This window comes from Dermacentor variabilis, chromosome 11, assembly GCF_050947875.1.
Source record: "Dermacentor variabilis isolate Ectoservices chromosome 11, ASM5094787v1, whole genome shotgun sequence".
Classification (NCBI taxonomy): domain Eukaryota; kingdom Metazoa; phylum Arthropoda; class Arachnida; order Ixodida; family Ixodidae; genus Dermacentor; species Dermacentor variabilis.
This window is the reverse complement of record NC_134578.1, coordinates 65,410,729-65,479,452: the sequence shown is the minus strand read 5'-3', so window position 1 is coordinate 65,479,452 and position 68,724 is coordinate 65,410,729. Positions and strand designations below refer to the sequence as shown.

At 46.3% G+C, this 68,724-nt stretch overlaps 1 protein-coding gene across 1 annotated transcript; it reads right to left on the bottom strand.

Annotated features, from left to right (window-relative positions):
- Positions 1 to 9,512: 9,512 nt before the first annotated feature.
- On the bottom strand, positions 9,513 to 36,841 carry LOC142564940 (putative 4-coumarate--CoA ligase 3). The gene is made up of 6 exons (XM_075676153.1): positions 36,757 to 36,841; positions 25,450 to 25,618; positions 23,768 to 24,049; positions 16,945 to 17,089; positions 13,781 to 14,050; positions 9,513 to 9,761 (listed from the first exon to the last, which is right to left on the bottom strand). The coding sequence occupies exons 2-6, from the start codon at positions 25,615 to 25,617 to the stop codon at positions 9,640 to 9,642; spliced, it is 987 nt and encodes a 328-aa protein (XP_075532268.1). The 5' UTR covers position 25,618; positions 36,757 to 36,841; the 3' UTR covers positions 9,513 to 9,639.
- Between the last annotated feature and the right edge of the window lie 31,883 nt (positions 36,842 to 68,724).

The window sequence follows — 68,724 nt, the reverse complement described above, 5'->3', positions numbered from 1 at the left end:
AATGAAAGCCTGAAAGACACGGGTATTCTAAGCACACGAACAAGAGGGTTAAATTTCAGACACCCGTTTCCTTCTGTGGCAATTGAATGGACGGTGTCCTGACGCGCGAAGCGCTGCTCTGGACAATGACAAAGGCCGCGATAAACTCACGTGTGCGCTTACCTGCGTGCCTCCTAATTTATTTATTTATTTATTGAACATACCTCAAGGACCCTGTACACAGGGTTTTACATGAGGGGTGGGCGGAGTCGAGGTTTACAAAGGTGGCGTTTACGAAGAGAGACTCAACGGCGGCTTTGAACAGAACACGGTTCACGTGAAGGACGATGTATGAGCGAAGATTGTTCCACTCGGTGGCTGTTTTGATAAAGAACGACTGAAGGTGCGTGGCGGTGCGTCGACTGGGAGGGTTTAGAGCATTAACATGGGTGATGCGTTGTAAGAAGCGATGAGCTGGATTGATGGGAGAACGATGAGGCAAAAAGGAAAAAATATTGTGACACAGTGAAAGCATTCCAATTTTGAGGCGAACTTTAAGACTTAGTTGAACTAGAAGTGTTTGGGCGTGAGCTAGTTGGTACGGGCCATTCATTTTAAACAGCGCCAAAAACACGCGGACAAAGGAGAGCACAGGACCAGCGCCGGCTTCCAACATCCTTATTGAAGTCCGCACAAATAAATACCATTCGCAACGGTCTGAAAGAGAGAAAGGAAGAAAAAGAAGGCGAGTCATGTTCAATCAACTCCCGTTGCGCATACGTCCAACGCAAAAATATACAAATGTGAAATACACTATATGGACACAATCGAAACTAATTAGCTTTTAGGAAACTTAAGTTCCTTAACGGAAAGAGTTATGGAAGGGGCGCTTACGCAAGTGACTCCTAAGTCACAAATTGAAAAGGCCTCAAAGATTTCCCTGGCCATCTACTTCACTGTATTTTCTCAGCATACGTGTATCTTTTAGGCGGGGCGAACAGACACACTTTGCAGCACTCTTATTCCTGAAACCGTACTCATGCTCATGAAAACGTTCAATAAGGCAGCGTCCCCTTTGCCCTATGCCGGCTTCAGTAAAGATGTTGTTGGCTCCGCGTTGATACTGTGCTCTTCCTTGTCAGTGTTTTTTTTTGACGTTGTTTAAAATGAATTGGTAGACATGTTTGTGTTTTTTAGCCTACTTACGCTGGTGTTGTAAGAGTATCTTTGATGAATTAAACCAAGTGTACCTTAATGAGCGACACATTTTGAATGGCACATATTTGTTACTCAAGTTGCTGTCAAAGACCAGGCGGCTAGCAGATGGTAGCCGAAGGCGAATTTCACTCCAAGAAAGAGATTTTCATCGAACACCTGGACCAACCAAGGCACACGTCCACAGAGGCCCATGTCTGCGCGAAACAGTATAGCAGCCCCCGGGAAGTACGTAAAAGACCCTGAGAATGGTAACGCAATAAAAATGTTAATGATTTCGTGAATCCCAGTTAGCTCAGCGTGTTATTAACGACTTCTGTAAAGCATGACTTCACATCAGTTCCAAGGTGTGCTGCGGTTCTGCATTTTTTTTTGTCCGCTTGTGCATCCTCAGGTCTGAAGCGCATTATGTTGATCAGTAGCGTAGCCAACCGGGGCCAAAAGCTAGTCAATACCTAAGTATTGAGCCGTATTGGGGTGCGTAGAGCTCTCCCGAACCCGAGATTCTTTAACCATTCTAATGCACATCGTTCGAACTCGGCGCTTGCTCCGAACTGCCAACTCGGAGCTTGGCGCACTGTCCACTACCCCAACGGCCAATGCACTGAAGTCTCGTGATGCATCCCGCACCTTGGTTCATGTACACCACCTCCCATCCACCTGGACAATGGAACTCGAGCCAATCGGCCACGTGTCTGGTAGTGGTCATCGGTCGAGCGGGCTATATATACCTAACAGTGTCGACATGACCCTATACAAGAAGGGCAGCTTCACGGTAGCGTGAAACTGGGTATACTTTCTTGAAACACCTGTGCACTTAAGAGACACACAAAATGCGCGCAGGCAATGGCTGTGCCCTTGGTTAACCTCCGTTGTTCTTCATTGTAGTGGGCTCCACGTGCAGATAATACCACATACTGGCCGCTGCCTGCCAGGAATGTTTGGGGCAGTTGTTAGGCCGCCCTGCACATGAATGCGTGAATTAAGCAATAGTAGATAGATTACGGCACTGAATTTCGCCGGTCCTGGACCAATCGAAATGTTGTTTCGAGTTACTCCGGGACGACAATCATCATCGCCACCATCATCTCCAGCCATCTATGTCATGATCTCAGGACGTCTGCCCTCGCTGTCACTCGCAGAAAGAGAGAAAGAGGCGAAATGCGAAAGGCCGGAAGATTTGCTTCTGAAGACTTTTATTACCCCATAACTTATCATTTCTGCCCTCAAATTAAAGATTCAGAACTAACGTATTGCCGTCGACAGTCGTTGTGAAATGGTTTCTGCCGCAATAAATACAGGGACGCAACCTATTGCCACTGTCGAAAGGAGTAATGTATGACGCGTGTACAGCAGTGGGACGGCTTGTTCGAGCTTCCCTAAGAGCACGCGACACCATGTAGCGCCGTCGCCGTGAAGCCTGCGCGTGGCCTTCGAAGTTCCTGACGCGTGAGTCCGTGCGAGCGCTGAGAAACGCGTAAAGGCCAGGCCTCATAGAGCGAAGAAGCGACGCAATTTCGGCGGCCGCCGCTCGGCGACGGCCGCCCGCCGCCCGATTTCCAAAAAGTGGTGGTTCAGAACAGATCCATGCTGTTGTGGCGTGCCGTCCCTGTGGCGGTGGCTCAGTTTGCTGCCTTAGATGTTTGGAGAGGTATGGGGAAGTGATAAGAGTAAAGAGGAGGTTATGCCGATGCGTTAACGGCTGTACGTGTTGCAGGAATGCTGCTATAGGAATGTTACGGCGTATTTGTGCTGCATGAATGTGCTGCAAATGGGACTATTGGCACGTGCGTCACGTCACGTTGCAACTAGATGCTCATGAAAGTGTGAGCGTGCTAGTTTCCGTCATCATTACCTCGTGGGAGCTAGCTATTTCAGTCGCACTGTCCCTGGGATCGACCCGCTTTCCCCAGCCACCGCACCGCCTTCGGGACCTAGTTTACCAAGTGCACTATCGTCGAAATCACCTCAGGTCACAACGGAGCTGTGTGCGGAGTTCTTGTTTTTTGCAGGGGTACAATAAATCAGTCGTCGGTCCATCGTCGACACCGTCATGCTGTCGCCATTGTCAAACAACTGTCGACATCGTTCCATCGCCTTGCTGTTGCCGCTACCCACAATGAGGATAGCAATAGGGGCTTGTTGGTATGGCATATCATATTTTGTTATAGCGCCAGCTTGACACGGACAACAGAAGACACAGCTGTCTGTGTCAGATGTGCCTTCTGTTGTCCGTGTCAAGCTTGCGCTATAACAAAATAAGCTACCCACAAGCTCGAAATACAAGGCAAAATTATTACGCTTGCTCTACGCGGATAAGTAGTATCATGAGGTGTTGTAGTTGTATATTGTATATTGCTTCCGAGTTTTTAATAACGTTTGTTGAGAATGTCACTCAAGCTGTAAGTTGAGTACACTGAAGTTTTATTTGTCATTTTCATTTCATTTCATTTTATTTGGGCCAATTTACAAGCAAGAGGAGGCGGCCAGGGTAAAAGCTGCTTATTTGCAGCTTGAGTGGTCCCTGGCCCCCTTTAAATATTGGCCTACCGGTGAGAAAAAACACTTTCACAAATGAAAAACAAATAACAGTGGGTTACATCGAGTAAAAGGAGTAATTAAACTTATTTCACTGTGAATGCACGGGGTTTCACTGTACCATGGTGATTTCAATCATCATTTTCGCCAGACAGATGAGCTCCGATGGTGTGAAGGCATGGATGTCAATGGTGGCTTCTAGATAAGAATTTGGTAGCCGTGGTAAGGTGTTTGCGACCATTTGATGCTCGTAATTTGTTCTCGTAAAATGTATGATCCATTTTACATGGCCGCGCGGGTCATGTGTGGGTGTATTCCCTGTTAAGTTTGCTATATTTGTTATTAAGTTGCTTCTATCTTTTACCTGAAAGTAGTAGGTGCGTAGGAGAGTTTGTTTGTAGCGATGATGACTTTTTGTTATGTTGCACTTGGTGAAAAAACCTTCAGTGTGTGAGTTGTACGGCACATTTGAGATAGCACGTATTATTTTCTTTTTCGATAGCGATGTTCTGAAGCTAGATGCAGGACACCATGTACTTCAATTCTGAGAAATGGAATTCGCTGTGGATCTACCGCGCTCGCCGGGCTGCTGTGTGGGGTGGCACCGGACGCGTCCGATTCGCTGCGTTACCTTCATGGAGGAAGGAAAAAGGATAGAGCATTACGTCACGCAGCCAACCTTGGTAAGCGAACGCTCTGTGAAGCCAGCCCTTTGCTCAGTGGCGGCCCAATACATGAACTCTTGCGTCGTGATGTCGGAGCAAGAATCGAGATTGCTGAGACGTTTAGTCACGCCTCCTTCTGGCGCATTTATTGTTAAAGCTGGGCAGTGCGCTCGGTCTCCCTGGCGTCTTATGCAGCCTTTAGTGCCTCTTTCAGCCGGTTTTATTCTTCTAGCAGGGCAGCGCCCATATGGACCAGTGCATACTATGGCGTAGTGCGGTGAGATGGGGGAGGGTGTGCCGTCGCGAACATGCACTACAGCCATTTTAAGATTGTGGTTAGTGTCATCTCCAGCCAATCTGCTTTACCCATTGCTATTTGATGCTTACATCGACTCTCGGTTACGGAAGAGGCGGCAAACTTAAGCGAAGATGACAGGAGCTACTCCCCCAGGACCGTGTCCATGTGCTAACACAAAATCATCATCATCACGACTGGCTCCAGCCTAGTCTTCTTCCACGGTTGGCTCGTTGGCGCCCCTCGGCGCTACCGCACGAACGCGCTCGTGCCAGTGCTCCTGATTTATTAATTAACACAAAGATGTAACCAAATTTAAAGAGAATTACAGCGATGCTGTGAAGGGCTAGTTCACCCAAGATCGTGCACGTGTGTAGACGCAAAATTCCCCATACCGGACCCTTTCCGAAGGTAGTGCAATGCCGGGCCAACCCGCGGCGGAGATGACGCAGGCGTTAAGCAGTTCCTATACGTGCGCCGATCCTCAAGATAGTCCAGTGCCGGGCTATCCGGCGACGGAGGCCCTGTTCTCCACTAGGGGGTTCACATGCACAGTTTCGCTGGCCGTCCTTCACAGATTTGAAGGGCACAGGCTTTTTCTCGATCACCTCCTTCCTAAAGAATAAGCAGGCGTTGTGCCACCAGACTGAGAGCAGGAGCTCCCTGCGTTTCCCTCTCTTACTCTTGGACATGTGTGTTTCATATAAAATTCTGTATTAATAATATTACCGGCAGCACGAATCGACATTGTAGTAGTCAAAGTGCAACTCCTAAGTCAGCACAGGTCTTAATGGAGAATATCGCTCACATTACTGCTTTTAGTAGTGAAGCAGGTTGGGCACTGAGGATTCGGATGACGAGCAAGGACAGTAGGGGCCAGTCCCGGCATCAATATCTGTTTTTACCCTGCTAAAGTGGCAGCACCTATTGTGGTATCCGTCAAGTGTTGACGAAAAGGTCGCATGCATGGGCACTGTGCCGAGAATATATCTTGAAGTGACAATGACAACGACGCAACAACAAATTCCTTATGCAAATTTGGGAGATATGGCTTTCGAAGCGCTAAGCATCTATTCTAACACCACTATACAAGCAAAAGTAGGCATCGTGCGCCATTCACTGCAGCGTACCGCCACGTACTGCCAAAGTCAGAAGGTTACAGAGCTCGGGTTCTGGGAAAACGCTGGGTTTCGACAGTAGCAAGCGAGAACGGGCACAAGTCTGTTGTAATCTTAGTTATGCCGTTTACTGACCGGCGTCTGAAAACAGTGCTGAGGAACAGTGCACTACGTTCCTATACCTAGTTTCACCTAAAATATCCCCTATTTTCTGAAAATTCTCGTAATGCTGACATATACCTTTCACTTCCAACATCACATGCTTGTCATGGTTCCTTTCTGATTAAATAGATGAACTATAGAACTTGATTCCTCTTATGCGCACGGCAGCTATGATTTTCGTTAAGCGTCATTGAGTTAACCTAGGAGTTTGAAGTAATGATTGACGGCAGAGTTATCGTAATCTGAGCCTTCATATTGCCTTTTTTTCTGAGAAATACGGTACTAACATCACTTATTCTCAATCGCTACTTTCTTAAACTAGGCCATTAAAACTGCCTAATTGCGCACCTAATATCCACCATATTATAACTCTCTGGGTTTTTCTTGTCAGTACTACTCATAAATATTTCACTGCTATTTAGGAGCCGGACTTTTGTGACGGCATCATGTGCTCATCAAACCAATTTGCTGGAAGCTTTCCTGGCTGTATTGCAAATATTCAGTTGATACAGCACATCGTCCTGCTACTTCTGGCCTTCAAACCCAACGTGTAGTTCTACACCATAGTCTATTTGTGCTATGCATCTAATTTGCCACCATGATTACCTATGAAGAATACGCCTTGTTTAGCTCTCTGACAAAGAATACATTAGACGACGTGTCACTTCCAGTTTTCTAACTACTTGCGGCATTCTTTCAATCTCATAAGTATGAATGTTTAGATAATTTAGAAGCGATTAGCATTGTTTGCCTACTTCGCGCACATTCAGCCCATCTGTATGTTTTACTAGCCTATTACGCCAATCTAGTGACCCAAGGTGTCACTCGCTTGGGTTGTTTTGTGATCCTGATGTCATCGTGACGGTTGCATTGTCGTTATTCCAGCTTCGTCGTCGAACTTTCGTCATGCTGTTGTCGCCACACACCAGTAAGTATGCCAGTGCTTTTCCTGTTATCGTCGTCATTCTGCCTTCGTGGTTACATCGACGTCATTTTCTCGTCATTCTGTCGTCGTCACTGCGCCGCTGTCATATAGTCGTCGTCATGATGTCATGGTCTTTAGTGACCCTGGCGAGCAAGAGCCATAGCAATAAGACACGATCTCGGAGAGTGTATGTATGTATGTATGTATGTATGTATGTATGTATGTATGTATGTATGTATGTATGTATCTTTGTATGTATGTATGTATGTATGTATGTATGTATGTATGTATGTATGTATGTATGTATGTATGTATGTATGTATGTATGTATGTATGTATGTATGTATGTATGTATGTATGTATGTATGTATGTATGTATGTATGTATGTATGTATGCATGTATGTATGTATGAGTGCGCATATAGCCGAAGCAATAAAATCTTAGGAAGAACACTACAGAATCTAAATAAAGGTGTCTTCAGGAGGGGTATTCTGTAAGAGTCCACCTAGTGGACTGCCCATTTCGGCCGCGGCTGATTGGATGCGGCTGTACGAGCGAGGAGGAGACGAGTGGCCCTAGCCAATCAGGAATGGCCGAAATGGACAGTCCACTAGGTGGACTCTTACAGAATACCTCCCCTGGAATGTGGTGAGTCGCTACACTGCTTTAATTCTAAGCTCATTAGCGTCGACTGCCATCATTATACGGGTTTTGCCAAAATTTCTTTTATTTCTGCAATCATTCCGCCATTCTGTTGTGCTCTTTGTTGCAAATAATGTTGAAATGCATATTGTTCGTACGCTCGTTCCCGCCTTCCACACGTTCTTTACACATTTCGTTCGGTCTCATCTTCTCGTGTACCCATACGTCAATGTCCTCACACAACAACAGGACTGTTGTCCATGATCGTTTGACGCTCATGGTTGTTCGCGCAGAATCACAAACATTCTCGTCTTCGCTGAACGCGGATTGATCCTCCGTTGAATTTATTTGCTTTCGGTAGCACATGGTTCTGTTTTTATGGACGAAAGCTCAAGGGAAGGGGTGTACCCTACGCTATGGGGCGGAAAGCGCATCGGTTGGCGTGTCGGAGAATTTTCCCGCAGGTAGCCTGCCTATCCTGGTCACATGCAGCATACATTTTGCGAGCCAGCGATAGACGTTTCTTATATTCCATACTTCACGCACACACGCACAAAAATCATACGCAATCTCTGGCAAAGCCTGGGACGTTTTGTGTGTAAAATTAAATTTAAAATGAAGTGTTCGAATACAAATCCTTTATTCTGGCTGCTCTTCTTTAGTGAACTGAACTTGCTACATTTACTTGGAACCATGTTGACCAATGCTCTCCTGTAGACCCCAATTCATAAACAGATGCATAGATATGTATTTCAGGCTTAGTAGGGTGGAGACCTACACGAATTCCGATTGAGTGGAATGCACTAGGACGCTACGCCACGCAATCGTAATCAGACTAACTGGTGGGACTGTACAAACTGAACATTCAAAAACCTTCATGGGTGTGTAAAGGGTGCTTCGTTATCCCAAGGGTAACGTCCACATGATCATATCTGTTACAGACGACCCGAGAAGTACTGTAAATAAAGTTTCAGATCACTGTCATAATTTGTTTTCAGATATGTGTTTGCGCTCGAAATGATCAGAATGAAAAATCCGAGGACATCTAAGCACTTCTTATGAGTTACGAATTCGAAAGCATTTATGTCCAATTGAACGCCGCTGATAGGTTCTGCGAGTTTTGAACTCCTCGCGGGCAAACGAACGCTTTAAGACGCTTGGCGCGTTTTGATTTGATCGTACCGACGCGCAGTTAGAACACGGGCAAGAGCTTGTGCGGTCAAGGAACGCGCGGATAACACAGGCTCCCGAGAGCGAGAGCGATGATGACGTAGGGTCGCGACAATGCCCTCTCTCCCCACACAACACCTGGCGTGCTATCGCGGCAGCAGATGTTCCTTTTCGCCCGCTCTGGGGTGGTATTCTGTAAGAGTCCACCTAGTGGACTGTCCATTTCGCCCGCTGCTGATTGGACGCAGCTGTATGAGCGAGGAGGAGACGAGCGGCCCCAGCCAATCACGAACGGCCGAAATGAGCAGTCCTCTAGGTGGACTCTTATAGAATACCTCCCCTGCTCCGTCGAGGCGCGTTCATGACGTGGCGTCGCAGGCACTGGGTCTCCATCAATGCGCGCTCGCGACATGTCGTCCCAGCAAATCGGAAATGAGGTGCCGTTTCGCTCCTACAATTCACAGATGCCTTCTTTACGCTCAATAATCCAGCTGACGGTTTCCCACCATTAAGCAGTTTTCAGGTACGCCTTTTCAAATCGCTTGTGTAGTTGGAGCTCAATGTCGTGTGCAATAATTTTTAGGGCCCTAAAAGCAAGCGTTTTACGCGTGGGACAAGCTAACATTTTTTCCTCTCTAAAACTCGAAACTGTACTCATGAAAGAGATCGTTCGGCTATTAGGAAGATTACTGCAATATTAGCCTGTATCAACTATTTATAGCTACCACTTTCGTTTTCACATATTAGCGGTCAACCTTGCCTGAAGTTGGAACAAAGGACCGATAGGTTAGGTTTTCTCTCCAAGAGCTTTTACTAGGGGTGCCGAAAATGGTTACGATAATTCAATAGTTTATTGGAAAGTCGCATCCCCTATGCAAATGTCGCGCGCACATGTTGGACAGGTTAGTATCAGGTATATCGCCATGTGGTTACTTGCGTCGCTCGAGAGAGCGAACCAAAGTGGCTCTGGTGACTTTTCCGGTGTCCGTCTTTGGTAGTGAATCTAGGAAGAAGACACCGCCGTATAGGTGCTTGTGTAAAGCATGGTTACCTGTAACGAAAGGGAAGCAATTATTGTAAAATCCTTTGCTTACATTGCCGATGTTTGAAACAAATTAAGGGCGTCATGCTGTGCCCCAGACCGGCGAATTTGGAACGGCCATGCGGCTAACCAAATTTTGATATTCGAGCAGTCATATCAATGCGCGGCTCATAATCTGATATCCAGACTACATTAGTGTAGCCAAGTGGGAGGTAAACTCTTCTCCACCCCAAAATTTCCGTACGAACACTGCCCCCTTCCTCTTTGACACCGGAACTGAAAATTTCAGGAGGCGGGCTCCGAAAGAGCGACACGTGAAGCGAAAACACCTGTTTACTTAGATTTGGGTGCATGTTAAAGAATCCCAGGTGGTCAAAATTTCCGGAGTCCTCCACTACGACGTGCCTCATAATGAAAAAAGTTGTTTTGGCACGTAAAACCACATATTTTTTCTAGCTTTTGTAGAGCCGCGTGAATTTCTGCCTCCGTTAGTTGTTAATCTAATTTTGCGCTTTCATTCCCGTTGTAGCTCGGATGGCTGCAAGGGCTTGCCTGGGTTATGTATTTCTGCTCTAATTAATTGGGAAATTCCTTTTCTGTGCGCTCATATGCATGTATTAACATATTAATGGCTTGCCTTTCTTTTTTGTTATTCTCAGGTTCAAGCAAGAACCTGAGCATGTGCCAGGCTTCTTCAGTACTTAACTGGCCGTCCATGCAATTACTTATATTGTCCAATAGTTGTTTGGTTCAATTGATCAACATATTTTACTATTTCTTTGCTGAGGAGCGCTATGCGTTTTCTTAACTTTATGGTATCTTCCTGGCCTTTAAATTGATTTTGATGCGACTACCTAGCTTCCTACATGTGAAGAAGTCTGTTGTCGCATTTCCCCAAGATAGATTCAGGTGGTACTATCTTTATGGCAGTTTTGACGTCATGCTTGAGATCCTTAGCCCATTGTTTTATGTCGGTGATGGAGCGTTGGTGCGTCTTCTCTTGCGTTCTACGAAATAGTTCCGAGTCTATTACTTTGATTTGTCGTTCCTTTGGTCTACTCGGCCCTTCTATGACCGCGTGGTGGTCATTACCCAAATCTTCCAGTGTGTTGCACTGCATCTTTTCAATATTTTTGGTAAAGGTGAGGTCTGGAGTTGTGTCCCTGTTTAGCGCCATGCCTGCTCTGGTTGGAGTGCCGCTCTCTGTGGTGAGCGTGAAGCCTCATCTTTGCGATTCGTTCCATAAGTTCCTTCTCTTTGATCTGGTATATAGATATTGCCACGTGGTGTGGGCGGCATTGAAGTTTCCTCCTCTATCTACCGAATTTCATCTAGCTGGTTTGAGTATTTTCTGGAAAAGGTTCTTGAATTTGTGTTTATGTAGCGTGGGTTGCTGTAAATGTTGACAATAAATAAGCCACATCCTTTCTTCTTTTGCGCGATGAGTCCCAATAGAATATTGTCTCTGTGCGCCCTGGCTGTGTTGAGTTGCACGCATGTTGTTTCTTTTCACCAGCGTGGTTAATACCTTGGTCTCTCCTTCGGCATGGCCAAGAGATCTGTATCCCGTTGGCTTTGTGATCCCATGTGTTTCCTACAAAACTGTGACGTCCGGTGTATTCTTGTCTTTTAAATATGCGCAAAACTGACTTTTTGTTTCTGATCCATTGCCATATCCTGAACTCTTTTTTAGCACACCTCATTCCGGGTGTGACCATGGGAGGGAGACGGGAGGTTGCAAAGAAGCTTACCACATAATCATTTGGTTGAGAAGTGGGTAAGAATTATGGTGCTTGTGATACACCAGAGGAAAGTTCTTTACCTGGTGACTGGTTTGCCTCTAGGATGTCTAGTCTACTCATAATTTCTGCTATTGCCTTAGCCATTTAGTTCGCCATTTCGTCTCATTTTTCATTTCCTTTTGTATCTTCACTAGGGTCTTTTGGGCATCACCTAATGCTTTATTTACAGCCGTATTATTCTATATCATTTATGGTTTGGACCTTGCGTTTCAGTAGAGGGGGCCAACCCTTTCGTCCATCTTATTGTCCGGGATTTCAGTTAGATTTTTCGTTCGCGCATGTGGAGCGGCAGTTACCTGGTTTATTTGGATTCTCATTCCTTTAGATTTTTCATTTCGTAGTGCATGCATGCTCGCATAATCTTCAACTGTGCGTTGTCGGGTTTTAGTCCCTTTATCTCGTTATTGGCATTGGCCCCGCCAGCACCCAGGCGCACGTCATAGACCACGCCTGCCCAGCTCACCGTGGTCGTCTGGTTTGCAGAAGATCATCGGGACCTGGAATATGGACCCGGGTCGTGTTCCCGTTGTCCTGGAGCCGGACTGGGACAAGGATCTGGATGGAACACTTGTTCTCGCTCTGAAGCGTCGTTCCCACGTATTTGTGAGGCCAGGCCTTTCACGAATCTCTGCCCTGTCTTCTCTTGAGGTAGCGTCCTCATGTTCTCCTTGTCACTCTTGTTGCAGTCTGTGCCAACGTATCTGTTTAACAATTAGGGCTTCTTGAATTTGAATTGGCACGTCTTAGCTGCAGCCGGATGGTCTTCGCCGCGAATATGGCATTTAGGTAGACAACTATGGCCTTTATCTGGCGTTGGTGTTTCACATCCCGCACAAACCTTGTTGTCGGGGTTGGGACACACATCCCCTCTGTGTGAAATTTGCTGCGTTGGTGACAGAAATAGACCTGTTTTCTGCACAGTAGTAGTGCATCGTAGTATTGCTTCCCTGTATCCGACATACGTGGGCACTTTGTTCCCTTCAAAGAGCTTAATCACTGCGGTAGTATTATCGAGCCTTTTTACTGATGTCGCCGTTGGGTTTTTGCTCGTAAGCACAGCTTCTGTGATGTCTCTTGGGTCGTCGTCAAGTTGGATTCCTCTGATGACTCCTTCGGCTTCATGTACGGTGCTGTATCGTAAGCATTGGCCCCGTAAAATTTGCCTTGAATCAAGATACGTGCTACTTCTTGGTATTTTATTACGTGCTGTTTACCCAATGTCCTTAGGATCATGATATTGTGATTATTGCTGTGGCAGACGATATCCTCCTTCCTTTTGCCTCGAGGGATGCCGGCCGCATCATGTACTGCCACTGTTAGTGTAACTATACCAGGCTCGGGTATTTTGACTCGTCTAGGTGGTCTGATTACTATCTTGTAATCCTTCTAGTGAAACGTGGCGTTCTACTGCCCTCGCGTACTTCCTCTAGCCTGCCTTTCCTTGGGTTATCATTGCGCTTGTCGAGCCGCATTGGTGACAAGGAGGTCTCGAGATGTTGGGAGGTTGGCCGGTCTGATCTGTGCCTGACCTCCTCCAATTCATTGCTTATATCGATTTCTTCCTGGGTTATGCTGCTCCCCTCTACGGTGACTTCCATGATTGAGAGAATCAGCGGTAATTGTTGAAGAAGCCCGCTCTACGGCGCGCGGCCTCACGGCGCTCCTGCCACTGAATGCGGACAAAAAATTGCCGTAGAGGCTTGAAAAATGGGAATCCCACCTGGTGTTTGGTACTCACTTTCTCCTGGGAACGAGATGAGTCTATTGGAGTGTAGTTTCGGTGGTTTATTGGCGAGTTGCGCTACAAAAAAAAATCGTGGAACACGGTGCCGACGTGAGGTGCGCCCGCTGCCCCCAGTTTCCTCTTTCATAAGAATGTACTGGGGCAAACCTGATTATTAAAAACCGGCGAGGAGCATGTTTATCCCATGCGTATTGTCGCGCGCTTACGACTATAAAAAAGCACGGACACATCCCTTGTGAAATCGTGCTAGGCGGGCTAGAAAGCACCGTCTACGTGACAGCGTAACTGATTAGTGGTTTTGCACTTAAAACACGTTCCGAACACAATTCTGAATTTTGAGGGGTTCGAATATATTGAATAGTAAATCTTTAGAATCTAATCGAATACGAACCGATTCGAATGGAATATTGAAGTTCGTATTACTTGCACAGCACTTGTCATTATGGACAGCGTTATTTGCTGAACAAGAACGCATAACTTACTCGCTACTGTTGCTTTAATCTTTTCGGCGAGCAGCTTTGAGTCTTTCCTGCGGCCCTCGTCTGTGAGCACCACTGCAGCCGCGGGCGCCTCTCCGTAGTCGGGATTCGGGATTCCCACAACAGCCACCTCGGCGATGTCAGTCGCATATTGACGGAGAAGAAGCTCTTCCAGTTCGGCGGGAATCACGGGGTTGTCCAAGCACTTGATCATCTGCTTAAGGCGCTCGACGATATAGATACGCCCGGCTTCGTCGTAGTAACCTGTGTCACCTGCATGATCATTGCCATGAGCCTCCCGTGAAAATGTAAAATTTATTTTCTGTAAATTATTTCACTTGACCAACTTTGCGACCAACCTTATTCCATACACCACTGCTACCGCGTGGGATGCTGGTATAAAAATAGTCCACAGCAGACCTAACAACAACGATAACTATCATATCAAGCAACTGTAGTTAGTGATATGTCAGCAAAGCAGCAGCAGTCTCTGTCAAAAACGCATGACGAACGCTCCCTCCAGGTTTCAAGAAAAAGTTACCTTGCTGATGCAAATGGCCCAAAGAGGGGGTGCCCAAGTTCGCGCAAAAAAAAATGAGTAATAAAAAGCAGCAATTGCCAAGTATGAGGATGAGAACACTAACTGGGTAGCAGGAATTAATTGCTGGCGTCTTCTACAAACTACATGCTGGCTAATGCCGGCGAGAAGTTGCACTGCATACGAAAGGCCCAATTTCCCGATTGTTTCCTTCGCAGAGACGACTACCACTTGGCCCTTAGTGACAAGATACTTTTTACCCGATATCCATAAAGCGTGTGGTTACAAAACGAAGGAGTGCCTGAGGTAGACAAAGGGCGGACGGTTATGCAAATGATTGGGAGACTCGGCAAGGTGATCTGCGGGGCATATATTCACAGAACTTTGAGCGGCTCTGGCCGCGTTTCGAAGACCGGTCGGTTACGATAGTTTCATTTCGTGTTTCAATAACCACGGCGGGCGATATTCTGAAGATCATCTTGTTTTAGCCGAATTGGTTGCGGCATACGAATGCACATCAGTTCATTATGACAGTGCGAAACAAAATGGTAATTTCGATTATATTTTATAATCAGAAGAATAAGAATGGGCTGGGGTGCGTTTGGCAGGCATTCTCAGATCATGAACAGCAGGTTGCCATTATACCTCAAGAGAAAAGTGTATAACAGCTGTGTCTTACCAGTACTCACGTACGGGGCAGAAACCTGGAGGCTTACGAAAAGGGTTCTAGTTAAGTTGAGGACGACGCAACGAGCTATGGAAAGAAGAATGATAGGTGTAACGTTAAGGAATAAGAAAAGAGCAGATTGAGTGAGGGAACAAACTCAAATTATTCACATCTTAGTTAAAACCAAGAAAAAGAAATGGGGACATGGGTAGGACAAGTAATGAGGAGAGAAGATAACTGATGGTCATTAAGGGTTACGGACTGGATTCCAAGAGACGGGAAGCGTAGCAGGGGGTGGCAGAAAGTTAGGTGGGCGGATGAGATTAAGAAATTTGCTGGGGCGACATGGCCACATCTAGTACATTACCGGGGTAGTTGGAGAAGTATGGGAGAGGCTTTTGCCCTGCAGTGGGCGTAACCAGGCTGATGATGATGAACGTAAACTACTTGGATAACAGGACACGTGCTGGAAGCTGTTCCGTCTTAAGGAACTTGCGCCACTTGGGGTGGTGCAAGTGGGGCTGGAACACAGGGTATGCATTTCACCGTTCGCTGACCTCTGCTTTTCAAATTCTCGATTTTGCGCCCGAGAGGTGCCGCCGTGCTTTGGAAGGCCTTATTACCACGACGTGTACTATGTCATGCTGTAACATGGCGACGGTGGTGTTCCACTTTATTGCCAAGATATTGAATTAAACAACTATAATACGTCTCTACAATAAAAGAGAAACAAGTTACACAGACAACTCATGAACTCTTTTCATAAGCATATGTACCGACCTAAGCGCGAATATCGATAATCTAGTACTCAAACATTGTACAAAGCTTCGCTTCCCAGATTAACTGTCACTTGTGTTGTATCCGCCTAATTTCCCCCAGGTAACAGATCTATGCATTTGGGTCGGTGATATATCCTCCCCGAACTCTTTGTATACAACAGTACAAGTACAACGCTTGCACTTTGGCGCACCCTTAAGCTTCCTGGTTTTCCAGATTTGTCAATGCGCAGCGAAGGCTGTTGTAATAAAATGCGCTACTGATCCACAATAACAAATCACGAAAAAATCGCACACGACAACTGGACAAGTACAACATCCTTTCTTGCAGCCTAGTAACGCATTTAAAATTAAATTAGATTATGGGGTTTTACGTGCCAAAACCACTTTCTGATTATGATGCATGCCGTAGTGGAGGAAATTTTGACCTCGTGGTGTTCTTTAACGTGCACCTAAATCTAAGCACACGGGTGTTTTCGCATTTCGCCCCCATCGAAATACGGCCGCCGTAGCCTTTATTCGATCCCGCGTCCTCGTGCTCAGCAGCCCAACACCATAGCCACTGAGCAACCATGGCGGGTGAGTAACGCATTTCACTACAGCATGTAGTACAACAAAGTTAGTCTAACCTTAGGCATTCTAGAAAGGCGTATGTTACTGAGTCGCCCAACTTCTGAAGTTTGACACTGTACGTGGCCTCGGAGACTGCAACATGCTATTATGTTTGGCTCAGTGCAGCATCCTCCATCACTTTTGATTCTGACATTGGGGGCGAAGTGTTTTGTGTGCCTAATTAGTTTGCATACTGTTAACTTTTTCTCTTTGGAGACAGAAGTATTTTTTCTTTCCATAAACAATTTTTCTTGCCTATACCTCAAGACTCTGAACATCTTATTTAGCGGGAGGAAAATTTCCAAGCGCATTTCAATAATATATAGCCCCCATCATATAAAATTTCAACATTTAAATTTGTATAGCGAGTGCCAATATAGTCCGAAAAATACAGTACTTGTTGTTGTACTGAATTTAAAGAACAGTCTAACTATCCCCAATGTGACTTTCATTATAGCAAAAACAGGTCAAACGTTGAATTAAAGCAAAAAGAAGTGGAAATCTGACACTAAACGAAAATAAACACCACTGTAGTTAGCGTTAAAATCCCAATAATTGCAACACTGCATCCTACCTGACTTGCTCCAACCGTCCTCGTCGAACAGATCAGCGGTTTCTTTGGGTCGTTTGTAGTAACCTCTCATCATCGACTCCGCGCGATAGCAGACTTCACCTGTTTTATGGGGACCGAGTTTCTCACCAGTAAGCACATCAACTATCTGAAAATCAACCGAAAAAGTTGATGTTAGCGTTAAAAATAAATCTGATATTTATTAGTAAGATACTAAAGTAAAATAACTGTCAATGCGCCGAACGCGATCGACAAAAATGATACAAATATAAAGCTTAGAGAAAGAAAACCGCTGGCTGATAATGGAAGGCTGTTAAAAGACATAAAAATTTTGTCATGCAGTTTAAACATTTGTTTCCGACCTGCGGTTCTCGTGTCTGCTACCGTCCTCTACGATGTGCAGCTGATCTGCTCAAAATGGGATTAACCACTTTTCGTTCCAGTTATTTAGAAAACTATAAAGGAGTGAATGTACAAAGGTAGCCAGGAACTTTGGAAGGATGTTTCTTCCAGATAAATGCGATGAAAGACATATTTGCAGTGATCATTAGCACAATAATAGGCGTAAGCGGATCCCGCATTAAGAAGGCTGGGGAGAGCAACGTGTCCTGCACGTCTCATGAACGACTGGCATCAATATTTCGGGAGTGGGGGCGGGGGAGGGGGTACTTACTAGAGCATATAGGTAAAAAAGATGGTTCAGCCATTCCGTCATTTCTTTGTTCGCAATGCTCAGTATTCGTAATCCTTGAGAATTACTACGCTAGGAAATTATAATCAACACTACGGCTACCTAAGCTAGAAATATGGCACGCAGCGCAAGGATTTGAAAGTTAGCGAGAGAAAACATTGTTATTGTGACAAAAGCAGAAGGGTCGGCTGGAGGAATTTGAACGCTAAATCTGTGGAGCGCAAACATCTTTAGAGTTCCAAGTTTGATGCTCCGGATCAAAATATCGTGTTCGAGCATTAACAGATGATGCTTGAAAAATGTGAAGGGACAAGCAGGCTCTTCGAACACGCGATTCGTAAATACTGCAACCAACATACCTGAAAGTGTTCTTTATTTTAGACATGAGCCTACATCTCCCCTAGATATTGTTAATCACACGTGAGCGTCGAATGGCACATCGACCTGTGACGGAGCGCACTTGTGAAAGTAGCCGGCATAAGCACATGCGCGTAGTGTGTCCTGGTGTAAAAGCATCATCCGCTGGGCTACAAGAATTATACGTAACGCCTTCTATTTATGAGCTAATCTATCATTTGAAAGTGCCTATTTTAACTACTATGCGCGCAGGAGCACGAGCGCGTACTTCTGTGTGCTTAGGGAAAGCACATAAGCAGAAGTATAGGGGCTAGGGGGAGCGTGACGGAATAGCCTAGCACACGATGCTCGGACTAGAGCATAGCATTTGCGCGCAGTCTTGGTCTCGCTAAATTCGTAGGGGCGTTCCGCGACGCGGCGCTGACCGTCGTGTCTGTCGACCCTCCAGTGAGATTACTAAAATGTTGCTGGGTTGCACATGAGCTCGCAGAAATATGCCGGAAATTTTTCTGAGCGCATTTCGGCGAACGTTATGGCGGCCTTATCTATAGTTTCGTTCGGCGAAACAGGTGATTTGATTATATCGTGGGACTGTGTTCGACGTGAAACGTATCGTTGAATTGTGGTGGCAATGAGAACATCTTGTGTCACCACTGGCGAAAACTAGCCCACCGTTATTCCACAATGAACTATCTTGTTATTTTGGCACTGGAAAGAGGATGGCGGAGTGCAGAAATCAATAGAACTGCCGCTTGATAATATAGAGTGCAAGAAAAACTGCCTACCGTTACGTGACTTAGACCTATGCAGAAACAGCTATTGAGCTTAGATGCATTGATGACATTGCATAATATCGCGCACTATGTCCTAGCTTGTATGTTCGTCAAAGAGTGATTTCTCATTTCGACTTAGCGTCTGCTTAAATGTAGCGGAGCCTTCGTGAAGACAACCAGAATGATGGGTTAAACGGATTCTGAAGAGAAACACTAAGCTGCATTTCAACGAACTAGAAAACTTCAGAAACGAGAGCAGTTTTGTTCCGTGCAAGAAGACGATTATTCGCCGACAGATTCCGAGTTACCGACCACAGTCTTCTTCCTCAATTTTTCTCGCTACCTCGATGGTGTTTTTGCCTCGTAGTCATGAATTTCACTGCCCTCAACGAATCAGACGGTGCCATAACATGTGGCCGCGTGGGTAAAAGTCGGCTACCCGTTCCGTTACAAGGAGCCGAAATAGAAGGCTGGCCACGACGGATGTCGTCGCTGATATGGAGTCCTCTAACGAAAATATTGCCACGGAAGTGGGACTGTATTTAAGCAACTTCAGTTCAACATAACGCAAAATGATGCTCCTAGATTGTGCGGCAGGTGCTGCTTCCTAAGACGGCCGGCCGCAGGCCGAGACGACGGAAAGTGAAGCCTCGCCTTTTTCGAGAGATGGCGAGGCGTCGGAACCGGCGTCGACTGAAGAGAGTCCGGCTGTTCGAGAGGTACTGCAGCAACTCCAGACGCTACTCACCAGCAGCATCGACTAGTAAGTACTCGAGTTTCTACATATTGACCGCATTGCTGGCGCACAAATAAATGCTACTGCTCCGTGCAACTTGGAATGAACGCGACGAAGCAAGGCAGCTGTACGGGCTTAACATCCTTCCCTCGTACATTGTGCAATGTCTGCAACGGCTTCTAAATCTCTTATGCAACACTCCGGCGAAGTTGATAAAATTTTATGTTTAGCACAGTTGAAGACACTGCCTACGGGTCATCGCGCAGTGGCTGCGAATATGTCAGTCTTAGTAAAGCGTTGGTTCGGGCTGGTAATCGTACGTAGTGTATCAGTCTTGCGTGCTGATTTTCGAGCAGATTGCGTTCAGTAGCACTCAGGGGCCCTATAACGCAGAAGTATGCGATTATGTTTTTGTCCCAATTTTCTGAAGCCAAATTATGTAGGCGTCGACTCAAGCACCGGGTGATGGCCCGCAGCTTTGTTTGTACAGACCAATGAAACGCTCTTCTCCTTTAGAGATGATCGTCTTTGTTTACTCTCAAGCGGATAGCATTTCTTAGCATGAGCGGCTTTTCCTATCTATTTGACTAACAAGAGGCGAAAAGCACGCAGAAGAGGCTTGCATTTCGGTGTGGCCGAGCTAGCGCAGTAAAGGCGATATGAGGGCGATGCCTGCGTCGGCGATTAAGACGCTTCACTTTGCTTAGCTTTCGTGACTGGTAGAAAATCTCGTCGGCGTGCAACGGAAGGGTAAATATGTCACTAGAACGGATTCTAGGTGAAGAAAAGTCGACAAAGTGATGTTGCAGAACAGTAGATAACAGGGCCAATTGGTAGAGATTAACGGTTGATTGGAAGCGCACAGGTATTCAACGTTGTGTGCCCCGTTGCGCCTCGTTCTTTCTTCGTTGTGTGGATTGGAATGAATCAATTCAATACTGTTTAGTTAAGTCATGCACAAACAGTGTATAAATGTCATACCGGATGAGCTTTCGCGGCTTTCCTGACGTCGCGTGAGAGACGTACGAAGTGAGGATGACCAGAAAAATGTTTCACCAATCTCGGAGGGCTTATCGAAGAAATGGAATGGAAAAGTTTGGAACAGCTTTATGTTATGGCGCCTCAGGATGGTATTTCCTGATCACAATTCTGACACATTTCAGGAAATGGAGCAATGAAGGTATCAACTCCGGGTCAAAGTTCTTCGTAGACTGTGGCCCTAATCTAACTCAATCGACTCAATCGCGGTCGAAAGTGCCCCGTGTGACCGTGGTATTACAGGGTTGCTTCAAACGACAAATATTTCCGCAACCAGTGCCTTCAGGGGCTGTTTAGGGAATATTGTTTGATATACCATTTTCCGTTGTTTAGAATAGTTTCTATGCAGGAGTGAATGAGTGCTGTCCGTCATCAAATATTTCGACGTTACATTAATGCGGTTTCATTTGTGGCTGTGGGCACCGCATTGGGTTCATTGACATCACGGAGAAAAACAAGCCTCTTCTTCTGTGAGGTCGGCAATCCTGTGACTCCTGCGCAGCTCGCAGGATGCATCACAGAGCATCAGTAGCTCCACTTCGTGTTTCTGAATCTGCTGGTACCCAATATTGCGCACTTTGGGCTGCGGGCGTGGAGAAGCCTCTTGCATGAAGCCATCCACCAGTAAGCTCCTTTCACTTGAGGGGACTGCATTAACGCGTCAATTTTTTTTCCTAACTAATGCACTTTCTTATTACCGTACTGAATATGCTATCATCACTGTAACCTGCGCCTTGTATCTGAGGAATTTTATTGGCCGGTCTAATGAGGTTCCTGTTTCACCTTACGGTAATACGTTGCCTGCAATTTTCGAAAGCAATGAAACAGGTTCTAAGCGTCAGTGGATCCCTACTGAAACTGCTGTGCGTGCCAGCATTACTCCAACTTGGGAAGTGTGGCTCATCTTGCTGATACAGCAGCAAATTATTCCCGCAAGTATCACGTGTGTCCCCCTTCCTGTATGTGTCGCTAAGAGAAGTGAAAGCTTGCGTGCCCTATCACTTCTCGATGCTGCTATCCTGCCATGTCGAGGAGCCGCAGTATTTGTACAAGTGCTCGCCGCTCGGCAATAACATCAGCTGTGGGACTCTGCTCTTCCTTGCGGTCTTTGAATTGCAGCAGTGTTTCTTCACAGCAGGAAATCTGTCCCACCAAATGGCATGTGCGTCAATGTTCCTTTGCATGCCTCTATTAGCAGTGAGAACTTGCACGCCCAATCACTCCTCGACAATGGTATGACAACAATGACGACAATGACAGGACGACATTGTTGCAGCGATGGCGTGGCAACAACAGCAAGACCAGAGTCGGATGCCGTAGTTAGATTGGCGACGATGGAACGACCGAGATGACAGTGTGGCAACATATGCTTGAAGGCTGTGAGATGTCAAAGCAATGATGAAGATGGTATGACTACGCTGTGAGGACAATGAGATCACGACAAATGCATGGCGAGAAAGGTGTAACAACGACTTCATTACAAGGCCTGTATGACGATGATGGTCTGGTGACACGGCTGCCTGACGAGAGTGATAAGCAAGCTGGAGAGACAACGATGCTCCGACCATGACATCATTTTGATGACATTATGACAACGGATGCGTGATTGCGAATGTTTGACGAAGACGCAATGTCAACGATTGCACAATAACGGCGGCATAATCAAGATCAAGACGCCTTCGTCCTGCAGTGGACATGAAATGCGCTGGCGATGATGATGAATAAAGATTTAATGATGACAGCTTGAGTACAACAGCCTTGAGCAATGCCACAGACGGTCTGACGTCGATGGGATGACGAAGAAAAGATGACGAGGACTACATGACGAGAATCAGACGATGAAGTTAGAATGGCGACGATTGAACGATGACGACGGTGGCATCACAACAATTGTGTGAGAACGAATGCCTGCGGGTCACTGTATCACTACTACAGAAAAGCGACGCTGGCATGACAACGGTGTTAGAACAATCGGATCACGATGAATGTATGACATCAATGACGTGACAAATACTGTGTCAGGGAACCTGTGCGACGACGATGGCGTAACGATGGCGGCATAACGAGAGGCAGATGAGGAAGCTGGAGTAAAAACAGCGACTGCACATCAACGATGGACGTGATAACGTAGGCATGACCACTGAAGGAGAATGGTGCGACGGCGATTGTATGGCGAAAACCGGATAACCAACCTGACACAATGGCGTCGCAACGTCTACGACGCAATGACTATGACCGCATCATGACCATTAGCACATAGCTAGTGGCCTAGCTAATAAAGCTATCAGGCAACTTGGACCAGTGGGTCGGAGTCGAAGGCGTGACGATAACGGCATGACGGGAGTGAGATCAAGAAGTTAGAATGACGACTATAAAACAACTACGAGCACATAAATAATATAAATTTTAAATTAAGATATGGGGACTTACGTGCCAAAACCACTTTCTGATTATGACGCACGCCGAAGTGTGGAATCACGGAAATTTTGACCACATGGGGTTCCTTAACGTGCGCCTAACTCTAAGTACACGGGTGTTTTCGCATTTCGCCCCCACCAAAATGCTGCCGCCGTGGCCGGGATTCAATCCCATGACCTCGTGCTCAGCGGTCCAACACCATAGCCACTGAGCAACCACGGCGGGTACATAGATAATAGGTCACACTTGTATCCATGTAGGTGTAACGGGCTATATTGATATACATGGTGGTGTTTTAGAGATTTAATGAATTTTTTTCATATAGCATTCTGGAGATGCTTTCACCAGTTTGGAGATATGCGCCATTAGACTTGCCATAAATATGCACTGTTGTTCTACTTAGTTTTGCGTTGAAGCACGACATTGGAACACCCATTTATTTCGTTCCACACTTTCGGAAATAATTTTTAGAAACTGAGGTCATCCTGGAAAATTACTTCAAGTGGATACGTTCTGCAAAGCTCACTGGCTACATCTCGTAAATTGCAATACGTACCTTAAAGTAATGAATGAAGAAGCTAATCAGTTAATTTTCGTAAATTCGTCGAATATGCATTTCGATTTGTCGTACTAGTAATGCCCGCCTCCTCAAATAATAGAGCTAAAGCACAAGAATCACGCTGTCGGCCGCAGGTGACTTTCAAAAATTCCATACAACCTGAAATTACCTCCCTGCATAGATAGGCCCAAAGCGCCCCAAGTAAGCAAATGATTCTATTCTCATTGAAAACGGTGGCGTCTAGTGCCTCTCACCTTGACTGTAACATTCGTAGCAGGGAAGCCGACGTCAGCGCTGATACGGAGCTCTTTGCTCTTAGGCGGAGAAGTAACACAGCAGCACGCTTCGGTAGTTCCGTATATGTGCACTAGGAGCTCTAGACCGGCGAACACTCTACGAGCTTCTTCGGCCAACAGCGTCGAAAGGAAGCTGCCACCCGCGCCGATGCCCCGCATGCTGGGCAGCGTTCTTCCAGTGCGCCGCATCTCACGCACCAGAGCTTGGAGCTTGCCTGGGAACATCTGCGCTGCCGTCGCCTGCAGGAGGTGGAAACCCACAGCGTGAGCAAATTCTCGAACCAAGCTTTTCATGCGGCTCTTTCAGTTTCGGTTACTCATTCTTCAAATGGGCGGCGGGTGGGGCCCTCACGGTTATTTCATATTTTTCATTTTATCTCTATTTCCATGATTTATACGGTCATGTGGGCTTGTTTCCAGTTTACATCAACATATTGTTGAATTTATTTTCCGGCGTTCTGCCGCGGTTCGCCGCGATGTTATTCTTCGATATAGGATCTAATAGGAGGTCGCGCTCACACTCGCGTGACTGTGGGACATCCTTTTGAGTTTATGTGTTTTAATGCAGTGCATGACTTGTATTTATGAGTTCAGAGAAAACCGTATAGTTCTTGTTCGACTCCGCAGATAAAAATAAAGGGCTTCAATAGGCTTGGCTAAGTTTGGATTAGTATGCATAACAGAACAAATAGTGGTCAGGAAAGGGATAAGGTTTCTTTATGATATCTTGAGCACTCGAATCGACATAGCGAAGGAGCGCCGAATAAGAGTTTCGGTTCAGATATCCCGTAGAGGTGAAACACCTAAGAACCAATGTAAGGTCAAGCATACGATTCGGTACGCTGATCGATTACGCGATATCGTCTAGAAGATCCCACTGTTTTGTGACGCTTGTTGTGTGGGCCAAACTGTCTGAAGTCATGCTGAATTATTCGGGGAGATGAAGACTTGAAGTATTCATATTTGTCAGTGTGGCAGTGTATTCAAATATTTCATTCCGCGACAGCTTAAACGGAAATCATGCGGGCAGTTTCAAGAAGCTATAGGGAGATTTACGTGACGCCTTTTATTTCATAGATGACTAGACCATAAGGAAGTCTTTGGATGAGAAAATAAACCATTGATCACTGCCTTTTGATTGCCGCTCAACAGCGTCATTGTGTTAACTTATCAAACACTCCATGCGATTCCGATTTCGTTGCCTCCGTTGGCCGAAATTTAGTAAAGACCGAGCATGAATGCACATTTTAGATTAAAGAAATAGAATCAATCGCAGCTGATGACCTGCAAATAAGTTCCTCAAAACCTTTTTAGCCTAAGCAAAACGCTTTGGACGTTACATCATAATATCTTAAACAGGTTTGAATATTTTTGTTGTATACCCGGTATTTTGTAGAATAGTAAAAAGCGCTCAATAAACAGTGCAGTTGGAGGGGACTCTAGTTCAACACGTTATTCGACCGCTCACATCCCCTTTTAATATCTACCAGTTAACTGATGGATTGGCAAGGCCACTTGTTGTGAGCGCGCGCTTTAGCTGAGAAACCGCCTTGTTACGAAAAAGAACTAAACGTGAACTAAGGAAATGTGACGTCATATTAACTTTGCTTTACCAGACAAAAAATTGAGGACAACTGAACCTTGTATTTATCGATAGCGTCCATTATTTCCAGAGGGGTCATGTTCACTGGCACAAGTGCGTACGTTGCGCCGTCAAGAACAGCTATCATGCCGTACAGCATGCCCGCCTGATGTGTGATCGGGTTCAGGCCAAGAAGGATGTCTGGCTCTCCCCAGGGCACATGCATCCTGCACAAAAAGAGAAGTAAATGAGTGGCCCACCACAAAATGAGGATGCTTACGACCTACTAGTGTAATAGCCAAACGTGTTCTTGGATCTTCAGACGTTGGTCCTTCCAGCAATGACACTGCTCCTTGCGTATACGAGAGAACTACTGGAAATGCACTAAGCGTGAAAGCAAGAGGACCTTCTAAAATATTTCTGGGAAAATGAAACTCGTTTCCAATAGGCGGCCTAAAAGCGGAGTGGAGTACAGGTAGAACACGGGGTTTTAATCTCATGTTATGCTACTGACGCGCCATACTGCTGACCCTTCTCAACGAATTAAGGGCCAACCTCAGCGTAATTTTGGATCGCCTAACGAGTCCCATTTCAGATTGCTTAGATAAAGAGGCGCTTCCTTGCAAATCTATACCATTAAAATACGAGTCTATGCGCCACAGAAAGATCGCAAAAAAGACGTTTTTGATACCAAGACCAAAAAAAAAATTATCCTTACCGCTCACATGTAGGTAACAGTAATAGTGAGGCTATCATTGATGTTCACGGAAACGGCGAAGCGTCTCGGTTTCGTCTATGATAAAAACCTCGCCCTAGTTTAGTTTAGTTGTATGTCCACACTCGGAGGTTCTGAAGCTTCATTTGTAGCTTCATGTAACTGAAAATATGATCGCACAACGTTTCAGCAAGTCCAGCTTCTGTAAATGCTTCTGGACATCATGCTTGCTTATCCAAGCTGCTGCTGAGATTCTGCACTGATGTCTGGCGCTACCAAATGAATTATCCAGGTGATGTAATTTAGTTGGCCGTGCGGCGCTATTGAAGTACTTATGCTTTTTATATCCTTGTTTCGCCACGCCTCATAGTTATTATGAGAACGGACGTAAGATCGGTCAGAAACAAAGAACAGAACAGACTTAGCACTCATTACAGAACTATATAAAATAAAGATATTTAGTACAATATATGGGATAATAACTCACAGTGATCGCCAGCGCATGCTGACGGTATACTTCTAAGCCTTCGAATTCTACGTTCAATGAAAACACTTTCGCTAAACTCCGTCACCGTCATAACTTGAGACCGGATGTCTAGGCACTAAAAATTGATTTTTTGGGGCTTTTATAACAAACACTAGATTTGTATTGAAAGCATATATAGACGCCAAATACTGTCTTTTAGGCATGAATAAGCTTAAATAACAAGAGCTTGAAAACTCAAAATCTAGGGTTTTTCGTGCCAGAACCACCATGTGAATATGAGGCATGCGGTAGTGACTCCGAAAGAATTTTGACCACCTGGTATACTTGAACCTGCACTCAATGCACGGTACACGGCCGTGCACCGCGAACACACTGCGGCCGCCAAGGCTAGGATTTCATCCTGCGCCCACGGTCTTCGCAGCGCAATGTCAAAGCCACTATGCCACCATGACGGGTATTCAGTACTTGCACTGTGCACCTGTGGTGGAGGTAGTTGTGGTGGTGTAGCAACAGACGAGTTCAGCGAGGTGATCAAGGCCGGCAACTGCTCCACCCGAGCGTCTCTTATAAAATGGCTGTGCTATTTAACCACAGCGATTTGTCCTGTCTTTGTCTATTGTCCAATCAGACCAGTCTTTCTTAAGAATCCGATAAGGAGAAGTGAAGTCTTTTTGTGGCCTATAAGTGGTCGTTCGGGGAACACAAGGTGTTGCAGACACGTATGTGGAAGGTCATTTTGTTGCATATTATTCAGGAGAGCATCCCTTTTGTCTCGGAATTTTGGGCACGACTACAGACTACAGAAAGTGTTCAATGTCTCCTGTCTCGTTGCATGTCGTGCAGTTCGAAGAATTGATGCGCCCGCTCTTAGATAACTATGCTGGTGTACTAGCATTCATTCATTCAGAAAACTTTATTAGTGTCCTGAAGCCCGGTCTTTTCAGACCGAGGCGGGCCGCGTCCACGTCGGCACCGCCAGGCCGAGCCTTATGGCGTCATCGTGGACCCTCTGGGCAGCCAGTAGCCGATCTTGATATGAAGTACTTGATATCATCTTGTGCCCTGGCCTTATTCGATGTAGAAATGGGGCTTCGCCTCGACGAAAACCCTCGGTTACGCATGGCATATGTGATGGAACCCAAAGTGACCCACAGTGGTTTGTCAGTTTTCTTGATTGTTCTTCGGGCCCTTGAGTTTGGGAGGATGTTGGAGTGCTGCGTACGCACGACCATCAGCTTTTTCGCTGCCAGCAATATCAATGTAGTAGGAAATGTACCGAAGCTTTACCTTGAAGCTTTTGTTACCGAGTTATTTCACGAGGGCTAGTGATTTGCGGGGAAACTTGATGGATGGTAAGCCACGGTAATTTTGTTGCAACGCGTCCTTTTAGTCTGTAAGGAGGACCAAATTTTGTGGAGGCAATGTCTTTAGTTTGTGCAGAGCAGCAGCTATTGCCACGCCTTCCAAGACTGTCGGCGAAGCTATACAGTCCAGACGGCCAGACCGCGCATATCTCAGGAACGGAATATAGAAAGCAGCTGAGCAGCGATGATCGTCTACTCTGACAGAGCCATCTGTGTATACTTGGATGTGGTTCGAGTAAGCCGCGTTCAAATTCTCCAGAACCAGTGACTCGGCTTCTGCAGCTGGAATGCAGCTCTTTGACTGCAGTCGTGGTACACTTAAGTTGCATGTTATATTATCGATGTCCTGGGTGGGTCCACATTTTCCCTCCGTGTGGAGCAGCGTAATACTAAAACACAAAGCATGTTCAGTGCTTCATCAAAATATAGACGCGGCAGTTACCTACACGTTCTAAGAGGGCTCTACCGGGTGAAGATTCACTCAGACGTAGTAGTTGGTTTACCAGAGTCTGTGAAGCCTGAAGCTGCAGAGGTGGTGACAGAGCTTTGTAGAGCACTTTTCTTGCTCGATGCTGGCTGACGAATTCCCAAACACAGCTTAAGACCCTTTCTGTGTATGATTTCAAAGCGCTTCTATTGGCTATATGAGGGTGACATCAGAGGTAGCTGGTATAGGATCCCACTCGTAACCAACGCGGTATGTAGCCGTAGCGTCGACTTCTGGTGGTTGCTCAAGCGTATGCCAACGACTGGCTTGAACACATAAAGCATGTGCGACGATGACGCCACAGTGTGGTCAACAGCGTGGAGTCAAAGCAGCTTGTGGTCCAAGGTAATGCCTAGAAATTGGGCGTTGGTGACTTGTCGGATATGGTACCCATTCAAAAGCTACTTCAAGCGTCTAGGTTTTCTTTTAATTTCAGGAAATAGTATGAGTGATGACTTCTCTGCTTATAGTGATAAACCGAGCGTAATCAAGTGGCCCTGAATGGCATTTACTGTGCCCTGGGCTATTCATGCGAGGCAACGATGCTTGTAGCCAGAGACCCACATGCAGGTATCATAGGCACATACAGACATCCTCAAGGGCGCTCGATAGTTTAGTATTCTTGGGAGAGTCGTCATGGCAATGTTAAGTAATAAGAGAGGTGAAACACTCCCCTCTTGTACGCCACGAAATATGCCAATTTCACCGCTCAAAGTGTCACCAAGGCAAAGTATGATGCGGTGATCATTGAGAAACATACGTATGAAGTGCAAAGGGTGACCCGTGGTGTCTATTGGAACTGGCTGATGATGGCTGTTTGAGACACGTAGTTGTAAGCCCTGGAGACATCCATAAATAACAAGTGTCGACATGCTGTCTGCATTTTAATGTTCTATATCACTTAGCAGCTCCAGCACCTGGTCCTGAGCAATTAGATGCTGCCAGTCAGACATACAGGATGGTAGTTTCCGACCGTGCTCAACCTGCCGGGAGACTATTGTGCATGCCATCTTCTCCATAGCTTGACTGCCCAGGAGGTCGGCAATACCGCTCTGTACGGCTCCAGAGAAGTCGGATTTTTTCAGGCTTAAGAACCGGTGCTATCCTGAGATAGTTCCTCTGGCCCTCACTTCGTTGAAAATTTCAGCAGATCACGTCGTCTCTGAGCCGCTAGGTTAGTCAGCATCTGATTGCTGATAAGGTCAGGTTCCACCGCACAGCGACGTCTTAGGCTGCTCATAGCTAGTTCCAACTCTCTGTGCGAAAGGAGCATCCATCAGAGACGACGATAGCGTGGGAGCCGGGTTGGTTGTGCCTGAGGACCTACGAGAAGAGCACACTTGCCAAAAGGTATTTGCAAGATAATCAAGTGACATGCCTAACTTCAAAGGTAGGGCTTCAAATGGCTTGATTGGTCGGATCATTCTAGCAAGGTTATTAACGATCCGCCATATCCTAGGCACGGGCGTGAAGACTCAGATGCTTGCAGAAAATGCTGCTCATTGACCTCTTTTTAGTTTCCTTGTGTAACTGCGAATCACTGCATTAATTATGTCATATATTGTCTTCACTAGTGGGTCAACCATAGTCCTCATCCACCTTCGTTCCACTCTTTTGCCTGTAGCGCCCTGATTTTTTAGCTTTAAGCCCAGAGCGGGGACAAGTGGTCAGGTAGCTTCAGCTCCGCGGTATCGAAGGTCCTGCTACGTAGCATATCCACAAGTAAGTCACTGGATGATTCTCATAAGCCGTCCTTGTACGTACCCAAATGCGTCACTGGACAGGATCTTCGGCTGGTGGTTCAAAATCCAGCAATGTTGACGAAGACAGGAAAGTGGTCGCTGCCCAGTATATCTTTACACGTTGTTGATGATGAAAGAATGCCCGCTCAGTGTAATGTGAAATGAAGGACACTGGAAGAGACCGGTGTTCGGAAAAACGTTGGCTGTATGTCATTCACCACACAGAATCCCTCAGTAGCTAAAGCACTGTCAATTTGTTTTTCCCACGAACATCAATCACTTTGTCACCGCAGAGGGTATGGTGCATATTAACGTTCCTACATATAATCCTCGGTGCAGGGCAGTGGCTGAAGAGGTCTCTTCTGATTTCTCTCATAGAGACTTTCTGATGAGCGCTCAGAAATACGGACGCCACGTCGTGGCTTCATTTTCCCAACCGCACTTCCACAGCAGTTACCTCCAAAGCACTGCTACTGACGTCTTCAACTGGTAGGGCGGAATGTGGTATTTCTTCTGAATTTTACAATAAGTTAAAGAAGCTTACTTCACCTCTCTCGCTGTCTAAAGTTTGCAGAAGAACGTGATTTGCGTAATAACTAACAACCTTTGTACAATCTTTCAATAAAAATAAGAAAGGCATTTCCCTGTTAAAGCGGCTATTTACCTGGTTGTGTAGAAGCACGCCACGTAACTGAAGTGAGTCACCTCAGCGCCCTTGGGCAAACCAGTGGTTCCCGATGTGTAGCACACAGCAAGAACGGTGTTTTTGGGATCAGCGACAGGGCACTCGCGGAACTCATTTTCATCGATCTTCGAAAATTCGGAGGTAGAGACAAAGTCTGCTGCTTGTCCCACGGTGAATCGTCCCTGAATGGAAAATAATTTCAAAAGACCGTTTTCATGACTTCCCGAATCTCATCAGAACTCTTACTGCATGATCATCGTACTCTGGATGGAAGACCTTGTGCAATAACAAAAGACCTGTCTTTGAGGTGCTGCAGCCTCATGTAATTACACGTCTTGTGGAGGTCCTCACCGAGCCACCTACACCTGAATCAACACAGTAAGCAGAGCGAGCTGCTGGGTTAACATTTGTACGTATATGTTCAGCGCTGCACAGACACAGTATGGATGGTTTCACCCTACGGTAGGCCATACCAGAAGAATGTGCAGGATTCTGCGTTCAGAACAGAAGAGGCTGCTCATCAAATGCCTCAGGGCGAAAGGCGAAGGAAGGTAACGACAATGTCGTTCGTACAAGTTGTCCACGGCGAGCCAGTCTACGTTGCATTTCTTTGGAGCAACTTCCGGCCTGGTCTGCCCTGCAGAAAGAAAACACCATTTCCAGGAAGCACAGTGCTCAGCCTGGCGGGAATCACTGCCCCAGAGAAGAGAGACGTGTTCAAACTGGGACCGAAATTTTTCATGCAACCGAATTTATATGCTCTTGGAAAGATAGCTGCAATTAGACCAGTTACAATGCAGGTTGAAGGAAATTACATGTCTGGAAGTATTTCGAGCGTGTTGTCGTACTTGCTAGGGCTCTTGCGCTTACCGATGCGAAGTAAGAACGGATGCGAGAGCTGGCACGTACAAGGAACGCGTAGATAACACAGGCTTCAGAGGACGAGAGCAAGCAGGACTTTGGGTCGCGGCGATGCCCTCTCCCCTCACGCAATAACTGGTGAAGCACCAGGTCTTCTATTCTGCCCCCGTTCTGCTTCGTCGAGGAACGCAAGGGGCGTGGCGTCGAGTGCAGTGGGATTTTAGGTGACGTTTTGCACAGACGCCGGCTTTTCCATTCAATGGGCCCATTTCATGCTTTCGCATAAAAAACTAAGTGCCGTTCCACTCTGCGAAGACGGATCACCAGCAAAGCTGTATATGTGTGCCCCTAGTGGCAAACTGCACCTCCACCGTGGGTCGGCCCGGCAATGCGCGGTCTTCGGGATCGGCGAACGTATGGGGAGTGCTCAACGCCTGCTTCACCTCCGCCGCAGGTCAGCTCGATATTGCACTATGTTCGGGATGGCCCCACGTACGGCGCCAATGAGCCAGCTGTGAAAGAAGAAGACTCTGCAGCCAATTCTGATGATAGTTTTGTGTCTACACATGGACACGATCTTGGGGGAACTAGCCCTTAGTAGCTTCGCTGCAAAAGCAGAAAGATAAGCTAGACGTCATTCCATACGCACACCGGTTGGGACATGAACTGGAGAAAATCGCTAATAAATATCAGGTACGAGAGTTCTGTTCTGCGAGAAATAATTTAAGTTGATGTGTAAGCTGTTCAATTAACGTCGGAAGGTGTCAACATTGCGTCAGATCAAGCACACACGGCAGTTCGTCCTGTGTTCAGGAGGCGTGTCATAGGCAATACTGCTTTTGCGCAGCAAGGTGTACTCCGGACAGATTTGACGCTGCTGAAATGTGAGTATTCGATAACACGATGCTGCTGTTAGCAATTTTACGAGCTCAAATCTGGCCACACATTGCAGGTGCTTCCAATGCAATTCCCTGTTATAGCAAACCAAAGTGCTGTTCAAAAGTTTGCCGTGGTTCAACGCCGTCAAACCATGTTTGTCGAGTGATAGCACGCTTTTGATTGCTTTAGAAAAGGACGCAGACGCTGCTCGTTGCAGCAGCAGCAGCGAGCGAATTGATCTTCATGCTTGGTCTCGCTGCAACGGGAACTAAGCGTCGAAAGCACAGCGCATGCGCTGCTACCAGCACTCGGCGCACTTTCTACACTTGGCAGATGGCTTTCAAGATACGGGCACCGACGCGGCCTACGCAGCAGCCGGCGGTAGTGGCAGGCTAAGTCCAAGTTTGGCCTTTGTTGGGCTTGAAGGTCAAATTCACGGAAACAGGCGTTTGCTGGGATTGTAACTGGAGTAGAAGAGCTATCGCTCTAAAAATGGCAGTAAAACAACCTGCGAGTTAGTCCAGGCGTATCATATATACGCGTACTGATTCCGCCTCTTTGTGAACCAAAAGTGTATTGCATCACAAAGAAACTCAATTTTTGAATGACCTGATTTCTCGGCACTCTTGTATAGCTGGTACGCACTGCGTGACCTAAGTATCTGAAATGATCTGTCAAGCAATATACTTTCAGTTGTTAGTAAGCGATCGTGTCCTTCATTCCTTGTCCCTCGTATGTGTCGTGCTGCTCGCACAGGTAAAAATGTTCTCCTGAGCCTCCTTACCACGCGGTAGAAAAGTTCCGTAACAAATCAGCGTAACAGTTTTCATAAAAACCGCTAAAGACGAAGACGAAATCGAAGGAACACATACGACAGGGCTGGCGTTACATCCAACTGGAAGTAGCGTTTGTAATAAACGACAGTTGGAAGTAGCGTCAGTCCTGTCCCATGCATTCCTTCGACTTCGTCTTCGTCTTTAGCGTTTTCTTTTAATGAAAACTGTCAAGATGAACGAACTCGCCCAAGTCAAGGTATTTTTGAAGTCAGCGTACTATTCTGTAACCCATCAGCGCAACTTGACTTACTGAGCTCACAATTTAACACTTGAGTTGCACTTTTGCGCCATTTCGCGTGCTTCGTGAGAAACGAAATCGAACGTATAGTGCTGCTGCGGCACGCTCGAGAACACCGCGTGAAGCGTGGCACAAAGTTCTCGTGCGTTTGTCTGCAGTGTTAATGATTTTCGGCTCACATCGAAATCAGAAGCTGTCGCGTTGGCTTCTAGCGACTGGGGATGGATCGCGTTTACTTTCTAGCATACTTGCAGCCAATGTAAATTAGGCATAACTTGTTAACAATGCATATCGCATCAAATGTGCGTGCAAGCGTATCAGATACGGAATGCGCATTTGAGCGGAGCATGTAAAACAAAGCGTGTAGCACCAACAATCATAAAGAAATTGCAGTTCCGCTCGAAAGGCGGCGCACCGACAGCGATAGCAAGGTTTAGCATTGTGATTGAACTACGCGGTGTTTTTTAGAACATAAAGAATTCTTTAGTCGCCAGGGGCACATAGCCGAATCGTGGTCTTTGAGCTGGATTACTCGATGTGGCAGACGCTATTCCCTGATAAATTGAGATTCGCAATCGCATCATTAGAAAAAAAAATTAGCAGAATAATTTTCCGTGAATAACTTCATTCGGCACATACTGCAATGTGCGAGTTGTTGCCGGTGAGTTTGCAAGGCGTATCCATCTCGAACGACAATTACGAATCTCACAAGCTTCGACATATGTGCCGTGAAACCTGGGGACACAATGCGCTACTGTGCCTCTTCCTTTTTAAGAAGCAGTAACATTAGGCATTCAAGCACCAACGTAACTGGAGCGCCCATATAGTTTGCCGCACACTTTGGGAACGAAGGTTTGCATACTGGCGTCGTCGTGAAAACTTTTTCTATATGGATACGCCTTGCGAACTTACCCACACCCGCTACAATAAATAAAGTACAACATGAGCCACAATGTAAAAGAATAAAACTTAATAGAGAAATATTTGTTAGGTAGACTAACAAATATTTGATAATTAGTCGGATGTGAACTTTGATTTTGTGGCCGCCGAAGAACTGTCCGCCTCTTCGAGTTATCCAGTTCAAATACTAGAGTTATGCTATCTCCCTAAGGCGATCTGTAGAAATTCTCTACGGTAAAAAAAAGCACCAGGTACAATTCTCTTTTTTTATCAACATTAACATACTGATGTCTTTTGTGGGGTACCCCGTCAGGAGCAAACATACAGGGAATACGTAGCAAGGCTGTATGATTACTTGGAAAACGCACCAAGTGAGTCGCGCAGTAAACACAATTTCCCCGTCCTTCCATTTACAGCCTAGTGCCTAGCATCTATAATTCACTATTATTAAATAAACACAGTAAACTGATTTGGAAGACTCCCCCCGGCCTTCGTAAATGTGGCCGTCAAATAATGCGATAATGCGATACTTACTCCCACAAGTTCTAAACTCTGTAGCAAACGGGAATGATGTACTTATAATGATGTTTTATCCAAGAATACTGTTTCCTTTTTGCAATTGTCGTTACATTATTTGTAATATATGTGGCATGCTATCTGTGCCGCTATCGCATTGTGCAAGGGATGCATAGACCTAGTCTTAAAAAAGGCTCTTTACTTCCGCTGCCAGCATCACTCACGTTATCATCTTCTATCTTGGTGATGTGTTAAAATGACTTGAATTAAGCTGGAATCTAATGCGATTTATAACTTATAACAAAATATATGGTAAAAGAACAAATATCTTTTTCTTTGGTGTTAGTATATCACATATGTAAGTACTGAAGATTTATCAGCACGATTAATAGGCAGGATATTTGGCAAATGTATGCAACAATACAAAAGCTGTTCACATTTCTGATTGAAATAGCCACTTATATGTGAATTATAGCTCCACTAACATTAAAAGAAAGCAGAGGCGTATAGGGTTTCTCAATGTGCGCTTTGAAAGCAGACCACTCTAGACTTGTCAAGGCAACCACCTCTGCTGTGCACTCTCATAATGTGAGCAATCAGGTATTTTCGAGACATTCTGCTGGAGCTGCCGTATGCAGAAGTAGCAGATCAAGACTTTTGCTTTCGAATGTCTTTTTGTTACCTAACTTTAAAATTTCGGGCCGGACCATACATATGTTGCCGGATCCGCCAGCGAAGCTGTCGATCGCAGACCGAGCAACTATGGCCAAACTCCGTGCGTAAAAGCACTCTCTCGAATTTGGCATTCGCCCCGTCGAAACTCAAAGGAGGTGGCAACTCACGTTTTTGCCGCTTCGACGCAGACTCGAATGAGCTAGTTTGACGTTTACGAGCGGCCTCCTGTGCGGGATCTTCATCGGTAGCTTGCGCTCGACGCCGATGATTAGACTCTTGCACCTGCTGTTGCTTACTTTCTTCGGAGGCAAAGTCACTGACCGCACCCTCCACTTTCACGCGGGCAAGTTGTCTTCGGTTATAGTTGCGTCTCTGCTGCCGACGCCTCTCCTCGTACTCGGCCTGTTCTTCGGCCATGCGCACAATGCGTGCTCTTCCCACTTTTTGTTGGAGTTGCAACTGTTGCAATGGTCTACCACTGCAATGCACAATCCGGTTCATACACACCGCGGCGGCTACCTCGGCACACAACCCCATGTGTTCTCGCCACAAGTGCCGCGCCGTTGTATGGAGGGCAGACGACACCAAATGCAGCCGGCAGCAATGGCGACCAGTGCGGGTGCACTCCCCCACTGCGCAGGTGTGGCACGCGTGTCCTTTCTTTCTTCTGCACCGTACTATCGTTCGGTATTTTTTTTGTACACATTACATACGTTATCCAGCCCAGATACACCCCCCCCCCTCCAACCTTACGAGAATACGCATACTGCTCCTTCATACAGGTCCGTCAGGTAAACAGCTTCGCTTTTAAACATCCGGTGCAATTTCTACATCTCGAAGTTATTCATACGTAGCTCGGCTACTGCGCCGTAACTTCACTAACAATCGCCTTTGGAAATGGCGCAAGGTATGCGTTCCTTTTGAGCACTTACTTAACGTACACAAACGCCTCCAAACACTGCACATGCGCTGCAACTCACCTTTAGCTTTAAGCCATCAACTGCTTTCCTAACCTTCTCTGCATTCGGCTCATCGGTGATGACGTGTGTGCAGTCGCCGTCTTCCACTTCGTAGCGCAGCTCATCTGCAGATAGCATATAGGGTACGATTTATTCTCTAAATGTACACTTGCAGGTAAATTATAGCTCATAGCTCAATATTTAGTGTTGGATCAAAAAGGATACCACGTTTGGTATCAATAGGTTAAACGATCCATGGGCAGGTCTAATAAGAACTCGCACGAACGCATCAGAAGGCTTTAAAGATACCGACGCCGTTGGGATACTTTAGCTTTGTTTTTTGTTTATTCATCATCATCATTATCAGCCTGGTTAGGCCCACTGCAGGGCAAAGGCCTCTTCCATACTTCTCCAACTACCCTGGTCATGTACTAATTGTGGCCAAGTTGTCCCTACAAACTTCTTAATCTCATCCGCCCACCTAACTTTCTGCCGCCCTCTGCTACGCTTCTCTTCCATTGGAATCAATTCCGCAACTCTCAATGACCATCGGTTATCTTCCCTCCTTATTACGTGTCTTGCCCATGCCCATTTCTTTTTCTTGATTTCAACAAAGATATCATTAACTCGCGTTTGTTCCCTTACCCAATCTGCTCTTTTCTTATCCCTTAACGTTACACCTTTCATTTTTCTTTCCATAGCTCGTTCAATGTTCAATTCTATCCATATTATACTTCCTTATGTGAGCTGTCTTACGCTTGTTGATCAACTTTGAAAGTTCTGCCAGTTCGATTCCAGCTGTAGGGTTAGAGCCTTTCATACATTGGCGTTTCTTGATCAGATCTTTCGTCTCCTGCGATAGCTTACTGGTATCCTGTCTAATGGAGTTACCACCGACTTCTATTCCACACTCCTTAATGATGCCCACAAGATTGTCGTTCATTGCTTCAACACTAAAGTCCTCTTCTTCAGTTAAAGCCAAGTACCTGTTCTGTAGCTTGATCTGGAATTTCTCTATTTTCCCTGTTACCGCTGACTCATTGATCGGCTTCTTATGCACCTGTTTCTTCCGTTCCTTCCTCAGGTCTAGGCTAATTCGAGTTCTTACCATCCTACGGTCATTGCAGCGCACCTTGCTGAGCACGTCCCCGTCTTGTATGATGCCAGGGTTAGCGCAGAGTATGAAGTCTATTTCATTTCTAGTCTCGCCTTTCGGGCTCGTCCACGTCCACTTTCGGCTATCCCGCTTGCGGAAGAAGGTATTCATTATCCGCATATTATGCTGCTCCGCAAACTCTACTAATAACTCTCCCCTGTAATTCTCCCCTGCTATTCCTAGTACATATGCCATATTCCCTCAGTGCTTTGTCTCCAGCCTGCTTCTTGCCCATCAAGTCGCCCATCAGTATAGTGTATTTTGTTTTGACTTTACCCATCGCCGATTCCACGTCTTCGTGGAAGCCTTTGACTCCCGGTTATCATGACTGGATGTAGTGGCGTAGACCTGTACAACCTTCATTTTGTACCTCTTATTAAGTTTCAAAACAAGACCTGCCACCCGTTCGTTAATGCTATAGAATTCCCGTATGTTACCAGCTATATTCCTATTAATCAGGAATCCGACTCATTGTTCTCGCCTCTCTCCTAAGCCCCGGTAGCACAGGACGTGGCCGCTTTTTAGCACTGTATATGCTTCTTTTGGCCTCCTAACTTCACTGAGCCCTATAATATCCCATTTACTGCCCTCTAATTCCTCCAATCGCACTGCTAGACTAGCCTCACTAGATAACAATCTAGCGTTAAACGTTGCCAGGTTCATATTCCAATGGCGGCCTGTCCGGCGCCAGGGATTCTTAGCACCCTCTGCTGCGTCGCAGGTCTGACCGCCGCCGTGGTCAGTTGCTTCGTAGCTGCTGGGAACTGAGGGCCGGGGTTTGATTGTTGTGTTCGTATGGGAGGTTGTGGCCAACTACTGCACCAGGTTGGGCAATCCTGCTCTGGTGAGGGAGTGCGTTCAGGTCACCGGGATCAGGCTACACTCCAGGCCTGTTTATGCAATTTTATCAACACGCGGATTTTTTTAATCCGTGAAAAATCGCGCGACACCGGGATTCAAACCACGGACCACTTGCACGCGAGGCGGGTGTTCTACCTCTACGCCACCGCTGCCCGTGATATTCCATATTGTCACGTTAAGCCGGTGCGCAATGCTCCATGAACAGCTCGACGCGGCTGCTTGCTCGTTGCAGCGGCCAACTGCGCTGTCGCCTTGTTATTTGTTGGCGGTCAGGAAGCCAGCCATTGGGCAGACTTGCCGTATTGAAATCACCTTACAGAGGTCTGCTGTCTTCGGCGCCAAACGTGCGGGCACTACTTCCCTTCACATTCTTTTCTGCGCTTTGTGCCCCAACATTGAAACGCGAAAGATTGTTGGGATAAAGGTAGCGAGCAGGAAACTATTCAACACGATGTTTCGAAATGCGATGCAATTTTTTCATTAGAGCTTGTGCGAAGATGCTCGCACAAGCTCCAGTGCTCGCCTGCTTTAGGATAGAATTGTGGGAAGTGGCTGCACAGCAGCCTATTCACGCTTACTAAAACTCGTGTAGACCACCTAACCTTCGCATTGACAACGCCGCCGACGCAGCAGCAGGAACGAGCACAGCGATACGAGGCGCGGGAGCACTCATTCGAACCGTCCAGATTTACGCACAACATGAGTCAAGGAAGACAGTCGCGCTCAAGCGTACGGAAGTTGTCTTTGCAGCACTGCATGCGAGGTGACTCGGGACTGGTAGTCTTGAGGGAAAGATAATATGAAACAATTAAAGCTAATTTATTGAAGCGCATTCGTTTAAAATTTTTGCGGGGATTTTTTTCGAGAGATACTCCCTTTGCGTAAACGCTTTTCAAGTACGACCAAACGCATGCCTGAAGCTATTCAAATCAGCACTCTACACCTACCGCAGACCTCCCACATCTTAAATGTTACTTCTTGTCGAGTTTGCATGGCTTCATAATATTTGCGTGACGTTTTCCAAGCGCGTTCATCCGTTGTCAGTTTTGCAGGAACCCTGTCGGAGCCTCTTCCGTGGTTCAGTTACAGCGTAGTGTATGGCGCAGAAAGTAGCCAATAAATAAAATAAAATTATTGCGCAGGAACTGCCCATTCATTTGCTGCTGGAATCTTTGCTGATTGAAACCAACGCCGGTAGCACATCAGCGGGATGTTTGCAGGTTGTGTGAACCTGCTCACGGCACAAACACCCTTCGATGGACTCTCGTCCGTCGCAGTGATCGAAGAACTCGTATGAAATACAACACGTCTTCTAAGCCTTCTCTTGCTCAGGGATCGCGGTGATTTTTTCATCATAACACTTCATTACAGCTTGATTAACTCTTAATTACAAGCAGCCACCGCAGTAGTTTTGTGGCTATGGCGTTACGCTGCTAAGCTCGAGGTCGCAGTCTCGATCCCCACTGCGGCAGTCACATTTCGATGAGTGCTGACTGCAAAAAGGTTAGTGTACTTGGATTTAGGTGTGCATTACGAACAATGCGTGGTCAAAATTATGCCGTAGCCCGTCACTATGGTATTTTTCATAATCAGACCGCGCTTTTGGCACGTGAAATTAAATTTGACGGCACATTTAAAATTTGACGGCAAGTAGAGATCTGCGCTACGGAGGGACTTCACATTTGTGATAAATATTGGCTGCATGGTACACCTATTGTACGCGTCAAGCCATTGCTGTTGCTCAGTGTAAAGCAAGAGCTTTCTGAAAAACGCGATCGAACCGAGCCTCGCAGAGTATAAAAAAATCTGTTCATTTTTATAGGAGCACGTCTAATCCTGATGATGTTGTGTGCTGGGAAAACAACTTCCTCACGACCGCCTCCTTACGTTCGGTGAGCAAGGAACTGGCCAGGAAAACTGTAGCGCCGGCTAGGATGCATCCGTATATGGCTATCAGATTTTCCACGCTGTTATTCACGTGAATGCAGACATGGTCGCCAGGAAGCATGCCATTCTGCCGGAAGCCGATAGCATAGCGCTGCATGCTAGCCAAAACCTCGGCACGGGTGAGGCTGACATCGTCGTCGACCTGCAAGTCATTGTAACAGAAAGGGCGACTTAGAAACCGTTAAGCAATTTTCAGCACAGAGATGGCATTGCATGATTAAAAATGTTGACACTGAAATGTTTTGCGCATCTTGCGTCGTCCACACGACACTTTTGCAAGTGAGCGAAGTGGATCTTTATATGTATAGACAAATGAACAGCATTAGGCATATGGTCCTCACGTTCTACGTGCTCAGTGTACGGTATTTATCTGCGTGTCTATATAACGCCCCTTGTGTAGCTTGCAGGGTTGTTGTAGGCTGTCATATAAGAAGTGCCAATTTGGCACCTTTTGGACAAGCCAAACTTTCTTTTACACGAGGTATATTATAATTCTGCAAGAGCAATGACATCTGGAGGATTCGCATACCGTATGTGACTGCAAGCTGCTGTTATGTACAAACAGCCTGTATCTGCTATTTAAGCGAAGAAGTATTCAATCCAGACAATATTACTCACAGTTTCGAGACAATTGTTTATCTTGAGGACATCACGGAATCCCGGAACAGCTAGCAGCAACATTCAAATGCCTACCTAAATGTAAGAATGCTAGCGCAGTCCAGCGTTCACCAAAACTTTTCGAAGTGCTCTAGAACTACGTTCACGGTCGTTGAGGCCGTAAAAGCTCACCGTCCTCAACGCGCGGGAACTGCTTCGTCCTTCCCCTTACCTACGCGTCGGTTAAGAGGTGGGCACCCCAGCTCGGTGGAATAATTAAGTTTTCAATCAATCAATCAATCAATCAATCAATCAATCAATCAATCAATCAATCAATCAATCAATCAATCAATCAATCAATCAATCAATCAAGAATTAAGTTGCACATTTACATTGAAAAATTGAGTGCAGTGTGATGATAAGTGTATCTATATACTAAACCTTTTCCCTCTGCAATCTCTCCCAGCCACTCTGCCGTCTGCTGTATTTGTGCAACGAGACTTCGTTTATGCAGCCGCTACAAGTCGCCGAGCACTGGAATAAAGATTCAAGACGCCTAACCCATACCAGTGTTCTGTTATTATTTTGTTAATTTTGGTAGTTATTGGAAATGCAGGCGAGGAACTTAAGTTCAGTGCTGCAACTACGAATTTGTTCTAAAGAGAGAAAATCTCTGTCGGCGTTTGTTTTTTCGGTGGCGATAACTTCGAAAAGCGCTATTTTCATCATATTTCCGTTAAAAATCTTGCAAGGAACGCAAAGTTGAGCAGGCCTTTAGCGGCAGCGACGTGGCTGACACCACAGCATTAGGCATGTTATAGTATATTATGTAAGAAAACCGGAGACAATTATATCGGAGAATTTCTGGCTGCTTTCCTTATCGCCAGGTGTATGTGCACTTAATGCGCAACTAATTTCTTTGAGAACCTCACTTGAGTCTTGATCCACAGAGGAGCCTCACTTGATTCTAAGCGACCGCACTGTAGCAAGCGCCGGAACAATATTATCAAAGCGCTTCTATTCGCTCTAACATGTACCCAGAGAGAGAGAGCGAGAGAGAGAGAGAAGCGAAAGGAATAGAGGGAGGTTAACCTGAGGAATCAAATCTATGGCAAAACGAGTTGAGCTCATACATGGCTCTCACAGCCATACTCCTGTCTGCTGTCTTAGTCCATGCTGCTAACCTCCGCATCCAGTTTTCTCTAAACTTGCATAAGGAAATTGCCCGGATTCATCAAAATTTTTTATTACGGTGCTTAAGTTCGTCGCTATGGGGATATACAGTCCTCCTATTTGAGGCCCCCATTTTCGCCTAAGATGTCAGCATGTTTCTACGTTGATATACTTGCAAATCAAACTTACACTACAACAACGTGTCAATATTGACATGGAATCCTGTAAGAATTATACAGCCATTATAGAACATCGCAATGGCGGAACAGTGTGCCTCTTCCCGACACCGATGTGGGAGGGACGTTCCGAAAATAAGTTTTGTCATTTTACAGTGAAGCTGTAAATGGCTAGCCGATTTGTCCGTCCGTCCGTCTGTCGGTCGCCTGTATGTCGAAAACTCCGGCACAACCCCATGCGCATGCGCGAACGAAAAGGGAGAGAGGCGCGCGATTATCCAACAGCACCTAGATAGCACAAAGCCTGTTTACTCTGATACATTATGTCATGCTACATGGCCCGAAATTTCCATTGACAAGACCGGCGTGATGAAAGCGGTGACGTCAAAATTACTGTTGCCTACTCGGGAGCATGTCCATTTGATTATATGACAGTCGGACCAGGTAACATGGCGTTATGTATCGAAGTGAAAATGCGTTGCGCTACCTAGGTCGTGTTGCATTAACTGCTCCAGTAGTGCCGTCGTTGCTCTCCGTCGCAGCCGGCTCTGCAGCTCCGAAATGGGTAGGCCACGCGTGATATTTACTCCTTAGGAGCAGGCAGCGTTCGATCAGCCACGCCGCGCGCAGAACCGGGAATGAGCTCGTCTGCACCATACCGATGCTGCAGACGAGGCACAAGAACAAGCTCGTACAGCCGAGTGCAAGCAGCAACTGCGTACCGAAGAACGGGCAGCCTACCAAGCCGTTGCTTAAAGGGCCCCTCACCAGGCCTGGCCATTTTGCGCTAACAAGCGCAGAGCATACATTGCGCGATAGCGATCATGTCTGCAAAGGATTACATCGCTACGCGCCGCGGAAAGACCTGAAATTTCCAACCAAACGCCGTTTTTTGTTTTGTTCGCAGCCGCCGTGCTCCAAGCGGGAGCATTACCTACACGTGCTAGTGCGCCTACGTACATGTGTTCGAGCTGTCACGTCGCTCGTGGTGACGCGTGACTTCGAGAATTATTCAAACCAACATCTGTTATTTGTGTAATATGTTGCTAGAATAGACAAATGAAAGCTTAGAGAAATAATAGAACACACTAATCGAATGTCTGCAAGTTTTTGTTCGACTTCGCACCGCAGCTAGAGAAATGTACTTCCATTTTGTCTGCTTGTTCCCACGTCGTGCAGTCGCACGCACAGACACCAAAACTATGTTATTTTCTACCGTGTTCTAGCACGCGATCACGCTCTGTGAACCGCTTGCGTCTGCCTCAGTATTCGTGTAGCAATGGCTTATACCGCTAGTCAGGTGTCCTCGTGCACAACGCACAAAATTGTGTGCTGCGCGAAACGAGACAATCCTAACAGCTCGCACGCGACGCCATCAGCGGAAGTACGCCGCACCGAAAAAAGGCGAGATGAAAAGAAACGAATGCGGGGCCCATGACGGTATGAGTCACGCGATCCTCGAGGTACGGTATGGGACAACGCAGGTAACACAGAGAAGGAATTTTGCTTGCGGAGGCTGGACGGGGCAAGTGCAGAGAGTGTCTTTATTTGCGATGAAGCTCGCCTCCTGAAATCAAGTGTTCGCGACCCCAAGATGTTTCTATCTTGGCCATTAATGAGCCCATCTGAAAAATCTTCCTGGCAGAACGCTCCCTAGAGGACGCGTAACAACTTCGAACGTATAACTGAAGTTTGCTATGGAGCCTCGTGAGGGGCACTTAATGAACCGTCGGGATTAACCCAGTGATAAACACCGGGACCGCACGTTTCAGCTTCGGTGGTTAACCATCTGTACGGAGTGCTTTGGTGGGTACTCTTTAAAAGAGAAGATGGTTCACCAGGTGAAAAGGTGAAAGAAACAATCACCATAAGAATCCATCATCTTTGCTGCTTCAATGGCGGAATGAGCTTCAGCGGAGGAGGATTGACGCTTGGGCAGAGTGCCGAAGAGGATTGAGTAGCAGGGAATTGGCGTGCACGAGGTTATTCGAGTACAAATCACGATGGCTGACAGACGTGTGTTGACAACGTGGTCGCCAATGGAAGTGCCTGCTGTTATTCAATATGAATAGACGGTTGGGCATAGTGTGTCAATCATCCATGAACGCCTACAGATAGTTTATGGCGAACAGGTAATGCCTGAGGGCTTGCATCACAGGGCACCGGGTTTTACGGGAGTGGTTTCTTCAAACTGAATGCCCGCTTCGACAAATCTCTCAAAGTGGGCAGCGACTGTGTTGAAAAATAGCGCAAGGTGTATGTTTTATGATATCATGGTGTATTTTGCTTTGGCAATAAAGTTTCCGTGTGAACATAAATCACGAAACTCACTTTGGGAACGTAACTCGTAAAATATGTACAATGCAATTTTCTTACAAACTTATTGCACTTTTTCACACTTTTTTCTTACAACACTTAATTTTTTTACATACACTTACAAGTAATTCCCAGCGGAACACGCAGAAGCACCATCGACTCACCCTCCCCTACCTCCTAAATGGTAAATTGCGCTCAAACACGGGACCGCTAGTAATCCACAATGCGACAACGTCGAAGGTTGCACTTGTTCCGCACCGCCTTGTCATGCGAGGCTAGATACATGTATGGGTCCGCTCATACCTGTGCTGCTTTGTCTCTTATTGCAACAACGTTTGTTTCGTTAGTCCCGGAAAAGTATTTTCTTCAAAGGCCCCTTACATCGACAGCACAGTCAGAGGTGCAAATGGCAATAGCTCAGTAGCTGTGCTCTGCCAATGAGACCAGGAGATCCACACCTTGTCGTTTACATGGCGAGATTAGTTCACTGTGCAGCAGGGCGACCATAAGTCCTCTTTCGCAGGCTATTGTGAAGGCAACTTGCGGAGCGAGAAATCAAACGATGCCGTCCCCACAGCTATTCTGTGTATGTTTATCGCGGTGGTTTCTCGGGTGCCTGAATTTTTCTTTCCTTCACATCCTAGTACAATTAATACGAAAATCTGTGCAAATATTTATTTTCTCCTACACAATGCCTAAAATCCTTACATTTAGGAAATTTCCCTAGGTTTGGCATCACAGGTGTCAGTGCAATAACAGCTCACGCATCAACCGGCACTAGACTGAGCTGAATGAGCTGAGATCGTTTCGTGTTAGATTGTGGTCGAGTGAGAATGGGTGCCACGAATCATATAGTTCAGAAGTAATAGTTACATAATAAAATTGTTGCTTTAGAAAAAATTACACTTCGTTCCTGCCATTTTATTTCTACGTAATTTACGTTTCATGTATACAACCAACGAAACTATGCCAACCATTCGTACCTTAAGTTCGCTTTGCTTCGTGTAACATCCTTCAGCTTTGTCTTAATTCAGGCGCTTACTTATTCAGCGATCTCTTGTTTCGCCATTATTCCTCTCACGTAAACCCCATATAAGTGATTGAGTCGACAAGCATCACTGGCGATACGACACCGCAGGAACAATGTCCTTACCAGCGCTACCTTGTCGGGGTTAATCAGCAACTTCTCTTTTGCCAAGGCATAAAACGAGCACACTGGGATGTCGATTCGCGGGTATGGTGAGTAGATGACGCGATCTTCGATGCGAGCCTTCATGGTTCCAGTGAAGCAGGTCTCTTTGAAGCACTGCAAGGTAAATTCACATTTTTCAGCGGCTGTTTCTTTCTATCAGTTTTCGTATTTCTGGCCCTTTGTACAGGCCCTCTGAAATGTTACAAGGGATGGCAACTATGATGATGATGAAATCCACAAAAAGTATTGTCGATACATTGTGACTTGGTGGGAGATGAAAGCGCCGCGTACACTTTTTGAAGCATTTGCTTCTGTTTCAACGCCATTTTCAAGTAGCACCTAGACAACAGGAACTAACGGCTTACTAGCAAGTCAATTTGTCGCTTGCCGCAGCGCATGGACAAAGAACACCCACAGGCGCTTACGATTATCCGTCCGTGATGCGCCATATTTCAGACTTCAGTTGCCAGTTCATTTATGCTATAAATCAGGCTACGGTGGTTTGCTTAAGAAAGCCTTTGTTTAGACACGACCCTCATTTCGCCAAGGAAATTGTCAGTTAAACTGTTGTATCACTTCTTTTTTTTCGAGTTAACAAAGCGCGCAAGCATAAACGTTATCGAGCTAAAAATAAGCAAATACAGTAACAAAAAAGATGTTGTAAAACTGCTTGCTTGTACCACCGCAATGTCACTTGCAATAGCGGATACCTTGATAGATACTTCATTTTATGCTCCAGAAAGGGCACTAAGATTCTGAAACTTATTTTTACCGAAATATTTTTGGTACTCCTTAGCACAGCATCGGTTCACATCGTAAGAAGCAGGATTTAAGAATGCTACGTCGCAAGCGCAAGGTCCTGAAGTCGCTTTTACGGCGCAAATAACACCGGATATTTAAGGACATTGATCCTCATTTTGTCACTCTCAACTGCTTGTTCAATAACTGAATGAATAATTTGTTTATTTGCATAATATATTCTTATCTACCTATATTACAATGATGCAGCTATTCAATGGTCTACTGCAGGAGGGGGAAAACGAAGCAGAGCCCGCACACACAAAATGACAAATCATGTTATGGATTACAAAGACATATACATGAAAGCAGGTGAGGGCGAGCCGTCAGTGGAATTCGAATTTCTTGGGGGGGGGGGGTAAAGTTTCGGTAGTACCAGGTTGATTTTGTAAGATATCTTAAATTTATTAAATGGCGCGTAGGACATGTTGCTACCTTTATTTGGTGCCGGCTGCTCCTTTTCACAAAGAGACGCGCCAATAACAAAGCCCACAGATATCCAAAAGAAATAACCTAAAATCAATTAAGCTTAAACTAAACTCCGAAACAGAGCAACCCAAAGCCGAGCCACATAACCGCACTGAAGTCAACGCAAGGTCTGCTCACCTAATTACGCTATAGTTAGGACAGATAAAAAAACACACAATTCATTCACACGAAGACACCCAAATATAGGCATAAAATTAAACAATGTCTGGGGAAATTAAACACATAAAGAGATTTTATCGCAGATAAACACACTAATCGATAGTTCTCAAGAATGTCATTCGCTTGTAGAAATCTTCGGAGTGCCAGTAATGCTCGCCTTTCAATCAATATGTAGGCCATGGACCTAAGGCCTTCCTGAGGCTGAAGAGCCAGCGATCCAATGCTGTTAAATGACGTGTTATATGTTGCTTTTGTGTCGTGTCGCGGACATTCTAGCTAAATGTGTTGTATAACTTCATCTATGTAGTGACAATTGCATTAGGGAATATTAGCTCTTTGATTTTCTTTGCAGGAAGAGTTTTGTAACCGCGGTACCAAGCCGCAGACGATGAACAGCGTTTCAAAGGTTGTGCTTCTAGGGATTTTAAATTGAAGCAAAGTGTTAATTTAAGATAAATGTGAAGACATACACATATGATAGAACCATACCGCTTTGTAACCACGGACTGAGATCTTTCGTAGTAGGTTGCGCAATTCGCCGCGCGTTATGAGAACTCTAGATGTTGCTACGGAAAAATTTGTTTGACGAAACCTTCTCTGTAGGCCCAATTATAATGAAGGCATTGAAAGTATATTTCGTATATCGAGGATCGGCACTCACCAAACGAGGCTAGAAGCATACCCGACACGGAAAAGTTGTGGTAACTCGTTATTTTGAACTTTGTCCTTCAAAAATTATTGAAAAACGAAAAAAGGATTATTGTTCTACTACGGCGAGTCTGAATTGCCTGCGAAACCGAATTAGAAGCTTGGATGGGTGGAAATGCAACTCGTGTGATTCCATTTTGCACACCCGTGGGCTTTTGTGCCCAGTTCTGTTTTGTTATCGAGGGTGCTGGCCATCTTAGTTATTGCTCCGTATTTTCGCGGTAGTTCGTTGTGATCGCCAGGTCGTCGGCGTTGTGGTGGCCTATGCCTGCCCGAAGTGTTGGACGTGGGAAAAAATTAGGACGTGAAGCCGCACGGAAAAAGAGAAGCAATTGTCGCTGATCAGTGTGGAGTTCGAGGGGATGGAATAACCTATGAAGCATGGTCTTTCTATTGAACACCGTGGCTCAGAGAATAAAATGAAATGTTTTGAGATAACTGAACCAGTTTTTGTAAGTTCGTACTTTTTAGCCAATTCACACGTTTGGGAAACCTATCGGTTCCAAACTACTACGACGAAAATTATTTGCAAGACTGTTTGTAGGCAGGAAACTTGTTCAGAATGAGACTATGGAGAGCTTGAATTCCTACATTACTTCTGTAAATAGCAAAAGAATAAATTTTTGGATGACAGTGTAGCGACTGTCCGTCCCTTCGCCGTACCTCGCTGTGGAGGTCATTGCCCCGTGCTCCGAAAATTTAGTTTACCTCAACATGCCTCACCGTGGGAGTCATTGCCTCCTGCTCTTCCTTGGAACCGATGCGTCTGCCTGAGTGGGGCACCACCAGAGCGACTCAGCAAATTTGCTTTTACTTCTGAATAAAGCCAGTAAACTATCCCTTATCAAGCTGTCAAAACGCGTATTCTTCGCCTCCGCTAAACCGAGTTCGGAACAAGTGGTGACCCGGGACATCTAGGGTTCTTTTTTTTCGAACACTAGCCAAAGACGATGCTACTCCTACACTGGCTGACAGAGACGACGCCATGATTACGTCTCCTGTCATCGCTGAAGAGATTCAGCTTCCCAGCTTTTAGCCCAAGAATTCCCGAGTTTGGTTTATGCAAATAGAGGCCCGTTTTCTACTCTAGCGCATCACTTCAGAGAAAGGGAAGTACCTGCACTTTGCCGGCGCGCTGCTTCTCGATATCGCCGATGCCATAGACGACTTGCTAGCGGCTACGCTTGCGGCCACAACATACGATGACCTAAAAAGCATGGCGATGCAGTGCCTCCAGCAATTGCAAACGAGTAGGCTCCAACAGCTCGTCTCCGAGGAACTATGCAAGCAGCTACCGTCACAACTCCTGCACCGGTTGTGTCAGTCACAGGGTGAGCACTCCATAAACGAGATCCCGTTTCCGATTTTGCGCGAGTTGTTCTTGCAACACCTTCCACAGTCAGCACACGCTGTGATGGAGGGTTCCGACAAGACTAGTCTCTATCGATTAGCTGCACCCTCTCACGGCATATGCGACAGTTCGCCTGCGGCACAGCTCCCTATCGCTGCTGGGAGAGTCTCAGAGCCAGGAGAACGACCCTCGTACCTAGAGGATTCAGTCGACCGCCTTACCGGTGCCCTGAAGACGCTGACGACGAGTGGCAACACTAGTGACGAACGTCGGCGCCATAATTCGCCTTCTCAATCTCGCAACACACCTGGAGACTCGCCGCTGCAGTTATGCTGGTACTACCGTCGCTTTCGCGAGCAAACAAGCGACTGCACCCAGCCCTTTTCACGGACTGGAAACGCGCCATCCAGTCACTAACGGCGGTATGCAAAATCAGCCCTCGCGCAAGCCCCCTGCTCTTCGTAGTTGACCGCATCACCGGCACCGGCCTCCTCGCCGACACCGGAGCTGAGCTGTCCATTATTCCCGCCACATTTACAGATCGCCCACGAGGCCACATCACGATCGCCCACATGCATGCACTCTCTACGCAGTAAAAAACACTGCCATTAGATCGTATGGGCTCCGGTCAATAACGCTACATATAAGACTCCGGCGCTTGCACAGATGGGTCTTTGTGATCGTCACCGTTAGCTTTGCCATACTAGGAGCGGACATCCTCAGGCATTTCAACCTAGATGTGAGTGCTGGCGATCGGTGCCTAAATGATAACGTCACATGCCTCGATGTACTTGACCTGAAGTACAACCTCACCTCATTTGGCACCCATACGTTTCGGCTGGCCTCAATGTTCAAAATACTTGCTGAGTATCGCCAACACATGAAACCCCGCAACGATGCGCTGCCCGTGAAGCACAGGGTGACGCGTCGTATCCCCACCACACGCCAAGCTGTCGTCGCCCCGTCCTGGCGGCTAACTGGACGCAGGTTGGAAGTCGCACGCCATGAGTTCGAACACATGGTGAACAGCGCGTCTGTGCAATCATTTTCGTCTCCCGCACCTAACAACGAACGTCCCGTGCTAAAGTGCTGTAACGTTCCTCCTATGGACCCTATTATATTTCATGCAACAGGAATAAACAAATAATCGAAAATTTGAAAATTACATCTTCCTGTGGTGACGATGAAATCAGCACCAAATTCTTAATTAACACAGTTGAATACTCGTCTATCATATTGCAATGTTTATTCTCGCAATCATATAACTCTGGCATGCTCCCACTAGATTTCAAAACAGGAAAAATCATTCCCATACACAAATCAGGAGGCACTCATAATCCTTTTAAGTATGGACCAATTTCTCTTACCTCAGTACCTTGTAAGATTATAGAACATGTTTTTTTTGCCCACATCTCAATGACTTCCTTGATGAGAGTAATTTGTTTACTCCTCACCAGCATGGTTTTAGAAAAAAACTTCTCTTGCGAAACACAGCTTCTGACATTTACAAACGATTTACACTTTAACCTTGACGGATGCTTCACGACGGACTGTGTATTTCTGGATTTCGCTAAGGCATTTGACATTTGACATGTGCTGCTCTTACACAGACTAAGCATTTTAAACATGGACCCTACACTACCTAGATGGATCTGTAGTTTTATTACATCGCGCGTGCAATTTGTTTACGCTAATGAATCTAATTCCTGTTTAGCCGCTGTCGGCTCAGGCATCCCTCAAGAATCTGTCCTGGGCCCACTTTTGTTTCTTAGGTATATTATTGAATTACCTACTCATATTTCATCAAAGATATGTTTATTTCCAGACGATTGTGTGATATACCGCAAAATTTCCAAACACTGATGTACCAGCTCTGCAAACTGACTTAACAAAATAACTGATTGGTGCAGCACGTGGAAAATGCAACTTAACATTAAGAAGTGCAGAACTATGAGGATTTCTCGTACTAACTCTAGTTATTTTAATTATACTCTGACTAATATATCACTGGAATGTGGGACCTCGTATTATTATTTAGGAGTGACCATAACTAACAGTCTTTGAAATCGCTGATTGATATTATAGTGTCCAAAGTTAACCGCACTTTAGGGTGCCTGCGCCGAAATTTTTCTCATTGGCCATCATCATTAAAACAATTACTGTATACCACTTACGTTCGCTCGCAGCTTGAGTATGCTTCATCAATATGGGGTCCCTGGCATTCATCAACAATACATACGCTGGAAGCTATACAAAACCGCTCAGCCCGTTCCATAATAAATAACTTCAATCGGACAGCAAGCGTAACACACATGAAATGTTTATTATACCTGCCTCTCTTATCCGACCGCCGAAAACACTCACGCATGTATCTTTTTCACGAAATCTACTTTCATAACACATTTTGCACACTCTTTGGATCAGGCCATCGCCTTTCATTTCTTCTCACCGTGATCATAACCAGAAAGTTAGCATATCGCCTTTCAATACTATCATGGGTGTGAATTCATTCTTATCAATGACTAGCAAAGACTGGAACAAGTTATCCCCTTCCTCAAGAGGTATAATTAATCCCGTTATGTTGAGAAACGCACTTGAAAACGTACTTTTGTAATATAGGTACCATTTGTCTTGCCTATGTGTATGTACCTTTCTCTATTGCAGCGTTTTCCTCAGCATCATGATCAAAAATCTTAACAATGTATTTTGGAAATCTACTGTACACAATGTTTTTCGAACTTCCTTACCATCGTGTACATCACATTTGCATTTGTATCTTTTGTACCTCTGTTTGTTATCATCGGATGTAAACTCAAAGTTTGGAATCATTAATGTTGTTATTTATTTTCTTTGATTTACTTTTACCAATGTTTATTGTGTATTCTCTTAGCCCCTCCCCTCTTTAATGTACTGTGTACCTTGAGGGTAAAATAAATGAAATGAAATGCTCCAGCTCGGTGCTGTTAGTCCTCCCTCCAGCAACTGGTCTTCACCTCTCCATCCCTTTCCAAAGCAGGACAGTGGCGACTGTTGGCCATGTGGTGATTACCAAGCTCTGAATTCCATCACTACTCTGAATCAGTATCCCCTTCCTCAGGTGCATAGTTTCAGCGCTCGTCTCGCAGGAACGAAAATATACAGCAAGGTCAATTTAATGAGCGCGTACGACCAAATTCCTGTCGAACGCAGCGACACTCCGAAGACAGCAGCCACTGCTATATTTGACCTGTTTGAGTTGGTCCATGCGCCTTACAGTTTGAAGATTGTTGTGCAAGCTTTTCAAAGGATCACGGACTAGGTTACAAATGGACTCCCGTTCATTTTCGTCTACCATGACGACATTCTCGTTGCAAGTCGCATGGACGAAGACCAAGAAGAGCACCTCAGCCTTCTTTCTGAGCGACTGGACCAGCCCGGCCTGGTCCTAAAGGTACAGAAATGCATTTTCGGGGTTGAAGCCCTGGAAGCGGGCAATCGAGGACTTCCCCTCTCCAACCGCCTACCGAAATTTGCACGAGTTTCTGGGGCTCATAAATTTTCGCAAGCGCTTCATACCATCCTGTGCGCTCGTTCTTCAGCTGCTTACAGACCTGCTGCGTCACGAATTAAAAAAGAAGTCTACCTTCCACTGGTCCTCGGAGCCCGCAATCTCATTCCAGGAAGCCAAAACACGGTTGGTGACTGCAGTGTTGCTGATTCATCCGTTGCCCGACGCGCGAGCTCGCATTATGGTAGGCGCATCGGTCACCGCAGTGGGGGCAGTATTGCGGCCGCACTATGGCACAGACGGGAGGCCGTTGGGCTTCTTCTCAAAGCACCTCAAACCTACAGAAGATCGCTACATCACCTTCGGGAGGGAGATGCTGGGCATCTATTGCGCTGTCAAGAATTTTCGTTTATTTTTCTTGAAGGCTGTGGCTTTTACATTCTGACCGACCACAAGTCGTTGACCTTCATTTTCCAGAACAACAGTTCCTCGTGCTCCGAGCGTGAGCTTCGGCAAATTTCCTTTATTTGCGAATTTTCTACGGACATACATCCGCCATATCTCTGGGACCGAAAATCAGGCAGCTGACCCATTGTCACGGATCGGCCCTTGTCTGCTGGCCTTGTGGATTTCCATGCTCCAGCCTCCGCCCAGTAAAACGCCCCTAGCAACGCCAATTTTTGGAAAAAGCTCATTGCCGGAGCTTGCGTAGGTGCCACTGTCCTACACAACATTGGTCACGTGCGACACATCGCAAGCGGCTTCTGACCAGTTCGTGGGCCATCAGTTTCGGCGGCCAATATTTGATTCACTGCACGGGATAAGCCATCCCGCCATCAGAGTGGCGCAGGCGCTTATCACAGGCCATTTCGTATGGCCAGAGATCCGCAAGGATGTTCGAAGCTGGGCAAGAAGTTGTTGAGCCTGTCAAGCCGTGGAGTAACTCTGGACACGGATTCAGTGGTGCAGCGTTTCGACCACCAGAGAGGCGTCTTCATTACGCGTATTTAGGCTGAGTGGGGCCTCTTCTGCCCTGCCAAGGTTTCCGGTACCTCCTCACGTGTTTCGATCGGTATTCAAGGTGGCCTGAGGCGACGCCTCTACAAGACTTCACGGAAGAAACTGTGGCGGAAGCATTTGTTGCTACGTGGGTGTCGTGGTACGGCTGTCTTTTGCGCATAACTACTGACGGAGGCCAACAATTCTAAAGCTCTTTTTCCTGCTCTGGCGAGACTGCTCAGCACGCGCCTTCATAACACCATGGCTTACCACCCACAGTGCAACGGCACGGTCGTCTCCACCGACAACTGAAGGCTTCATCGACCGCCACGCTCGACAGACAGCACTGGGGGGAAACGCTGTCTCTAGCACTACTGCAACTGCGAACAGCAATCAAGGGTGACCTCGGAGTCAGGGTAGCCGAGATGTCTATGGGTCAGGAATCCGCGTTCTAGGCCAGTTTTTTGGCACTCAGTAACCCACACCGCCAACTAGTGCGCAACACTTTAGAGGGAAGCTACATTCCTGGCTTGGCCAGCTTTGACCTTCAGCCCAACGTATCGCCCGCGGGCAGCCTCTGTTTAGCACACAACCACTCACGTATTTATTCGTCGCGGCTCTATCAAGCCACCATGGACTCCTTCCTATGAAGGCCCCAGTCGTGTGGTTGCGCGTTCAAAGAAAACCTTGAAAATTGATGTTCGCGGCAAAGAGGAGAGTGTCGTGTGACAACGGTGAAACCAGCCTATCTCCAACATTATCTCTTCATTCCTTCCGCCATTCACACCTAAGCCTCCGCCTTACAAGGGGGGGGGGGAGCCCTTGTAGCGACCATCCATCAGTTCGCCGCGCCTCGCCGTGGGGTCATTGCCCCCTGTTCGTTCTTGGAACAGAGGCGTCTATCTGACTGGGGCGCCACCACATCCACTCGGCAAACCTGCTTTTACTTTCCAATCGCCATTCCCAATCTGTCATAACGTAGTCCTTGCCTCCGATAAACCGAGGCCCCAACAACCGCAACAAAAAACAATTGTTTCCATATGATGTGGTTTCTACAGAATAAGACATAAAATTTGAGGAGGCTGGCACTCTTCTGCAATGCATGGCGTCCGGAAAATAATTACTAAGAAAACTTTTATTTAGCTTTATCATTTTTACTACGATAGCCTTCCTAAGCGGGGATACTCATTGCCTCAATAAGACATGTATACATTTTTTTTACATTCGCACTAGGGGAATGAATTGTACATGTTTAGACAAAAGAAACATACATCATCCTACTCAATTTTGTTAAAATCGGCATGCAGATGTAAGAGTTTACAGCTGAATCACGTTTTGAGAACTTTGTCCTCACCACTGGCGCGTCCTAGTGTACACCAGAGTGATGAAACGCCCTTCTGCTTCACAGTCTCGGCGTCGAAGTTCTACGCATATTTAATAGCCCTGCGGCTTTCACCTTCGGACAACGCAAAGCCTGGCGAGCAACTTGCTACTAATAAAGCATCACTAGATGGCAAGGGCACCGCCGGTAGGTCGTCGCACGACATCGCAGTCGCTGCTCTTCGCGCGCGTTTTACCTCCGCAAGCCATACTGTGGCCGAACGGCACAGCTTTCGGAGACGCATTCTGCAAGCACAAAAATCAATCAATAAGTTTGTTATCGCGTTGCCGTAGCCTTCTTCCTAGTGGTGTTTTCTTTCTCGAGAAGATTTCCTGCTTGATGTGTTCATGGAGGGTGCATCGTTTGAGAGCTTGTGAAAGCGTTTTCTACTTGAGGAGGCCTCTCTTTCGTAATTTGGAGCAGTAGTGCTGGTGACGCAATCAGAGCATCTGAGCATCGTCTTCCAGGAATTAGCTCCTTAAAACGTTGGACGTATAAATATTCGCGGAAATGGTTCAGCGCACGTACCGCATTTCGGCGGGGCCTCTTAGGATTCACGCAGCTACCTGTTGCAAAGGCACTGCCGCGCTTCTTCCCAGCACAATGCTGCCTCCTCTTGCTGTCTCGCTATAGGGAAGCTTTTCCAATTATGGTATCATTGGTCACATCCCCTCAATATGTAACGAATGACACACGGCTTCTCTACGTGAGGTAGACAGCCAAGATTCATCCAAAAAGAAGCCTTGTGCATCCTGTCGGTGACGACGTCTACTGTATTAGGAATTGCCGTTACGGTTTCGATTCGTAGTGCAAACATAAGCGTCCTTGTAGATTCAGGATCCCAAGTTTCCATTATGTCGCGTGATCTTTTAAGCATCACTTCGAAGGACACGTGCCTTGTGGCTCTTGGGCGAAGCTGGTAGACTATTGAAAGCAGCCGATTGATGTCCGCCATTTTTTCTTTCCAAATGTGATGTAGAGGTATTGCACGGCATGCCTTCTTCTTTATGTTGTATAAGAAAGGCACCTCGCCCTTGTATGTTGACGCCTTTAAAGCACTTGTCCTCCAAACTGACGTCGCGTCCCTTCAGTGTCTTGAATCTACTACGCTAATAAAAGCTCGAAATGAACAATTCTTTGTCCATACCGAGGCCACGCAGCACGTTAAACTTCCAGTGGAAGGAGTTCAAAACATGCTCCACTGTAAAGCCACCTGCATCAAAACTTAGGCGCTTTCCACTATCAGTGCGACAATTGGTCTCGGAAGAACTCCGCCGTTTGCAAAATATGGAGGTTATAGAGCGCTCAGGAGCATCGGGATGGGTGTCGTTCATTATGGTGGTCAAAAAAGAAAGAAGGAGGCCCGTGCGAGTGCAGACATCCAGGCCGCAAACAAAGTCGTCGTAACAATACTTTTCCCCTTCCTCACACAGAACGGCTATTGCTTAGTTGTGTGGAGGTAACGCACTTCTCAACTTGAGGCGGCCAACGCACAGTCAAGTTTTGCTCCATCCCGACAGGCAAAATCTAAGAGTATTGGTGAACCATGGCGGTTTTTTCTGTTTTAAGCATCTGTGCCTCGATGTGGCCTCCACGCCTTCTGTATTGCATAGCATGCCAGAAATTATGCAGTGATGTAGCGGCGTTTGTTTCTGTAATGACAACATCGTTTTCGGGAAAGGCAGACAGACGGGCGTCCACAGCCAACCTTGTTGCAGTGCTGAAGCGTAATTAAGAGACAGGACTGAAGCTGAACAGGAAATATCTTCGATACGGAGGAACGCTAAATTGTGGAACATAAGGGCCCAGCAAGCGGCATTGTGCCACTGACAGAACAGGTTCGTTTAATAAAGAAAAATCCGGCACCAACATACTTAGCCGCTCTACGATCCTTTCTAGGCCTGATCGAGTACAACGCTAGGCTCGTTTCTAATATTGTAGACATTGTTGACCTAGTGTATGCACTTCTGCGGAACGGGCAGACATTGTTGTGGTTAAACGAAGCGGGCTATATTTTCCGAAAGAAAGAAGAGGCACTTTTGTCCAGCACCATACTGCGCATGTCTGATGCGGCCTTTCAGTTGTCGTTTCCGCCGACTCTTCGAACTGCGGGCTTGGTGCAGTTCTCGAACAGGTAGATAGAGATGAACTACCCCTTGTCACCCTTTTGTCCGGAGCACATTTAGCAGCAGAAAATAAATACTCGGTGTATGAACGTGAGACAATTGTATATGTGTTTGGACATGCGAATGATGTCATGTCTATTTGGGGGGGGGGGCACCACCTCGCGCTGCTTACTGACCACCAAGCCTTGGTCAGAGACGCGCTTTCATGTCTCCCCGCGTCATCAAAACGGAACTGCATTAGACGAAGTGGTGTCTGTGGTCCGAATTCCTTCTGGCTTTACCAGTGAACAGCTTGAACAGGCTGAGTCGGAAAACAGAGCGCTGCAACTAAGCACAACCTACATGCAACCGCCATGTCAGGTTCACAGGTCTTCCATGGGCGAGCTTGTGCCCTTTTACAGAGTACGTGACAATGTTTCAGTAGTGTAAAACCTGTTCTTCCGCAGCCAATGGCTTGTGGTTCCCGAAGCCCTTATGCATCCCGTAGTTGCCGCTGCTAACGAGGCTCGTCCTAGAGTGGTAACACGCCGCGGTGCCTTAGAGGCTATGGCGTTGCGCTGCTAAGCCCGAGTTCGTGGGATCGAATCCCGGCTATGGTGGCCACATTTCGATGGGGTGTAAAATGCAAAAATGCCGTGTCCTGCGAATATGGCACCCGTTAAAGATCGTCTGGTGGTAAAAAATTAACCAGGAGTCGGCCACTACGGTGTGCCTGATAATAGAAGCGTGATTTTGGTGCGTAAAACCACGGAAATTAATTCCTGGAGTGGTACGAACCAAAGCATGTCTAAGAGACAGGCTCTGGTGGCCAGCCATAGAAAAGCAAGTTGAGCAAATCATACAAACAAATAGTTTATGCCAGGCAGCGGACAAAGGCACTAAGGTGACGATTGCTCCTTTATAACGGCTTCCCTTGCGAGGTCAACCATGGCCAAAGCTGGGTATGGACGTTGTAGGTCCGCTCGTACCAACATCACACGATTGCAGATTTTTGAATCAAGTTCATTGACGACTGTAGTGCAGGGGCTTAATTTGACATAAGGTATGTGAACGTGGACTCTGTGAGAACTTTTAATGGCTTTAAATTTTGTGTCGAAAAGGATAAAAAAGAACAAGCAGAAGAAGGCGAGCCAGGGACAGCTTGCGCGCTTGGCAGCATCAAGAAAATTGAAGAAGGGAAAAGGGAGGAGAGGATGCTGGTGCCGAACGAGCAGGCGAAGCGCGCCCGTGATTTGGAAGACCCAGGAGCCAGTGCGCTGTTCCGCGAGCTCCTGCTGCGGTACCTGAGGCGGCCCTGAGGACGCGCCTGCCTGTTGGTGCACGCGCAGAGTGGCCTCTGATGTGACGCCGTTTGGAGCAGCCCTGGCAGGTGCCTGCTGGTAGCTGCCTGTGGGAGCAGCGTAAGGCTGTGTCCAGCACGAGGCATATTTGAGGCGTAACCGGGCCCTTTGCTTTGAGGCCGCCTCTTGCTCGAAGTTGCGCGTGGAGTTGTGGCGGTGGAAGGCACCCGCCTGACACACACCGTTCTAATGCGCAGGCAACGGCAATGCAGCCGGCACCCATGGCCTGCCTCATCTGATGACCAATGCCGTCACCATGTCTTGGCTCGCCTTTCACGAGGGTCATCGTGCCTTGGCTTGCCTCTAACTGGAATCCTCGCGACACTTCTACCGCCCATCGTCGCCACCATCGACACTCTTTATTTATTTAGTTATTAATTTATTCCTTAAATGCCCCTGGAGAGGGGTTTTACATCACAAGTGAGCAGCTTCAAAGAAGAAAGTGCTCGATGGCAGTCTTGAACTCAGTCGCACTGTAGTGGTCCGCCCCTTCTTCAGGCATATCATTCCTGTGTCTCGCTGCACGTGCGAAAAACGAATGCAGATGAGATGATGTGCGCGCATGCGGAAGGTTTACTGACATTGAATAATTGGTCCAGGATGAATGGCGGCGAGCAGGCGATATGACGCTGTTACCAATTGGGACATCATAAAAATTTTGATATAGAAAGAGCCTGGACACTTTACGTCTCGTTTCTAGACTGGAAAGGTTCGCATTAGATTTTAGCGCTGTGACACTAGTATATGAAGTCTAGTCATGGAAGATAAATCGGGATGCGCGGTTTTGGACAAATTCAAGCATGTGAGAAAGATTAGTACAATGAGGGTCCGAAACTGAGCACGCGCATTCAGGTTTGGGTCTTACCACAGATTTGTAGGAAAGAGTTTTTTCCGAAGGAGGCGAAAATTGCAGATCTCGCCGGATAAGACCTCAGGTACGGTTAGCCTCGTTTCCGTTTTGCTCCTTCACCAGCAAGGCATGATGACTATCATTAACTAGCCCAACTTTACGCATTACTTATCATCAGTGTATATCTGATTACCGACAGTAACCAATTACCACTCTACTAATCCACGTAACTCTCGCAAATCTGAGGTTTTCGAACATGAAGCCGGCACTAGTGGGGACTCCGCATTAATTTTGACCACGAGGGGATCTTTAATGTGAGTCCAGTGCATGGGACAAGGGCGCTTTTGCATTGTGCCCCCATCGAAATGCGGTCGCCGCAGCCTGGATTTGAACCCGTGACACCGCGCTCGGCAGCGTAACACCGTAACCGCTGAGCCATCGCAGTGGGCGACCATCTAACTTTGTCTCTGTACGAAAGGGGATATGTTGTATATTATATTTTCGTTTCTGTGAGCGATCACTGGCTCTAGCGGCGCCATTGTCGTCGTGTGTATATTAAACATGTGTATTGCATAAATGAGCTGTGCATCAGTGGTTGAGCTATCTTCAGTTATCTGCAGCCCACGCTGCCACAGCAATTACTTCGAAATTGTCAGAGCTGTGCAGAATTTTATGTCATGTGCATCAGATCTGATGCTGTGCGTACCAGAGTGGTTCATGACGCGTATGCGTCCGCTTGCCGAACAGCTATTAAATTGAAAATTATCGTTATGTCTAGTACACAGATTAATTTCCAATCCAGTCACTCACGCACGAAACGTCAGAGGTTTAATACAAACTAATCACAGCAATGAATCTTGGCAAGCAGTACTTTGCGTCTTTTATGTTGTGCAATATCTGGTTCACAAAGTTAAACTGTGCCCCAGTGTAAGGTCATTCAAATGGTAAAAATGGGGCTTGGTATCAAGTCTCGCATTGTTGATTTTGGTGAGACAACGCAAGAAACAAATGCAACATGTGTTTTCGTCAGTTCCGTAGTCCTAAGTTACGTCTCTCTCATAGAATGCGCTTGAACTGTGCGGACACCATTATGTTCTGCTAGAATCATCGATAGGCAGGGATTTCTACCAAAGGGAAGCTGACGTTCTTCAGTCAAGATTAAGAATATCTTTACAGAAAAAAGACATTGGCTGGGTGAGCTGCCACTTGAGATGTTCTTAGCAACTTATTTCAACAGTAGAGAATAGATCGGCATTTGTTCTGGTGGCCAGATAATATTTTAGATTTTGGTTGCTATAAAAATGAGCATGTTTGGTGCTCTGCGCAATGTCCCAGAATGTGTTTGAACGTTTCGGTGTTCTATGCCCACATTAGAGCACTATTCTTGTCCAGGTATCTTAAACTAAAGGCATAAACCAGCTCGGCTACCCTACACAAGGTTAGCCCTAGTCACTTGGATATTCAAAATTGAGAGGAAAGGAGCAGGAGACAGGAAGGCTATAGGAAACATGGTGCTAAAATCAAACAGTGAAGAAAAGAGGTGGCCATGAAAAGGAGGCTGTCAATTGGGGGTGCCAAAGGGAATGCCGGAAATGTGAAGCGGAGACCAATGAGGTGCGTTGCCTAAAGGCTTAAAGGTGCAAAGACTCGGCATTGGCTAGACCGCGAGTATAATCTTTTTCCCCTGCACGGTTAAGCCCTGCCCGGAGATGCGTGGGCGGCTCTGACCTTGGCTGCTCGGGTGCGTGGTGTAACAACGCATGAAATCCGGGGAAGAGAATTATATGGGGAAACAGACAAGCGGGTTTAAAGACACGGTAGAACCGTCTAGGTTAACAAACCATAGTGGATCATACTTACCCGAACCGCGCTGTTTCTTCGGTGCTAGCTGACGTCGGCTCCGTGCAGAACGTCCTCAGTGTCTTTATGGGGCACGTGTCACAGTAAGAGAATATTCGTAGCTTAATGAGCCTGCATTGAAGCTTTAACGCATCCTGTTTTTAACTGCGCATGGGTATGTATGCGGCGCAGCTGTTACATGTCCCGCGATAGTGACGTCCGTTCTTTGACCTGCGATCGCTTCTTTATGATGATTTTATTTCGGCATGTCGTGTATAGACGGGCGCAGTTCTATCCGTCAAAAAAAAAAAAAAAAGAAACGTGGGCGGATAAAACGGCGCCTGAGTCCTGTATGAATCTAGCAAAGGACTTTCAGTCTTTTGACATTTCATAGAGTTCCATAGAAACGCGAGTAATACATGGCTCACTTACTTTTCCTGTTTCTTATCTTGACTTTAAGGGTCCTTCGGCATTAACGATGTGAGCAGTTTACAGGAAAAAAAAGCCGTTGGCGTATAGAAATTGTTAGACTACACAGCTCAGTGAATAACAAGGCAATACCTGCTGATGCTTAGTTAAATAGCTCATCGTGACACAACACAATATAATTATCCCCAAACGTTTTAACGCCTCTTCATGCAAATGAGAAGTATTTTGCAAGATGTGCTAATGATTTTCGAAACTGTTCATTATTGTGATCGATAAAATACTAGAATTATGTTAAGTAAATAAAGTTCCGATTTTTACGTGCAAGAGCCACTATCTGATAATGAGATACGTATTATTATAGAACACCTGTGCCTCGTTCTCTTGAGTCCAAATGTAAGTACGTGTGCCTGTTTCCATGTCACCCCCATCTAAATGCAGCCGCCGTGGCTGAGATCGAACTCGTGACCTCGATTTCCGCAGCGCTACGCCACCATCACGAAGCAACCGTGGCGGATATTTGTCAGTTTCGATGCATTCCTTCCAATCCTTCAATGTACGTGGTAAAAATTATTGTGTAATATGTCCGTTAGACACATGATTTTGAACTTGATGCTAGTGATTAGGGCTGTGAGATTAGCAATCAGTTCGTGCCATGAATTTCTAGTCGAGAGTTGGGCGTTGACGTAGCTTATCAAGACAACAATCATAGGCAATATGGCCTTCCAGCCACACAGTGCTTAAAAGCAATGAATTCGTTGGAAAGGGGCGCCGCAGAATTTCTTTGCATTGCTTCTCAGCAGAGATGACAATGTGGCTGGTAATACTTTGTTTGTGTTATTTATCGGGTGCTGTGCACTAGAGACACAATATAGAACCCCAGCTGGTCAAAATTAATCCTCAGGCTCCCACCACTGCGTGCTTCATAACCAGATCATGGTTCTGGCGCGTAATACTTCAGAATATAATTTTGAATTTTTTTGATAATATGAGATTGGTTGACTGGTTTCCATACTGACATATAGGCAAATAGCTTCTTTATACGAGTATTGAACAAAGGCTAGTGTGATTTACAAGCCATAATAGCAGTTAGAATGAATTGGTGAGATCAATCAATCTTTGTTTGGCATTCATTCATTGCAAAAAAAAAAACGAACGCTGGGACAAGAACAAAAAGCGTTTTTTGCACCTTGACAAGGTTCTTGCCCGTATTCATGACAACGGGGACATAGTAAAATAATGTTAGTACAGTTTGCGTGCGCAATGCACAAATGTGCAAGTGAAAATGTGTAAGGCGAAATCTACAATCAGTGATATAAAGCGGTGTGTATAGTCAGTACAAATGACATATATGAATATACAGTATATAAAAGATATGGATGGATGGATGGATGGATGCAAAACTTTAATGAAGGTCCTGAGGTACGCGACTCAGCGCGCTGCGGGCCGCTCCCACGTTGGGACAGTCAGGCCATACCCGACCGCCGCATCGTGGGCCCTCTGGACAACCCATAGTTGCGCCCGGCATCGGGGCTCTTGATAGCGGAGAGCCACTTGTCCTCATTAATTTGTTCTGTGCCTCGTAACGAGGGGCAACGCCAGAGCATATGGTCTAGGCTAGCGACGTCATTGCAGTGCCTGCAAGAATCAGTGGCATAGGTGTCGGGATAAAGCTTGTGGAATAAAGCTGGGCTGGGATACGAGTCTGTTTGCAATAATCTGAGGGTCAATGCCTGCGCTCTATTTAACTTCTTGTGTGGAAGGGGAAAGTCTCTCCTGCCGAGATAAAAGTGCTGCGCAATTTTATTGTATTGCCGAAAAATTTATCATATAACACTCTCTTAACATACAACATAGGTAGCAAATAAAGGTGTGTATAAATGTCTTGCAGGTTACATCCTATATGCGAAAATATAATCAAAACGTAAAACTACTTATTTAAAGGAGGTAAGTAGTCATTTTTACTTATTTATTTATTTATTTATTTACAAATACTGCTATCCCATGAATTGGGACATAAAGGAACGCTTTAGGAATAATTACTGGGTTTGAATTAGGAAGTCTCGTATTGTTTTCCTAGTGATGTCAGTTATCTCGCCACCGTTTTCATGAAGTTTATTTATTCAGGATCGGACGCGATTGGATTAACGATCTGATCCAGAATTTGTACGGGAGAGCGGTGGCAGCCATCTATTTCTTTCCGTAGTGTTATAGGATGTATCTATTGGTTCTTTTATGTTGCACAACCCCAAGAACGCTTCATTGTTATACTTAAAGTACCTCTGGTATTTTAGGGCAAGGTTACCTTCATTTAAACTTGCTAGACAAGTGATAATAAACTTGGAAAATGTTCACAAGTATGTGCGTCGAATGGCGTGTTTGCGATATGACGAACATAATTTTTTGTAGCAGTCATAATTTACTGATAATCTGCCCTTGCCGAAAAAAGAATCAATGTGGCTGCACAGCGGAATTACCACCTACCTTTAAAAATGCCGAAGTTCACTCAGCTAGTTGTTTATTGCTTCACCTTTAAGTAAAGCGTTTTTTGTCTCTTCTGCCTAGTTTGCGGATGACGGCTGCATGTATTCTTCCGTTTAGTGCACACATCTTCGAAGAGCATTTAAGTTTTTGAAGTACGTGCTGGTCACCATATTTTAGTTAAGTTATTCTCTGGCATACGAGACACACGAGTTGTTCGCAACGGCGTATCCAACAGAAGTTATCCAATCTTCATTTGCCGCAAGCTGGAACATCAACCTATTCGGTTTCTTAGTATAGTGTGTAGTACACTGAAAAGCCGCATCGTTCAAGCCTATGCAACGATATTAAGTATTCATTCATTGCTGATAGTCATACGACGTCCGTATTTCATCTTTGAAAGCACAATCCGGACTACAGTCCCACTCCTAGCATAGCTTCATTGCTGCCCTCGTCCTTTTTCCATGTTTCTTTTATCCTTCACTCAATCAAGCACCGTATGTTAAAGTCGCAGCGTGCATGTCCTATAGCAGAAGTCATCGATTTCAAGTTGCCCGTCTGCCATCGAACATTAGTACATTTTCTGCTTCATTATTGTTTAGAGCAGCTACAGACTGGAACGGCCTACCCTATGACATCGTCTCCATCGCTACAGCATCTACTCTTCAAGAACGCGTAACTGGTCATTTTCAGTGTTAAATAACCTTCGATGTCTTTTCTTTTATTTGAAATGCAATCACATCGCTTATGTAACACCCCCGAAATGGGAGCCTTTACTGAAATAAACTGAACTAAACTGAAAAGAATCGTTAGAATACCACCACAGTGCTGTTTACATACATTTCTTGCTGAGCAAGCGCCTTCATAGCATTATTTTTTTCTTTTCTCTATTATGCACAGAAATGATGAATGTGTTGATACCAGGAAATAACACCGGGACTGCTGAAGAACGACACCATCTTGTTCGAATACGCTAACGGAGAACTACAGATCTGGCTACGAGGTCATCGAAACGCGAGCTTGGCTGATAACTATGTAACCCACGGGGAAAGTTGATGAAACAAATCACATAAATACTGCTTAGCAGTTATGAGGGACCGCCTCCCATTTGAAAATGCGTGCTCCTTCACGCAAAGGTTGGCAAACTCGATGCTGAGTCGACTCGCTAATGCTCACTCACACTGAGGCCAACCCTTGAGTCTGAGTCCGAGTGAACCTGGTGGGGTATAATTTTGGTGATTATGAATTTGACTGAACCCTTAGCAAAAATACATTTCGCGAGTCAGTTTGAGTGAGTTTATTTAGCCTGCCTAAGAAATACATCGGCAGAGTCGCGACGACGACGGCAACGCGACGCCGTTTGCAGAGTATATCCGACGAGTGCAAAAAAAAAAGAAGAAAACATCAAGCACGGGAACTGGCGGCCCTAGCTCGCATTGTCGTATGGCTCCGCGCCGCATCAGCAACCGCTTTCCCTTCCCACTTCCCGTTCCTCCGCCGACAAAGCGAGCTTCGGTTTTACGGATGTTCTAATCGCAATAGCAGCATCGGCAAATCAAAGTGACACCCTTAAGACTACACAGTAGATTGTCAAGGTTCCATGCTTCGACGATCTGTTCCCCCTAACCTATATCCTCTGCTGCCCGCTTGGCTACTATTCGAGTCTCCAAGGAGCGTTGTATGCCGGTTTGGAAAAAAAGTTGGGCCGAAGGGAAGGTCCTTTATGAAGTGCGCATGATCCGGACACATGCGAGTAGTTCATGCTATGTAGGCCACCCCTTTCATCCTTGTAGCAAAGGTCTGACAAGGCTAGAACGCGCTAGCTGCTACCACTCTGTGTGCTGTGGCCTTGTGAGAAGCTACTGAGATCACCGTCGACCGAGTTGCTCGTGTTTGGAACGCTTTATTGACTCGGTTGCCGTTCTGACCTCTCCTGCATTCTCTGGACTGAGCATTGGCGAACTGGCATCTGATTCCATTACCCTGGTTGTGTGCTGCTGGTGCTGCGCACCTACACTTGATGATTTTTATGAGTGGTAGTTCTGGTACTTCTACGGAGCAACCGGGCTTTCAAAATGCTTGGTGGACAGCACAGCATTTCAAATTGACGAGGTCAACTGTACTTCCAGCGGTGCTCTCGGGAATCGTAGTTAGATTGAGCGTTAAAAAAAGCTAAGTTATGGGGTTTTACGCACCAAAACTACGATCTGATTACGAGGCACACCGTAGCAGGGGGCTCAAAAATTTGGACCAGCTGGGATTCTTTAACGTGCACCTAAATCTAAGTACATGGGTGTTTTTGCATGTCACGACCATCGAAATCTGACCGCCGTGGCCGGGCTACAGTCCGGCGACCTCGAGTTCAACTGCCCAACATTATAGCCACTAAGCAACCATGGCGGGTTCAACTCAGTGTCAGGGACGTAGCTTTCGTGCGGACACTTTGGCGCTGTAGAAACAGAAGGTCCACAAAGAATTGTAATTTATTGATGAATTAGAACACATGTTCGAGTCGGGCTTCGCTCGTCCTTCCGCTACCCCGTGGTCATATGCTTTGCAGATGATGCTCAAGAAGAGGGGTGATTGGCGGCCGTGTGGCGATTACTGCGCCCTAAACAAAATGACGATTCCCGATGGGTACCCTATATCATACATCCCCGATTTCACCGCATCGCTTCATGGTTGCTGCATATATAGCAGCGTCTGTCTAGTAAAAGCCTATCATCAGATTACTGTTGAACCTTGCGACATTCCTAAAACCGCAATCATTACCCATTTTGGCATGCCATTCGGCCTCCGTAATGCCGCTCAAGCGTTCCAGTGGTCGGTCGATGAAGTGCTCCGTGGCCTGACTTGTTGCGTCGTCTATTTAAAGGACATTCTTGCATTCAGTCGCTCTGCTGTGGAGCATGAATCTAGCTTACGTAAGGTGTTCGAACGCCTCCGTCAATATGGCGTGGCCGTAAACATCTCGAAAAGTTAGTTTGGCGTTGCTTCTCTCAATTCTTGTTACATCGAGTAACATGGGCATGACATCAAATCCGTCCCTTGCTTTGTCAAAGCAGTTAAACATTTTCCACGTCCATTTTCCACCAAGCAATGACGGGCATTTCTGGGCCTCATCAATTACTACCGCCTTTTCGTTGCTCGTTGCGCTTCAGTTTTACAACCTTTGCACATTGTGCTCCTTGGCACAACACGAGCTAGTATGCCCATATAATACCCGAACGCTGCTGAATCTGCTTTATCTCTTCCAAAAACGCCCTTGCTACCAGTACTCCACTGGCACACCCGCAACGAGGCACTCCAATGTCAGTTATGCTAGACGCCTCTGAGATAGCTGTTGGCGCTGGGTTTCGACAGCTGGTTGCCGAGACATGGCAGCCTATGTCTTTCTTTTCAAGGAGGCTGACACTGCAGTAAACCAGCTTCAGAACTTTCAATCGGAAATTGCTAGGACTCTACCTCGTAGTCCACCACTTCCGTCACAACCTCGTAGGGCGTAAGTTCTTTATTCTCGCCAAACAGAAATCGCTCATTTATGCTAGCTCTTCCAACAGTTCCTCACGCAATCCCCTTGAAATTTGCGAGCGTGCATATATCGCCGAATTCCCTACTGATATAAGGCATATCAGTGGTGCCGATAAGCCCGTTGCCGATGCTTTGTCACGGATCAAAATAAATGCAAGCCAAGTAAATGATTCCGGCGTTGACTTTGTCCAGCTCGCTACCGCTCCACGCACAGACCGTGAACTTCAAACACTTCAGACTGCCAATGATTCTATGCGCTTCGAAGATATCTTACTGCCTGGATGCAACGTCAAAGTAATATTCGGCATGTCTAGGGGTCGCCCTCAACCGTACGTTCCACAACAATTTCGGACAAAGATTTTGACCCACTAAACTCCTTATCGCACCCTGAAGTACGCGCCATACAACGTCTCGTCACTTCCCGCCATCTGTGGCCGCGTATCAACGCTGATGTCCGTTGCTGGGCTCGGGCATGCTTACAGTGCCAGCGCACCAAAGTCAGTCAGAAACTATAAGTGCGCCTGGTCATTTTCTACCGCCAGAGGTTCATTTTGGCCACGTTGACATCGATATCACTGGTAGGCTACCACCGTCCTCGAACCAACA

Excerpts from the sequence above, each read along its gene's own strand:
- LOC142564940 (XM_075676153.1), bottom strand. The coding sequence starts at position 25,617 with ATGCATGTGCCCTGGGGAGAGCCAGACATCCTTCTTGGCCTGAACCCG. Across the intron at positions 24,050-25,449 it reads ACGCTATCGATAAATACAAG|GCGACGGCAGCGCAGATGTT; the intron begins GTTCAGTTGTCC and ends CACCTCCTGCAG. Across the intron at positions 17,090-23,767 it reads CTACGAATGTTACAGTCAAG|ATAGTTGATGTGCTTACTGG; the intron begins GTGAGAGGCACT and ends GTTGATTTTCAG.